The sequence below is a fragment of the Dipteris shenzhenensis genome, chromosome 14 (genome assembly GCF_047967505.1).
Source record: "Dipteris shenzhenensis isolate YYH24624 ecotype China chromosome 14, Dip_SZ_1.0, whole genome shotgun sequence".
Lineage (NCBI taxonomy): Eukaryota > Viridiplantae > Streptophyta > Polypodiopsida > Gleicheniales > Dipteridaceae > Dipteris > Dipteris shenzhenensis.
This window is the reverse complement of record NC_141609.1, coordinates 44,576,608-44,648,696: the sequence shown is the minus strand read 5'-3', so window position 1 is coordinate 44,648,696 and position 72,089 is coordinate 44,576,608. Positions and strand designations below refer to the sequence as shown.

The 72,089-nt window shown below is 42.9% G+C and overlaps 3 protein-coding genes across 3 annotated transcripts; 1 reads left to right on the top strand and 2 right to left on the bottom strand.

The window, feature by feature from the left end:
• Positions 1–670: 670 nt before the first annotated feature.
• Positions 671–2,244, bottom strand: LOC147894691 (small ribosomal subunit protein eS30z/eS30y/eS30x). Its single transcript, XM_087385097.1, has 4 exons — positions 2,105–2,244; positions 1,598–1,735; positions 1,429–1,509; positions 671–1,342 (listed from the first exon to the last, which is right to left on the bottom strand). Exons 1-3 carry the CDS (start codon positions 2,106–2,108, stop codon positions 1,463–1,465), a joined length of 189 nt encoding a protein of 62 aa, XP_087241223.1. The 5' UTR covers positions 2,109–2,244; the 3' UTR covers positions 671–1,342; positions 1,429–1,462.
• A 37,690-nt stretch (positions 2,245–39,934) lies between these two features.
• LOC147894690 (protein NRT1/ PTR FAMILY 8.1-like) lies at positions 39,935–43,103 on the bottom strand. The gene is made up of 4 exons (XM_087385125.1): positions 42,658–43,103; positions 42,075–42,292; positions 41,393–41,961; positions 39,935–41,139 (listed from the first exon to the last, which is right to left on the bottom strand). Exons 1-4 carry the CDS (start codon positions 42,770–42,772, stop codon positions 40,161–40,163), a joined length of 1,881 nt encoding a protein of 626 aa, XP_087241251.1. The 5' UTR covers positions 42,773–43,103; the 3' UTR covers positions 39,935–40,160.
• Positions 43,104–64,232: 21,129 nt separating this feature from the next.
• LOC147894689 (acylamino-acid-releasing enzyme 1-like) lies at positions 64,233–69,576 on the top strand. Its single transcript, XM_087385358.1, has 6 exons — positions 64,233–64,321; positions 68,380–68,397; positions 68,562–68,644; positions 68,793–68,923; positions 69,021–69,099; positions 69,353–69,576. The coding sequence occupies exons 1-6, from the start codon at positions 64,233–64,235 to the stop codon at positions 69,574–69,576; spliced, it is 624 nt and encodes a 207-aa protein (XP_087241484.1).
• The last annotated feature ends 2,513 nt before the right edge of the window (positions 69,577–72,089 follow it).

Sequence of the window (72,089 nt, the reverse complement as noted above, 5' to 3'; positions counted from 1 at the left end):
TGCCAAACTTGTTAGTCATTACTCATGATACATGTTGATTTCAAATTATTAAAGCATCATTCAAGAATTTAGAATCATACAGGCATGAATCAAGAATGATGCATTGATGCTTGAAGGCTGAAGCTTCAGCCTTCAAGTATAGATAATTGTAATTTGTATTATGTATGATTTGCACTCTATTGATAATTATATTATGTATAAAAAATAAATTTTTATACATAAATTGTATCATATTGCCGTTTCTTCCGTTTCTGTTTCGGCGGGGCCCGAAAACTCCGTTTCTTCCGTTTCCGTTTCGGCTGGTAACTATGCCACAAAGTCATGGAGGCAATAGTCATGTATGAGGACTTGCTAACTCCTAAAACCATTCACACCTTTGGCAAGGTAATGACTCAAAATCCTTATTGCAGGAAAGGCAATGAAGATCTACATTCAAGAACGTAGCTGGCATCTTTCTCACCACTAAGTACTCATAAAATTCTTCCACAAACACAATCAAGAAATTTCAAACGATGATTGCAAATAAGCTAACACGGAAGCCATCAGCAAATGCATTCCCCTTCCTTTTGACAAGACTCAAAAGTTCAGAGGTTAATAGAGCCTTACGGAGAGTCCAATGTGACGCCATAGCAAAGCTTTCCTTTCACAATACAGTTCTGGGAGACATTTGAGAACATCAAAGGGGCCCACACAATCCATGCAGTATAAACTTGCTACTGCTCCACTAGCTTGGCTTGCACGCATCAAACAGATACATAGATGTGATTGAAACCTTGCCCAGTTTAAAAAAACTGGCTGGCCCCTTAAGCAAGGTTTCGATCCTTGCACCAATCAATTTTAAGACTACTTAGAAACCGTCTCATAATTGAATGCCACCACACAGATATGACCCTGGGTGCATCCTACATTGTTATCGATACCCTAATTTCAATATTACTTGGGCATAGTCTCACCAAGGAAAAATAAGTCCCTGACAGCATCAAACGAAAGATCCATATACCACGATCATGATCAATTCCCATGCACAAGGATTCAGAGTATTTTGTGTCACAACCAGTAGCAGAGCATAAAATTACTCTGCAGGCAGAAATCTAACATAACAGCCTCAAAAACCAAACAACATGATCCTTCTTGCGAACGTGATACTGAACATAATGGCTCACACAATGCTCCTAAACTAGTTGAAGCTGCGCAGGAGCTTGTCTTCTTTCAAAATTGTTCTCAGATTGGTTATATCACAGCTTAATCCATCAGAGTTATACTATTTGCCAGCACCGACTGAACAAAATTAGCATTCGTCGTCGCATTCTTGACTACCTCTCGGCCCCATAGGCGTTCTCACCTGGAAAAAGAGAATCTAATATTACCTACGATGCACAGATCCTACAGCTCACCAAAAACCCAAGCGTCAAGAGACGTAATACGTACTAAATTCATTTCGAAGTTGTAAAACTCAACAGATTTACTTCTCCGAAGAGTTTGGTCCTCTCTTCTTTCCAAATCCCACCACTGTGACAGAAAGAAATCTGGCGTGTCAGATCAATAAAAAATGCATTATAAAGTAGCTCGACCTAAGCTCGGGGTGGAGGTGACGAACCCGCTGTAACGAAACGACGATTGTACTGTATACGCTTGTAGGCCCGACCTTTGGGCTTCTTCTTCTTCTCCTGCTTTGCCACTTTAGGCGTCTGTCCTCTCACTTTGCCGGCACGAGCCAAGGACCCATGTACTTTACCTGGGATTTGTGAGATATGAAAGGTTATTGGGGCTAAATATCCCAAAAGGCAAGCGCATATGAGACTCGCTCGCAGCAAACGCTACAACGGCTAAGAGCCGCTTATCCCTCTCTCTCTCTCTCTCTCTCTCTCTCTCTCTCACACACACACACACACACACACACACACTTTGTCTTCCTCAAAGCCTCGCTCGCAGGAAACGCTACAATGGCTGAGTGCCGCTTAACTCTCTCTCTCAGTCTGTCTCTCTCTCACTCTTACACATGAGCAAGCCAGCGAACAAAAAAAAGCATCGGACTGAAAAGTGGCAATCACAGAAGTGCAAGAGAAACCTCTTAAGGAACAGTTGATCGGAGAGATGCACTTACTCATGGCGTCAAGCTCGGAAAAGCTTCGTTAATGCAAGCGCTCAGAATCACCTCTCGCAGAAGAAAACTCCGGGGGACAAGACGGTGCATTTATACCTACTTAAACCTAAGAGCTTACCGCACACGTGGCAATGGCTTTTTCCACAAGCCATATACTAGCAGGGGACCCATGCTTTGCGGTATCATGCGTTGCGGTATCCGGTATCATGCGTTGCGGTATCATGCTTTGCGGTATCATGCGTTGCGGTATCCGGTGAAGGATGTACAAAACTCTTAGAGCCCGTTCCCGCTCACAGCTACTTGCCAAAGTGCTAGCTTCCCCTCTGGAGAGTGACATTTTCACACTCCCAACGGGCATTACGAGTCTTGCCACTGCCCTACCAATGAGCTGTTGCGCTCATGCTCTTTGCGTTCAATTGCTACTGAGGATTGCCTAACTTTTTGTTGGCATGGAAATGCGTGATGTGTTCCCTCCCGATGCCCATGCCCACTCAACCTGTAGCATTCCCGCTCACATAGCGATGAGTCGGAATGTTCTCTTAGGGGCTTCTGTCATACAGGGGAAAAAAAGAAGGGAAATAATGATGACTATTTTAGATGTTTTTACCTTGGAAGAGTGTTTTTTCCATGATGCATGACATAATGATCTAAGGGAAAATGAGAGAGGGCTATCACGATATTTCACCATCAATGGTTTTCAAGGGTAGGGGAAATAGCACCATGAGGTCTAAAGCATGGGGTGTTATTTCTTGTGGTCCCATTCTATTTCTCCCTTATTTCCCTTGTTGCATTTGCACTGCATAACAAAAATACTTATTTCCCCTCCATGACATAAGGCCCTTTGATTATAGTTGACGTGGTAGAGGAAGTATCATTGTTTAGCTTGTTAGCCTAGTAGCAAATTTTGGTGGGCACCTTTCAGCCACAAGGCACCCTCTTTGCTTCTTAGCCTAGTAGCAAATTTTGGTGGGCACCTTTCAGCCACAAGGCACCCTCTTTGCTTTGGTCCCTATGCACAACTGAATTGCCACATGGTAGCCACATGCTCTTTCGCCTCTCCTCCCACTCAGCAAAAGTAGCTTGTAATTTCTTTGTTTTTGTTTTAGCCTGATTTTTGGGATCTTTCTGAAGGTGACACGTGTAAAGAGAGCGAGATAGAGAGCACGTCGAGAGAAACTTCAATCATCTATAGTATAGATGATGTGCATAATTGTAAGGTGTGATGGGCTAGTTTAATTGTTGCTAGTCTCATATTCGACCTAGTCTTCCTTCGATGTAAGTCTCTATTTTCTGTCCTGCCGCCGCAGGTGATGCTTTAATTTCCTCTGCTCAACTCACTCATGTGTCTTTCTTCACAAAGTTCGGCCAATTTATTGAGATCCATAGGGGTTGGGAGCTTTGCATGCATCAAGCAAAGCATGTAAAAGGAGGTTCGTCCCAAAGACAAAAAATTGATTTTTTTCTCGTTTGCTCTTTTCCCAGTGTGTGCTCTATCTTTATGTTGCTTTAAATGCTGAGGGGAGCTACATACTAGACTCCTCCGTCCATGCTTCCATCATTTTACTTTGTGAGGCCACAATTACAAGCTTTATCCATTGGCATTCAAGGATTTGTGTCTTTTGAAATGCTCAATGCCCTTTCCATTGTTTGCACTTCATTCAAAAATTATTGGCATGGAGTTCATGCTTATGTGTGTTCTCCCAATACGTTACTAATCTAAACACTTATTATCACATCCAAGGGACTTTGGACCATGAATGCTTTTACCTTTGCATTTTTCAATGTGCATGGACTATGGGCAATTCACGATGCATCGTTATGTTTGGTTAACTATCCATCATACGGACTTTGGACCACTCATGTTCTTGCCTTTGCATTTTTCAATGTGCATGCATTATGAGCGGTAGGTGATCAATGTGCTTCGGTTACTCTGAGTCTGACACCTTTGACATGGATGTCCCATCCTTACATGTTGTAAGGGCCTATGTACTAGATACTCCGCCCATGGATTCCTAAAGTGGTTATATTCTCATCTACCAAAGTAGCATGCATACAACCCGATCCATTACTAGCCAAGACCTTCCATTATGTCACTCCTACAAAGCCTAGCTGATGCATGACAGCTATGGGGGCTTGTGTAGTTTGTGTCCAAAATTCCCTGCTAACGGCTAGAGAGCAAAGCAAGCACCCTTCCTTTAAAAACATAACACTAGGTTCTGTCAACCATGCTAAGGTGGTTATATTCTCATCTACCAAAGTAGCATGCATACAACCCGATCCATTACTGACAAGACCTTATGTCACTCCTACAGAGCCTAGCTGCTATATGACAGTTATAGTGGCTTGTGTAGTTTGTGTCCAAAATTCCTTGCTATCGGCTAGAGAGCAAAGCAAGCACCCTTCCTTTAAAAACATAACACTAGGTTCTGTCAACCATGCTAAGGCCTACCTAATGTGTCATTGTGTGCTAAATCCCACTGTGCCACCTAGCTCTACCTATCTAAATATGTGCATCTCAATCCTATTGCCTTGACTTCCCTTAGAATCTTATCATAAATTCTTGCAGTTGTTTTTTTTTCAATTTCCATGATACCAACAAAACAAAACCAAGGGATGTTTCACCTTGCATAGGCCATTTATTGGCTAATATTTGTCATCCATTGCCTAGAAAAAAGAAAAACTACCAATTCCTAATGTGTCTTTATACATCTACATAGCAACAGGGCTGTGGACAAGTGTTACTAAGTCTGCCTTTCGCAAGTCTCACCCATCATCTATGCCTCATTGCTTGGATCGACCTGACAAAGTTCGGGAAGCAACCCGATTTGGGTGATCTATGTGCTTATATTACTTTTGACATAGATGTCCCACCCTTGCATGTTGTAAGGGCCTATGTACTAGAGTCTCCCATTCGCTCATGGATTCCAAAAATGGTTATATTCTTATCCCCCAAAGTAGCATGCATGAAAGGTGGTTGCTGCAACCCCATCCATTACTTGTTGCCAAGCCCTTCCATTATGTCACTCCTATAGAGCTTGGTTGCCACATGACAACTATGGGGTTGTGTAGTCTGTATCCAAAATCCCATGTTGTTGCAACTAGAAAGCAAAGCAAGCACCCTTCCTTTGAAAACAAAACACTTGGTTTCGTCAACCATGCTAAAGCCTACCTAAATGTAATTGCATGCTAAATCCCAACACAGTGCTACCAAGCTCTACCCATCCAAATATGTGTGTCTCAATCCTATTGCCTTGATTTCCCTTAGAACCTTAACATAAATTCTTGCCATTGTTTATGTTTCAATTTCCCTAATATTCCCTAACATGCCAACAATGCCTTGCTTCCCTTCCTTTTTGTTAGTGCCTTGGATTTTTCTCTAAAAACAACAATCACATATGATACTTTTCCAACATAAAATGAGGGATCTGAATCTGATGTTTGAAAACCCATATGAAAAAGTTATTGTAAATTTTGGCATATCCATGCTCTTAGTGACTGTTTTGCTTGATATTATGAAGATGGAAGTATGGATCATCCTAATGTCTCTCTATCCATCCCAACATGGTGGATGCAGTGCTCACTCAAACCTTTAGACTAGTGGGCTCACCCTTTAGGTAGCAAGGTGAAGAACTCTTCACAATGTAGAGAACTTGAGCTTTGGTCACATCAAAGAAGTTGCCTCTATGTAATGGCACTTGTTATTGAATTCATCTTTCCTTAATGGCACATCTAGGTAGTTGTCTTCCACATTATCTTACTAGGTTTTTGGTTAGACCTTTCCAATGAAAACCTCTTAAGCTATGAAAAATGTATTCCTTTAATACAAGGTAAGTCCACTATTCGTGAAAGATGTTGTATATAAGCAATGTCTTAAATTCACCTTCCAACTAGAAGCCTTCGCAATCACTCTTGCACTAGAGCTTCAATGTGCAATATTTTATGTCTTCTTGTTTTTTGATTAATATGGGATGCATAGAAATCTAGGAAAAGATACATATCATTTTTATGTATGATGTATGGCAACAAGCACTTATGGTACGAGAGACCTTATAGTTTTTCTTCCTCTTCAAAGCTTAGTCCTTTTTCTCCAATGGATTGGAGTATCCTCTTCATGCTTATAGGCAAGATTGGTCATCTTAGTTGTCATTAACCCCTTGGAAACACCACGATAATAATGCCTCTCAATTATTGGCATTGAGCTTTGTCCGTTATAGTGTGCTTGTAGATGAATCATTACAACACAATCTTGTTCACAAGTCTCAAAGTTGTTCTACACTTTCCACAAGTCCAATTTTATGGAAGGCTCCATCCAAATAATTGACTTCATGAGTTTCTCCTTCTTTTGCATACTATGCTTGATTTAGACATTTTCTAAATAGGCTTGTTGGTATGCATGCTACATTTAGTGAATGCAAGGCTTGGGGCTTTTGATGCCTCAATAAATATAATTTCTACTTCTACTACAAGTAAGTAAGTTGCAAAATGGAAGACCCACAATCAAATTTGTGGAATCCCATTTAATGGTTTCTCAAAACTTTGGCAATGTTACTTAGTGGAGTTTGATTTGACTTATGGATTCCAAAACTCATGTACAATAATACTCCTTGTGTTTTAGTGCAATCAAAAGGAGGGAAAGAGGGACGCACTATGCGAGAGGTCATTTACCAATCCTAAGACTATTGTATGCAAGACCCAGATCTTACATTCACATGCAACAAGATATGCTTTATTACTCACTAGATGTCCTCAATATATAAAAAGAAGTTTGCATCGCTTGTTTGTAGAAAGAAGGGAATGATGATGTCGAGAGTGATTGTTTCAATTCAATCATAACAAAAGCATGTTACTTCGAGCACCCCACATGATATTTTTGAAATATGAATAGTAATTGCAATCTAGACATGAGTAGTACAATAGTTGGATGGGATTTTGACAAAATGAAGGTGATATTTATTCAATAATGCCTCATGGGATCCTCAAATTCATCCTCCATGTCACTTGCATCCTTGGATAAAACCTCATGTATTCTCTAAACTTAATCATGTGCCCCCTCGTGGGATCCTCAAATTCATCCACTTGCATCCTTGGATAAACCTCATGTATTCTCTAAACTTAATCATGTGCCCCCTCGACAAAACCAAAGAAGTCATTCAAGCCAAAAAAATTGTTCTAGAGGTCAAGTCAATGGTAAGGGGGAATCAATGGAAGTAAGGGAGAATTAATGGAAGTGCTTTGCATCCATCTCATCTAGTATCACATATGGCATCTCATCCTCATCCCCCACATCTTCAAAACATGCATTTTTCTAATTACAATTTGAATCATACACACTATCATTTTCCATTCAAGTGTTGTTTTGCAAGAAAAATGACTAAGAAGTTGATGAAAACATGTCAATAATATATAATATTAATCAACATACTTTCAAAAAAATAGCATAATTTAAACATACCTCAATCCACAACATTGAAGCATAACAATTGTATCTATATGGTACCTAATCCTATAACCTTTTACCATGATACATGTAAGAATGCTTGCCAATTATTAGAATGGGTTTTTCATGAAAAGTAGTAAAATACTCCCACTGAGAATGAAATGTTGGGATGAGTATTTGTGAGGTAGACCAAGCTCCCTACGAGTTGTTGATACTTGGTTGAGTCCACCAACTCAAACAAACCTTCCTTGCTAAGATTGTTCCCTCCTTCCATAGGCGACATCACATTTTTTCACACTTTCATATGAAACCACTTTAGGATCTCTTGGAAATACTTTCCTTGAGAAATGAAAATCTTCTCCTCCTCCCGCAATATCTCTATTTCCAAAAAATAGTGCAAAAAACCAAGGTTAGTCATTTCAAACTCTTCATGCAAGAGAGTCTTCACCTTTATTATCTTGCTGATGTGATCCTCTAATTGGATAACACCATCAAGTCAGATAATTGTAACCATTCTCTTGGACCCCTTTGAATGGAGGTACAGCCGAAAAACTTTGAGAAAGTCCAATCTATGAGAAGGAATCATCGATGCATTTGGACCATGCTCAAGGAGCTTGTGTTGGGGTAAAGGGTAGTGTGCCCACCCACTTGTACAGTGCCCATGTATACTCATATATATATGATAGAGGAATAAGCTGGAGTAGCTTTTGCTCCACCACTTTTGGTGTCTCCTTATCCCTTTGTGTATGCTCTCCTTCCCCACAACTAGTATCAGAGCTCATGGCGTTCGATCTACGGGGAGCTCGAGGAGAAGAGCCTAAGGAGAGAGTTCAATGGAGCCATCGAGGGAGCCCAGGCTGTTGAGGCACCCATGAGCGTGTGTTGCAGGACACTTTTGTAGAGCCGTGAGTAGGAGTGGTTGGAGAAGACATCATTTGGGAGCTTCATTGCCTCGTTGATGGAGGCATTGCTTCGTAGATACTTGCTGGAGGTCGTTGACGGCCGTAGGCTTGGGCTTGCTTGTGAAGTGTTTGGAGACTCGGAGATCCGATCATAGGAGCGTCATTTAGGCTTGCTACTACTGCTAAGGCTAGAGCTTTGAGCGATGCGTTATTGTTAGGACGTTGACTGGAGAAGTGTGATGCCGCACGACTGGCATTGTAGGAGTTGCTCAATGTAGAGGTTTCTACGTTGGGGTGTGCTGCAGGCTGGAGTTGAGGTTGAGCCTTCATTGGAGAGCATTGTTTGGAGAGGGCTGTAGGGAAGCTCTTTGTAGCTGCAGCTGCTGCAGATGGCTCGTGAGCCACTGCGAGCTCTTAGATGGAGTAGATAGGAGTCTCTTTCTCTCCATACCCTTCTCCTTCCCGTGAGCAAAGGAAGAGCAGCCCAGTGATAGCAACAACATCCACTTTGGAGAAAAAGAGTGAGTTCTTTGTTTTTAGTCTGGAAATCTGACAGTATTTCAGACAGTAAAAGTGAGCAGAATGCCATTTTCGACAGCAAGTATTTGCAAATCCATAAGGATTTAGGCTCGATGCCCAGCAGAGGAGTTGGAGGCTACATTTTCTCTGTTGACAGCTCGGTCATCCGAGTTTATAGTACAGAGTTATTTACTATCCAAAATAGGGACAGTTCGTGATCAGTGTGCAGACAGCCATTTTGCAGACTGTATATTGGCAAATGCATACATGTTGATACACTTTGGCAAGTTGATTCATTTTGGCAAAATGATGCAGTAAATGTCACTTGGTATATGCCATTGGTGATGCATTTTGGATGCATAAGTGAGTGGCAAATGCATACAATTTGATGTTCACTTGAATGCCAATATAATGAGGCCATATACATGCACTAAATGCATTTTGGGGACTCTTGAAAGGCATTTTTTATTCTCTGGTATGCAATTTCCAGAAAGCAGTTTATGCATTGGATGCCACAGTATATGCAAGTATTTTGCTCAGAAATTGGATGTTCAATATCTGGTTATGCTTTGAAGCCCGCGAGAAAATGATTGATATTCTTGACTGACAGGTCATTGAATAGTTGCTGCTGTTTTTTTTTAAATGATAGAACAGTCATTTTTAGGACTGAATATCTCTTTCCTGGTGCGGAATTGCACTTTGTGCCGAACTGGAAAGTTGTAGTTCACAAAAAATACTACAACTTTGCTTTTGGAAGCAAGTTGATCCGGTATAAGCTGCAGGAGTTACAGCCTCTGAAAGACCACAAAAAGTTGCAGTCTACTGTCTATTTGTGACCAATGTGCAGGAAGTTGTTTTTCAGGTGAGAATATCTGAGAATCCAGAAGGATTTGGCTCTTAAGGTCAACTGACAAGTTGTAGATCTTTCTACCAGCTACAACTTTGCTGTTTACAGCTTTGGCATCCGGTCTTTCAATGAAAAGATATTGCTGTTCAAAGAAAGGGACAGCGTGTTATTTTGCCCAAAGTGGTTGTGAGGTATTGTTGTAGGGATTTCTCTTGCACAACAGTGAATTGGGAACTCACAGTAAATTACAGAAAGTGATTGGGATCTCACTTCAGTCCAAGGGCATTATAGGCATTTAGGCAAGTCACTTTGGCACATTTGGCAAGTGGTGAATGCTTGATTTTGTTGCCAAAGGATTGCACACTCGAGGTGATGCATCGGTGATGCAGTAAATGCCATTTCGATGCATTGGTGGATGCCACACTAATGTTTATGGATAGTTGATCTGGGCTCCTATTGCCATTGGTTGAGCAGGCATTGCTCATTTGGTTCAGTGCATTTCTGACTTCAATTGCCAAGCATTGGCAGGTTACTAGGCTACATATATTCTTGTTTATGCCTCTTTATGGCTGAGTGCTTTTGAGCATTGGATCAGCCAGTTTATTTGGAGACCTGATTGGTCTGGACAACACTATATTTTTGGTCGTTTGGGTTGCCTATTGCACTATACTGCTCTTTGGTTGTGAGCTATTGTGCCACAGATATGGCATCTACAGCTGGTAGTGCCCTCTTTGATATTGAGAGGTTGGATGGATCAAACTTTCAGTATTGGAAAGAGCAGATTTATGATGTGTTAGTGCAGAAGAGGCAACATAAGCCCATTCAATGCAAAGGTGTCAAGCTTCATAGCATTAAACAGAGTGATTGGGATGACATGGATGAGCAAGCATGCTCTATCATTTAGGCATCACTCTCGAAGTCAGTCTACTTGCAGGTACAGGATGGTGTATAGGGTGTAGACTACCATGCATATGAGTTCTATACTCGTATATGCCGGATGTATGACCATGATAGTGTTATGTTACAGCATGATGGGCTGAAATGTCCTGATGGGCTGAATTACAGCCTTGATATGCACTCCAAAGGTCGGTCAATTGGTAGAAACAGGTCATGTTCAAGGGGGAATTCCAAGAGCAAGTCTAGCTCTCGGACTTGTGTTATATGTTTCTATTGTGGAAAGTATGGCCACATGAAAAAGTATTGCTGGAAATGGCTGAGAAAATACAAGAAGAAGAGCAAGGTTAAGAATGACAGGAAGAAGGAGAAGAAGCATGTTGAGCTTCAAGGCATCGATGCCAGGGTTTCCACTGACAGTAGCAGTGATGAAGGCATTCTTTTGTCTATGTCTGACACCTCCTTCTTGGCCACTGATGTACCCATTCTCGGTGATTGGATGTTAGATCCATGTGCTTCATGTCATATGACCCCTCATAGGTCATGGTTCAGTGCATATCAGGAATGCATTGTGGAGAGTGGTTTGATGGGCATTGATCATTCTATGGATGTCTATGGTTATGGGGATATCCACCTTGTTATGCCTAGTGGCTCTATTCTTGTTCTACAGAGGGTTAGACATATACCAGGACTTGCTACGAGCAAGATCAATACTGGACAGTTGGTTGAGGCAAGTTATCATGTCTCTTTGGGTGATCATGCATGGAAGATTGCTAAAGGCAATCTGGTTATGGCTAGGGGATCACGGGTTGGATTCTCTTATGCATTGCATGTATCAAGTGTCCAAGATAAGATGCTTATGATTAGTAAGCAGCCATCAGCTAGTTTATGGTATGCCAGACTTGGACATATGTCTACTGCAGGTATGGAAGCCCTTACAACATTGAGACACATTCCTCTCATGGATGTCTCTCAAATTTTATGTCATGATTGTGATGATGGTCAGCAGTCAGGATCTTCCTTTGTGAGGAAGACAATCAGTGAGAGGTAGCTTGAGCCATTGCAGTTGGTTCATAGTGCAGTTTGTGGGCCTATGCCTACTGTTTCACTGGGTGGCGCCTCTTACTTTGTGACATTTATTGATGCTGCTACAAAGTACATATGGGTATATCCGATTCGGCAGAAGCATGATGTATATGATACATTTCAGTGCTTCTTGGGTAATGCTGAAAATCAGTCAGGAAAGAAGCTATTGAGCTTGATGGCTGATGGTGATGTAGAGTTTACCTCTTCTAGATTTCAGCATCTATGTGATACACTTGGTATCAGGAGGGTGTTGACCACTCCTTCTCTTTCTGCCCATGATGCCTTAGCAGAAGGCATAAATCGGATTCTATTGGACAGGATTGGTAGCATGCTACGATATGCAGGTCTTACCGAATGCTATTGGGCTGAGGCATGTAAGACAGCTGCATACTTGCTTAACAGGTCACCCAGGAGATCTCTGAATGGTAGAGTGCCATTTGACTTCTTGACAGGCAGGGCACCATGTTATGAGCATTTACGTGTGTTTGGCTGTGAGGCTTATGCTCATGGTTCCCGATCGAGGAGGTGTATCTTCCTTGGATACAGTGAGTCCAGTAGGGACTACAGGTTATGGGATTCTTCAACTAGAGAGTTGATACACAGCCATAATGTCTATTTCAGAGAGGATGCTATGTTTAGATAGCCCAGGACTATGGATAGCAGGAGAGTGGTGTTCCAGGAGGGTGTAAGTGCACTGATACCTCTGAATTCTATGCAGGGACAGCCCATATCCCTTGGAGTGGGAGGTTTTTCCCACGGTGAGCAGGTTATAAAGTTGGGACAGCCACGATTACTTCCTGATTTTGGTCAGAGACGATCAGATGTCTTGAGTATTCCATAGGTTTATACTCCTATGGAGATTGTTGATGCATCTTCTATGGACAGTTACACTTTACTCCCAGGATGCGGAGTGCCTCTTGCAGATGAGGACGAGTCTATGCATGGTGAGGAGGAAACCTTGGCTAATGATGCCCGGTATGATCCATTGGCTGGTTATGCTAGGACAGATGTGGTTTCTGCAGTTATTGACTCAGGTCATATTGCGCATGGGCAGAAATCATTGATGTGTTTGCTTCGTAAGTGCCTCCATGGCCATAAGCAATCCCCTCGAGCTTGGCTTCATAGGTTTGATACCGTTATGAGAGCTCAGGATGTGATGGGCAGTGAGACAGGTTATGGTCTCAGTATTCAGGAGGTTGCTATCCTTCTGAGGTTACTTGCCATATGGTTCCTTATGGACAGGGATGCTTTGCAATGGGCGCTGCATGGTCTTGATGATGTTTGTCAGATACTTGGTTCTTTCAGTATGGAGAGGGGGAAGTTACTGAGTACTCCATTGCCTGTATTGGCTCCATACTTGAAACACAGCAAGTTTGACGATCACAGATCAGTTGAGCAGCAAGTTATGGTTGATATGGCAGCCATAGTACTTCATGCATCCATGACTGTGTTGAGACTTGGTTCTCACATGTTTGCCATTGGGGCTACACTTCCGATTCTTGCTTCCGTTGCAGTGGGAGTTGGTAGCATGATTATGGCAGATTTTGGCAGTAGGGAAGCGGTTGTGGACATCAGGTCCTTATGCTTCCAGGAGCAGCATGCAGGTGATGCAGGTTGGGTAGACCAGCAGAGGTCTATTGTAGGGCATGTGCTTATGGTCACAGATGGTACAGAGACATTTTCTTTGCACAGTGACAGTTCGGGTGCTATGGACTTAGCACAGGAGCACGTGGTGGTGAGAGTTCACTCTCCCAGTGAGATCTGGCATGAGATCTTGGTTGACAGGCATCTACAGCTTGTCATTTTCTATCCTGTAAACCTGATGTCTACTAGCAGCTTATCCTCTATGCACTTTGCACATTGTAAAGTGCCGATGGGCATAGGATGACGGTCTGGTCATCTTGTTTTTCAGCCTATGGCTGATTGTATTGTATGTGTACTATACTCCCTTAAAGGCACACTGCCTTTAAGTGGGAGGTTGTTGGGGTAAAGGGCAGTGTGCCCACCCACTTGTACAGTGCCCATGTATACTCATATATATATGATAGAGGAATAAGTTGGAGTAGCTTTTGCTCCACCACTTTTGGTGTCTCCTTATCCCTTTGTGTATGCTCTCCTTCCCCACAGCTTGTTTAGCTCGCAGCACCTTCTTCAATATGCACACCATGGTTCTCTTGATTTGAAATCCTTGTGGCCAAAGTTGTAAGGGGAAAAGCACAAAAACCAAATCCCACAAGAGAAAAGCAGATATGAAGCACCCAATTTTGGGGAGAAAGCATTTGGCAAGGGTCTAAGCAACCTAAAAGAGTCCCATATTGTTAAAACCAAGGAAATCAACTTTTTATAGAAGAAATATATTGCTTTTGAGGAATAGTCTACCTAATTTGGCTAAAACCAGGCCCTAGCTTTTTGAGAAATCCTAGGTTTTTCACCACATGCTAAGTTTATAAATTAAAGAGCAATCCTCCTCTTTGTAGGGACCAGAAATTTGTATCGGCTCAATGCTACCCCATGAGCCAGTTGTAAAAGAGTTTTCTATTGCAATAAAGACCTTTTTTCTTTTTGGGGGGGAGCGGGCCAGTGGGGTTGCGGGGTGCCCTTATTTCTAGCCCTAGTGTGGTACCCTATTTTCTCTCACTCTCTTCCTCTATTGCTATTCATGTTCTAGCTCCATCACAAAATTCCTCTTGATGTATTGAGTTTCCAGCCAATATTCAAACTTGTTTTTGTAGTGCTATGTGCTTAGCTTTGCTGCTGTGAATTGAATATTGAAGCGTTGTTTTAGTTTGAGAAAGGTTTCAATGGTATCAGGGCATGGAATCATCATCTTTTATTCTAATGATGATCCCAAGCTAAAAGATTTGTTGTGATCCTTAATGAAGCTTCAATCCTGGAATTCAATTGCAACTCATAAATTCTATGTTGATGGAATGGACTAGCTAAGGAAATGTGATTAACCCCAGCTTGTTGGTAGGATTTGCGTGGGCCAAGACACCCAATCAATTTTTTGTGACCCACCACCAAAAGCAAGGTGTTACCAATCCCAAATCTTGGTGTTTTGATGGGAGATCTATTTTTCTATTAGCACACCTATTTTATTGGCTCTCGCTCAAAGTTTTAGAGCTGACCAAAAGTGATTCAGTATTGGTTAACTTCTTGTCAACAATTCAATTTTGTATGCTATCACAAAAGAACAAGCTATATGATGATTTCCAATAAAAGAGCAATGGTCTCATTTCAAAAAAATTTGTTTTCCTGAATTGCGATTCAAAATTGGTTGCTTTTTCTCAATGATCTAGTGCTTTTTTGATGGTCGAAGTTTCTAAGCACCTACTTAAATCATGATTTGAGCTACATACCTACAATCTAAAACTTGTGAACTATTTCCAAGATTGAGGGTCCACTTGAAGGAGGACTATAAAAATTTCCAAGAAACCATTTCTTAGAGCATAATAGTTGAATCTCTCTCTCTCTCTCTCTCTCTCTCTCTCTCTCTATGGATAGAATCATTGAGGAAAGAGGATCTCTTTCGCTATGGGATTTGTTTAGTCATAGCTACACATGCTCTTATTTTGCAATTGATGTGGTGTAGTTTTTATTGGAGATGGGATACTGATGTAATAAATCAAAAGAATATTGAACTTGATCATTGCAAAACTGGAATAATAAATAGACTTCCAACACACCTCTATTGCAAGCTTGCAAGTGGGAGTTAAAAGAGGCTTAGCAAGTTTCATGTAGAGGCTAGTTAAATCAAATCAATTATATCAACTCAATGAGCAGGATTGATTAAGAAACACATGATTTACAACTTATCATGAGTGAAGTCTATTGATTTCATTAGCATAGTAGTCAATGTTTCTCTAGTACGTAGCTTTTCAAATTTCTATAGGATTCCTCGATTTATACCACAAGTATGAAGGAGCCAATATGGCTATTGTTAGAAGCTTAGTAAACTAAAAGGTGAACACAAAAATAAAAATGCTAGCAAAGTGCCTTCTTGAGATTGACACCTATAGAATTAAGAGAGAACTCATGTCTCTTCCTCTCTTAATGATGGTTCGTAAAAAATGGAAGATTCATGGGAATTAGGAGTTGTGGAAAGAATGACGTTAACTATCACTTGGAACATGAAAGCCTCAAGCTACATTGAAAAATAGAGACTCTCAAATGCATGTAATAGTCAATACCTATATGTACATGAGGATGTAACAATAGGGATTGCAATCAAATCAATTCACTTTCATTTGGTTTTTTAAGGCATATGATTGCATAGCAATGACTTAGATTAAGGAGAATGGATTTACAGTCTGTAGATTTACACTCTCATATTGAAAGATCTTGCCTTGACGTTGACTTATCTAAAAGCAATGTGTATTTCCATGATGCATATTAAGCTATGAGATGCATGTGCAGTACAAATATCACTCACACTAAAATTACCAATGGAAATTATAGGAGTCTTCTATTTTTTATTTGAATAATGCGGTATGTTAATGTATTGTGAAAAATAACGAAAGTAGCTAAATGAGTGAGTTACTATATATTGTTTATGAAAGTTATGTAAGGAGATGAGAAACACCAAGTTTTGAAATTATACATTTACAACTCAAGGGGGTCAATATGTTTCATTTATAAAATGCACCCTTTTTCTATTCATTCTATACATATTTTTCCAAATTCCTTTTTATAACACCCTTTTGTAGGAGAAAATGTGAGAAAAAATTTAAATATGCCCTTATGTTGAACTCATGTGATAGTCACATATATTATTGAGTGACCACTTTGAGATTTACATATAATCTAGAAAAGTCACATGAGTGTATGTGTAAAAAGGAGATCAAGGGGTTACAAATGGGTTTTTAAATATGAGTTTGAATGCACGTTGTATGTATAATTTCATGGTGTACAACCCGGGATACTACTTTAACCACCAGTACTGAATAACTAGGGACTCGACTCGTGAGTACTACAAGAAACTAGTTTAGTACTAAACCAACTATGTACTAGCTTATCACCACTACTGTAGTTCTAAATCAATACCAGCATACTATTAAAATAATCATAAAAGAAAACATATGTAACTAGTACTAACTAGCTGGATACTTCACTTGCATGATAACCCAATATTACAAGGAAATAATTTTGGTACTAAACATTGTGCTACCTTATACTAGTTAATCACCACTACAATAGATCTAAATCAATACCATCACAATACTAACTTAGTATTTGTAACACAGAAGCACAAGTAATTAGTACTAACCTTGTACGAACTAACTCGACACTCCACATCCATTAGCACTGAGTAACTAGTTTAGTACTAAACCAAGTTTGCTACTTATAAACTAGTCAATATTTACCTCGACCATAGTCTCAAATGAATACTACCATAATGCTAGAGTACTTATAACGGAGTTACAAATGTAGTTAGTACTAACTAGAACTAACTAGTAGTAGCTAAAGTCCACCTGCATTAATGACATTGACTATTACAGGTAGGGAGCAAGTTTAGTACTAAATTGAACATATAATACTGAGTAGTTGTAACATAGAAACAAATAGTACTAGAATAGAAAGAGAGTTTACTATGTTAGTACTATCTTAGTAATATTTAGTGCTCTACTATAACAGTACTACATGTTAGTGCTCTACTATATTAGTACTAGAATAGTAGTCTACTATGTAAGTACTTATGTCTGTAGTTATTATCACTATGCTAGTAGTCTATTATTAGTACTATATTAGTACCAAAGTCAAATCTAATGCATCTTCATTAGTATTCATAGTACTTAAACTAGTATTCATATTAGTGCCAAAGTCAAATCTAATACATCTCCATTAGTATTCATAGTACTTAAACTAGTACATTAGCTTATAATAATTACTTATTTTAACACATGTCATGTAAAGTAGACTCACCAATCTTTTTGAATGCCATGGCAACCACCCACTCTTTTGGAACATACTTCATGCAAGACAAAGGAATGCACTTAGTATGCTAAAAAAAATAAACTATTGCACACATCATGTGATGTGTGTGTAAGCAAGGTGTGAATACCACATCGAGAGAGTCTATTTAAAATCCAAGGCCACACAAAACACACCTACATATGTATGGAAAGAGTAATACATACTACTTGTAGATTAAGTTAATGGAACGTTCAACTTATTGTGAAATTTTGTATCGGAATACTTGCAGAGCATGTTGAATGATGTATTGGCACAAGGATCATGACTTGCACTCCATTTATTGCATGTGACTGTTGAACCAAATTCTTGCCTCTAGCTGCTCTGCAATCTGCTCATGATATATACGAGCCAATTTCAACCTTTTTGTGGTGGATTTTAGCTCCACTTCTAAGTTGTCCAGATCCATTGCCAACTCAAGCCTCAAGTGTTATTTTATCCCATTTGAGGTGCTAGTGGAATTGTTCAATTTGCTACGCATCTTCTCTAAGGTATGTTCAAAAGAGTCAATATGTTTCTAGAGGATTCATAATCACCTACAACAACCTCCTCTAATTCAACGTCAGTTTCATCTTTCTCTTCCAATTGTATATCAATGTTTGTTGGTCCATAGTCAATGTCTCGCATAATGTACTACTCAAGTCTGTCTTCACAGGGTGTTTGTTTTTAAGAGCTTTTGATAGGGTTCCTCAGCATGTTCATATTTGATGCAGATGATGTCTTGACTATAACTCCTCAGATTTATTTCTTGGTGGTGGGAAAACATGTCCCAATCCATCTTATTGCCATGAGTGGCTATAGCAAATTCTCGAGCCAATACAATGCCCACCTCATTAATGATGACTATTTCATACTAATATATCATATTGTATATGGAAATAAGGTTATCATAGAATTATTTATTGAGGCTACCAATGTGACAATGGCTTGCCTTGTCTTAGGTGCCCCATGTGTCTTGCATCCACTCCATGTCATGGTATAATCATGGCTTGACTTTAAGGTAAAACTGCCACTCAGACTTCACCCAGGTTGGAATTGAAAGGGTTTGAAGGGACTTTCCCTTCCCCTTTTTCTTTGTCGTAGATTGCTCTATTGGAGAGAGAATCTGAGAACTTTTTTTGCATTTGCTCATCTTATGCTTTCATGGTGAGAGAGTTGATCTTTGTTTTTTTCATTTTTTCATTTTTTTTTTACAAAGAGAGTTACAATTTATTCATATGAGATACCTTAGATAGATGGAATGGGGTAAAAGTGAAAAAGGAGAAGAGAGAGAGAGAGAATCACACTCAATACCATCACAATACTAACTTAGTAGTTGTAACAGAGAAGCACAAGTAATTAGTACTAACTAGCTAGACACTCCACCTCCATTAGCATTGAGTAACTAGTTTAGTATTAAACCAAGTTTGCTACCTTATATACTAGTCAATATTTACCACTACCATAGTCTTAGATGAATACTACCATAATGCTGGAGTAGTTATAATAGAGTTACAAATGTAGTTAGTACTAACTAGTAGTAACTAAAGACCACCTGCATTAAAATTTAGTATTACAAGTAGGGAGAAAATTTAGTACTGAATTGAGTGTATAATAATTGAGTAGTTGTAACATAGAAACAAATAGTACCAGAATAGAAATAGAGAGTAATATCTTAATAATATATTAGTGCTCTATTATAATAGTACTACATATTAGTGCTCTACTATATTAGAACTAGAATAGTAGTTTACTATGTTAGTACTTATGTCAATAGTTATTAGCATGGTGATAGTAGTCTGTTATTAGTACTATATTAGTGCCAAATTCAAATCTAACACATCTCCATTAGTATTCATAGTACTTAAACTAGTACATTAGCTTATAATATTTCTTATTTTAACACATGTTGCAAAGTAGACTCAGAATCTTTTTGAATGCCATGGCAACCACCCACTCTTTTGAAACATATTACTTCATGCAAGATAGAGGAATGCACTGTATATGCTAAAAAAAATGAACTATTGCACACATGATGTGATATGTGTGCAAGCAGGGTGCGAATGCAACATCGAGAGAGTCTATATAAAATCCAAGGCCACAAAAAACACACTTGCATATGTATGGAAGGAGTTAATACATACTAACTGTAGATTATGTTAATGGAATTTTTAACTCATTGTGACATTCGTACTTGCAGAGCATGTTGAATGGTGTATTGGTGCAAGGATCATGACCCACAATCCATGCTTTATTAGCTTCTCTATCAAGCAGCACTGCATGTAATTGTTGAACCAAGTTCTTGCCTCTAGTTGCTTTGTAATCTCATCATGAAACATACGAGGGTCATCGTTTACTTGGGTGTAGCCATTTTTGGTGAGGTTCAGGGACTTTTCTGTATATAGGTATCTTGCATGACCCATAACTTAGAGATAACTTATGCATTGCTCAATGGAATTCAAAAAACTTTGTCTTCAAGTTGTAGTACACATTCTAAACTTAAACATGAGAGCAAAAAGTTATGGAATAATTATTTGAAACAAGACCGTTAAACCATTACAAGTGCTATGTTGCATGTGAAGCATGCATCTTGAAGACTATAGGATATAGCAATTTATTTAAAAACATCAAAATTTTGTTCTATACATACATGCAACCAAGTAATCATTCTAAAGTACACTACATGAGCTTCTCCTTAACCCAAGGACACACCTAAATCAGATCATTATGCATGGGTTAACGGGCCTCCAATGTTGTGTTAAAGTGATGCATACCCATTTGAGGGCACGCTCCATAACCTTTTTTTGATTTGTTGAAAACCAAAACGGATTGAAAATTTTGAATCCAAACTGGACCAGTGCGTGGTGGTCTTAAAACATTGATAGTTGTTGGTATTGGTATCTAGATTCACCCTAAAATGGAAGAAGTTAGAAAAGTGTAATTTGTACATGTGCAAAGATATTTTAATAAATCCAACACTATTTACAATTTTGAATTATTTCTTTTTCCATGCACTTGCTTGTTATATGGCTCGTATGCATGCCAAAGGTCATTGCATTTAATAATACATAGCATCAAACTTGATAACGTATCCTTTGGCCTATTTGTGTTTTGAAGCATTTTAGGCCACATTGCACTTGTTTGGGATATCCAAGTCTGCTGACATGTATCGTCAAAGGGGACAGTGAAATTTTGCTACTCCTGCAAATTTCAAAATTTCACATCTCCCACCCATCAAATCTTGGAAAATTAAGTACCTACAACCCACCTGCGTCCTGCAGATGCCTTGCATGCATCTCTACATGACCTTGCGTAGACTTTGGTTTGCCATTGTTTTCTTTCGGGTAAGTTGTCTTCTATTCTTTGCTTGCCTCAACAGCTAGCTTCCTGGGTCTATCCTAGACTGATCGTGGCCATGGCATCAATGGCAACATGCAGCTTGCCATGGCTTGTGAGAGAAGTAGATAGAGGCTGTGAGATAGGAAAGCCAAAAAGCCAGATCAAGGCACAAGGAAAGCGCTAGCATGGTATCGAATCAGCAGTGGAAAACACTTTTGCAACATTTGCAAAGGGAGAAACAATGAGAAGAAAGAAGACTCCTTGCAGAGAAGTAGCAAGAAGTGGTTGCAGATGCATGCATTCGATCATTGACATTAGAGCAAAGAACACGAGCTGTGGTGTCACGATTGGTGGGAGCATTCAAGGCAGCAACATCAAGCCATTTAGGTGATTACTAGTCTCAAGTTTTCACAAGCTTTAGCTTGCACCCTAAAGTTCGTAGAGTAACAACCCTACCAACACCTTGGGAGATGCATGCCCAAGAGGCGATGCTCTCTAACTTGAGAAATGGCCTACAAAAAGTGAAAGGGGTGCACAGCTTAGATCAACTAGTTGCAAAGAGGGCGACATTAGCTATGTTGGTGTCCCCTGAAACAAAGAAGAAATGGCTTAGGTGCACAATGTCAAAGATGTTGTCAATCAGAAGGACCAACGTGGCTCCAACGGTTGAACGTAGAGTAGAAGCAATGCACAATCATCCTGATCCGAGAAGTCTATGGGCTTCAACAAAATGCAAGAAAAGGAGAGAGACATCCTAAGTGCAGAAGTCATTACTACAGTGATGACGGTTTGGCATGAAAATACGAGAGTTTCTCCAAATAGAAATGACATCTATAAGAAGCGAATGGGATGCAAGGTGTTTGAGGAGCACATCATACACATGCTAGGTACAATGCAGGTCAGTGATGCCTAAACCAGCCTAGTGGTTGTTTGTGATTGAGCTTTGGGATAGATTACTTGTTTCATTTCTTAAACCAAGCTTGGACTAAATGTGATTGTCCTAAACCAGCCCAGTGGTTGGAATGCCATGTAACCATAGGCTCGTTCAACTCAATCGCTAGTTATGTGATTGTCCTGAACCAGCATGGTTGAACAGACATTAGTTGTTGTCTAGCCTGGTGGTATGGTTGAGCAAAAATTAACAGCAATATATTTCACAATATATTGTTATTTTACTAAACCAGCCTGATGGTTGGAACATCATGCAACCATGGATGCTTCAGGTCAATTACCAATTATGTGAAATAATGTGATTATTAGGCATCATGATTTACTTTTGTGGGAATTACTGCCTGATGGTGGTGGCTGTCATCAGCCACGTCTGTTGTGGCTATGATTCCACTATGCCACCCCTCACCTACCACTGCACTTAAGCATGCATGATCACTACGAGTGCAGTAAAAATTACTAAGTCACTGGGCTCGCATGCTCAGTAGATAACTAGAGTGTATGGTAATGAGTGATTAGAGCTTCATGATTTACCTTTGTGGGAATTATTGCTCGGTGGTTGTGGCTCTCATCAGCCACATCTATCATGGCTAAGATTCCACTAGGCTGGCAGTTAATTACCAGCCACCAGAGTGGCACCACATGACATCTTGTTCATGATTGCCAGCCCCTGTCTAGGGTGGCACCTAAGATTTCACCACGGTGGCCTACAATTAATATGGTAATGAGTGATTAGATATGGTAATGAGTTATTAGAGCTTCATGATCTCTTCATGATTTAACTTTATGGGAATTATTACCTGGTGGTGGTGGCTCTCATTAGCCACATCTGTCGTGGCTAAGATTCCACCGAGCTGGTAGTTAATTACCAGCCACCGAAGTGGCACCACATGGCGTCTTATTCATGATTACTAGCCCATCTAGGGGACTCCACCATGGTGTCCTACAATTAATATGGATGGAACCCCTGGCTCCAACCACCATAGTGGCTTGAACTTTATAATATATATAAGATTTGTGGCATTTGGCATTTTACTACATTGCTCTGATCTGCCCATGCTCGGCTACTTTGCTCCACACCCCTCCTCTAACTCTTTTTTGCCCCTACTCTACTTTGGTCCATGCTCCCTCCTCCAACTCTCGTCACTGCATCCACTTCCTTGCTCATCTACTGCTCACCCACTCATCTTTAGCATGCCTACTACCACCCCCTCTCGATGCTCTATGATCCCAATAATATTTGCCTTCTCATATAAGGTCATTGCGATTCCCTACACATCTGAATGTCATCACCTTAGATTATATGCTCACAGAGGGCCTCTTTATGGTTATGCTATATGGATTCCTTGAAAAAATATGAAGAGGGGAGAGGAGAAGAGTGGAGATCAGGAGAGAGGGCATAGCTAGAGAGCACACCACAAATGACTAACTATACACTAGATTTAGTTGAAAATGTAGAATATATACAAACCCATTTAGGGTTAGGGTTAGGGCATCTAACCCTTTCCTTTATAGCACTCTATTGGGTTAGTGCTATGCACATATGATAACATGATGGTGCTATGCACACATGATCACATAATGTTGAGCATGAACTCTCAATACCTTCCCTCAAGATCAACATCATGAAGTAGGCCTTCCATCAAGATAATGATTCTGGGGAATCGAAGTGTGGGGGTTAAAGGTCACTATGCCTTTACCCCAGTTATGTACAAAACTCAAACACATATATAAATGAATGAAAAAGAAGATTAGGGTATTCTGCACCCACCAAAAACTTGTGTGGCTCTCTGTTTCTCTCTCTCCCTCTTCCATTCTGCTTCTGTTGAGAGCACTCTCAACTAGTATGAGCCTGGGTGATCTAGCTGAGCGTGTGTGAATGCCTGGAAGCTCAGTAGCTTTGTGGGAGGAAGAAAAAGCTCCGTGGGAAGCTTTGTGGGTGATTTTACTTGCATTCAGTGCATAGAGACCTTGAAGGAACGTTTGGAAAAGTCACTTTGGTTTTGCAAAGTGGTTTTGAGAGCCTGTTAAGTGTTTTTAAAGAAAAAGTCATTTTTTTAACTTTTCCCTGTTCCGTTTGATGACAGAGACTTCGTATTGATTTTTAGAGGCAACCATTGCCTGCTTTTGGTGTCCATTTCACTTAAGGAGCTTGGAAACACCTTCATTCTTGAATTTGGGATCATTTCATTGGATTTTTGACTCACTATGTCAGTTTTAACGTTTTTCTGCTTAGGTGTTGGAACTCAAGTTTGGAGCAACCATTTGCAGATCTGTCAGTTTCGATGGACTCAGGAGGTCCTAAAACTTCTATGTTGCTCATCATTCGCACTCCAGTGGAGTTTGCAAACAGTTCAGTTTCCAAAAACGTTTTTCAGTCCATGTGTTGGACCCAGTGATTGGGACCACGGTTTCCAAAACTGTCTCTCCCATTGTGTTCCAAATGCCTAAAAACCCCTATGTGTCAGTTCTTACACGATTTGGTCGAGTATTTTCAAAGTTATAGATCTCTGTGTATTTGATTTCATCTCTCTGCTATGCATTTTTCATTCTAAGGTTTTGAAACTTTAGATTTATGCCACATGGCAGTGAATAAGTGTTGACTCCCATTTCTCACTCATCGGTTGGGATTTTGGAGTTCCAGTAGAAGAGAGATATTTGTAGATTGTCTTGCTGAGCTCAATTATGCAATGGCATCCATGTTTTGAGGCATCTCAGGTTCCATTTTCAATAGCGGTCATTACCGTGGGACCATGATTTCTTGAGCATACCTTATGCAGATCACTCTGGTTGCAGTTTGAGCCATGTGCACTCATTCGTGGTGTGTGTTGGGTTGCAATGGATGATTTATGGGCCATTTGGATGCATTGTGATCCTTATTGGATGCGCTGATAGGCCCAGATTGCCTTGTGGGATGCTATTTTTTATGGACGCTTTGCACATGGATGCTAGTTTATGCTGAGGGACAGCCATTTGACACATTGCAGGTGATGCACTGATAGTGTTATGCTCTCTTGGATGAGATATTGTTGATGCATATGCCCATGGATGATGTTTATGCTTGAGCCATTAGGCACTTATTGGCATTTTGGATTGCCATTGCAGTTGGCATTTTCTTTTGGGCCAGATTTGCTCATATGGATGCATAGTACATGCACATGAGTCAACTGTATCTTTTGATGCTTTGAGCTTTGAGTTTTGGTGATATTTCACTCTGTTGTGGCATACACATTTGGGTGCACCTGGTATTTGGTGTGATTCTCTCCTATAGACACTAGCATTTGGGATTTTTCTTTATTTGCATCATGGCATCCTCTTCCATGTCTAAAAAGGTGTTTTTCAACATTAAAAAGTTTGATGGGATAAACTTTTCTTTGTGGAAAGAACAGATAAGGGATGTGCTTATTCAAAAGAAGCAGATAAAGCCCTTACAAAGGATTGCAGCTATGTCCACAGATGAATGGAATGAGTTGGATGCATTGGCAAACTCTACCATTAGACTTCATTTTGGGGAGATAGTTTATTTCACAATAGCTACTAAAAAGGCTACAGAAGCTTTATGGAAAAAGTTGTGTGCTACATATGAGAAAGAGACTGCCTCAAACAAAGTCTATCTCATGAAGAGATTGTTTGAGCTGCACATGAAGGAGGGAGTATCCATAGCTTTGCACTTGAATGAATTTAATATCATTTTCAGTCATTTCAAGCTCAAAAGCTGAATTTTGATGCGAAAATGAGGGCAATATTTCTCTTATGCTCATTACCACCCTCATGGGATACTTTCTGTATCGCTATCAGTAACTCTGCACCTAGTGGAGTATTGAACTTTGATGATGTGGTTGGTAGCTTATTGGCCGAGGAGATTAGACGGAAGTCAATGGAAGGCAACAAGGAAGATGCAACCTTAAATGTGCAAAGGGGCAGATCACAGTCTAGGGGGAAGTTTCAAGAAAGAGGGAAGTCCCGTAGCAAGTCTAGGGCACGCAACATTGAGTGTCACTATTGTGGCAAGAAGTTCCACATGAAAAAGGATTGCTACAAGCTTAAAAGAGAGCTACAGAATAAGAAAAAGAATGCAAATTGGGGTGCAAATCAGAAGGAAGAGAGTCTAAGGGAGGACAAAGGAAAAGTGAAGATCGAGGAGATCAATGTAGTCACACATGATAGTGACAATGACATTCTCTTCATGTCTAGTTTATCTGTAGAGTTGCTTACTACTTCAGATGATGCATATTCCCACAATTGGATTTTGGATTTTGGTGCTTCATTCCATGTTACTCCCCATAGGGAATGGTTCGCGCTTATGACAGTGGAAAGGTTGTTTGGGAAGGAAGCATCCTCCTCCAATTAATGTGACTGTTCTGAGAAGACCACATCACAACTTACAATTACCTTCTTAGTAATAGGGTTATAGAGACGGTAACCCTTCGCCTCTTCACTGTAGCCCAAGAAAATACACTTCCGGCTCTTCGGTTCCCATTTAGTCCTAGTAGCATCAGGGACATGCACAAAACAATCACATCCAAAAACTCTGAAATGTGCAGTTGAAGGTTTCTTACCAGAAAAGGCTTGTAGTGGAGTCATCCCACTCACAGCCTTCATGTAGCTACGATTGAGGATGTAAACTGTAGTGTTACATGCTTCAGCCCAGAAAGCCTTTGGCAAATCTTTCCCTTTCATCATACTCCGACCCATTTCGCAGATGATGCGCATCTTGCATTCTGCTACTCCATTTTGTTGTGATGCATGTGGTGGAGGTTTCTGCCTCTTGATTCCGTGACTTTTGTAGTAACTTTCGAATTCAGTCGATGTGAACTCTCCAGCTCTGTCTGATCTCAGCTTCTTCACCTTCCTCCCCGATTCTTTCTCGACCATTACATGCCATTCCTTGAACCTACTGAAAGCCTCGTCTTTTGTCTTCAGGAAGTATACCCATATCCTTCTACTGTAGTCGTCGATCAGTGTCATGAAGTAGAAGGAACTACCCAAAGCTTCCATCTCCATCTTTCCGCAGAGGTTTGTGTAAGCGAGCTCTAGAGGAGCCTTTGCTCTGCTGGACTCTTTAGGAAAGGGCTGCCAATACTGCCTTCCCATCATGCAAGCTTCACATACATCGGGTAGATCTGAAATTTCTGGTAGGTCTGCAATCATTCCACTTTTATGCATTTCCTTCAAAGAACTAAGGTTTAGATGACCAAACCTCTCATGCCACAGCTTAGTGTTCTTCACATCCACTCGAGCACTGAAAGCTGAGAGTTCGTAAATGTTGTTGCATTGTGTACCTTTACCAACGACCTTTCCTTGAAGATCTAGGATCTGTGCACCATTCTTATCGAATTGAACTTTGAGGTCCTGATCTGTGATCGTAGAAATGGACAACAAGTTCCTCTTGATATCTGGCACATAAAGAATATCGGACAACTGTTTTATAATTCCATTTGACTTGAGAGAAATCATACCTTTTCCTTTGGTGGACATTTTGCATCATTGCCGACTGCTACCATGATGTCATTCTCTACCGGCTATAGAGAGATATACCAATCCTTCCAACTAGTCATGTGGTGCGATGCACCACTATCAATGATCCAAGGTTCATCCGTAGGTACATGAACTGCCTCTATGCAAATGTCCTCAATTGCGACGAACAGCTATATTGGTACTGATTGAGCGCTGTTGTTGGACTCTTTCTTTACTCCGTTCTTCTCATCTGCAATCTTCTTCTGGCACTCATTCTGCTTGTGCCCTGCCTTGTTGCAATAGAAGCACTTGATCTTCTTCTTTCTCTTTTTATCATCAGAAGAAGATGGGTTCCCAGAGTCCTTACCCTTACCTTTCTTTGATCCAGTCCAGAAAGTCGAATCTTCTTCAGTCCTCATCTTTTGACGCATCTCCTCCTCCAGAATCATCGTGTTGAAATCCTCAAAGTTGAGGGGTGCATTTCTGTTTTGCGTATTCAGCATCGTAACAAACTGTCGTACTTTGGTGGGAGAATCCGTATGCACCTTCATGCTAGATTCTCGCTGGTGATGGTGATGCCAATCGCAGTCATCTGATCGCGCAAATTCTTCACCCTAGTGATGAACTTCTCTGTCGCTTCAGACTCAGACAACTTCTCGTTCGCGAGTTGAGTCTCTAGATTCTGAATCCGCATTTGATTCGTGGTCTCGTACTGATTTTTCAAGACCACCATCCATGCCTCCTCCGCTATGGTGACATGTTGAATTAATGCCATGATGGAATCACTAACACTATAGACAATAGAACACAGTGCATCTACATTTCTTCTTGTCCACGCGAGAATCTCATTCGCAGTTGGTACTATCTGTTGTCCTGCATTACCTGGATCCGGTCTTGGAACTGACCTCACGTCCACCCTAGTAGCAATGTCCCAAAGCTCATATGCGCTTAGGATGGTCTTCATCTTGAACTTCCAGAGTGGATAGCTAGAGCCATCTAACTTTTCACTTTCGCCAAACGGTGGGATTCGCAGTCTTGCAGGCTGGGCCATCTCTCACAATTTGCTTGCAAACAGAAACACACTACCAAATCTTCTTGCTAGAGTCTAGGCTCTGATACCATGTAAGAAAATAATACAACGTCTGTGCTCAACAGATAACAGGATCTCGTACGCAAGAGAGAAAACAAGATAGTATGGAGAATCCAAAATTTGATTGCCATAGAACTGATACAATAGATGGTGCTGCCTCCCAACCATGCGCTCCTATGAAAGAAGCTTCGATGGCATGCCAGAAATAGTAGAAGACGGAGGCTGGATGCTAACGAATCAGGGTTGCTATAGCCAATGATGAAATGGGCTTCACGGGCATGCTCTTATATAGCCACTAGTCGTAGTCGGTTAGGCTCAATTGGGTGACCGACCTAGTCCATCCAAAACGGTCGACTGGGGGTCGATCCTGAAATAGGCCACTGACCATACGATAGAATCGATGCCCAAAACAGAGCAACTGACCTATGGTCATCGTTCGGCCCATAGCCATTCGGGATCATCTGAGGCTCCAAACGGGCCCCGCAACTCGAGAGTGGGCTACCCCAGGAAATGCTCCATCCACCCTCAGTGCGGTCAATCAAGGGATGCCTTCCACACTTGCATGTAGCCTAGTTGGCAGTGTGCCAACTCTATCTGAAGCCATCCAGCCATCAGACCACACATGACCCCCATCTGGTGTCCAAACCAGGACCTATTAGATAACCGAGCTACTCAAATTCCTTCTCCTCACATGGGGGGCTTACAAGTAGAGTTAGTTGGTTCCCGCGTAGTTATACGAGAGTGGAGCATTGATATCTAATAGTCTTAGATTGGCAACTTGGGAAGATTCAAAGCATCCCCTCTATGGCGATCTAGTCTACTCTAATCTAGATCTATACCAACCATCGATCGATGAAAGAAGAGCAAATAATTTCTTTTCTTTTGTTCTTTTTAAGTGCTGGGTCAAATGTGTCAATGTAGAGATTGATGTGCATGTAGGAAGTGAATTTGTCGGTGAGGCTCCAAAGTGAGTGACACTTGCATATAAATGTGCTTATAATGTGATGAGCACATAGAGGACGAAAAATCGAGCGACTTTTCCTTTTGGAGCGCCCTCAAATTCTTCTGGATCAAGAGATACGACTTGATCTAGGTGGAGGGGCAAAAGGAGTGCAAATGTGCTCAATCATGATGTGACACTGTGCCTAGCAAGAGGTGTGCCTATGAAGCAGTGTGCTAAGGTGGCAACTATGTGCACATGTAAGGTGCACAATGTGCCTACAGAGTGATAATTGTGCCTGCAGGGGCTCAGTGTGCCACGTAGCACTGATGATGTGGCAATTTGGTTTATGGTTAACTGATGCATGGTGAACTTGACTAATCCTTCAACCCAGGGTCTAATGATGACATAACAAATGATGCCAGCAACGATGACATTCCAACTGACATGGCCTATTGACGTGGACCTGATGATGTGGTAAGAGAATAAGGTCTACTGATGTGGTAGTCAGCTACCACGTGGTAGAGAACGATGGTGTGGAAGCCTCACAAGGCTGCTGCTGATGTGGCATTGTCAGTGGTGACATGGCAATAGGGCCAAGGTGATGAGGTGGTAGATAGGGTGCCATGTGGCATTTCTTTCACCACCCCCTCTTATGTGGTGACCTTGAGATAAGGTCTATGCCACATGTCGGTTGGAGGTCAATCCTTGGGTCACTGGAATCTATGAAGATTCCATTAAGATGCGACGGAATCAACTATGATTCTGTCGATGGAATTCTCTGTGTCATCTTCCGTGAGCATCCCGTTTCAATGGGCTTTGTGGTGGCCAATCAATGCTTTGTGGAGGTCATTGCTATCGGCAGGTTGGAGCAGTGTATGGCAGAGATCAAGCTAGTGGCGCAGCTTTGTGAAGCACTTGGAGCTTTGGACACTGGGAGAGGCTTTGGGCGCTAGGCGTTGGAGAGCAACCCTTGCTGCCTGATGAGTCTGGGAGCCCATGAGCTCCATGTGTTGTCGTGTTCATGGAGGGCATGACTGTTGTGCGACGAGGAGCCCGTTGGAGTTCGTGCTATAGGTCAGAGGAGCCATGGGAGGCTGGAGATTGCTGATGTTGTCGACTGCATTGGAGATGGAGTAGTCATTGCTGGAGAGTCGCTTGTGCTTACCAAGATGCTCTTTTGGAGTCTGGATGCTTGTGCTGAGAGCCTCAAAACATGTTGCTAGCCGTAGTTAGCTGTAGGAGCCAAGGAAGGCTATAGTTAGGGAAGGCGAGGCTACAAGAGCTGTGGAAGGCTGTAGGTCATTGAGCGTTGCATTTGGAGAGCAAGTCGTATGGCGACTAAGCGGGTGGGCCGCTGTTGCAAGGCACTGTCTATAGAACTTAGCTATGGTAGAGTCTACATGTCACTGCTGTGGGCCGTAGATGCTTGAGAGTTGTCATTCATTAGACGGTCATAGCAATTTGCAGTAGCTAGGAGCAGCAGCATTGGTGGTAGCACAACAAGACAAAGCACCCATAGACGCGCGCACAGACGCGTTTCATGAACTAAATAAAAAACTTACGGGCACGTCTATTTGCGCGTATGAAGATCCGCATCTAATTGCGCGTCTATATATCAGACTTATGCATGTATAGACGCGCGTAAAGATGCATAAATAGACGCGCTTATAAATGCTTTTATAGATGCACATATAGACGCAAGTCGAACAGACAGACGCGAATATAAACACGTTTTTAAACGCACTGATAGACGCCCTTTTAAAAAAAAAAAAAATTTACAGAATACTGTGTATGTTGTGTATGCTATATAGTTACAAGAATCCCATATCCACATTCTGTAATTCAATTCTTACAGCCAACCGCATTTTAATTACAATTCCAAATAAAATATTACAACTCCAAAACGCAATAAAATTGAAAGCTCAAAAAGTGCTTGTATATACATATAGCACGAAGCTAAGCCACGTCATGTGGCTTCAAGTACAAAAAATAAGGAAGCTAAGCCATGTCATGTAGCTTCAAGTACAAAAAATAAGAGGAGTCTATATACAAGAGGCACGAAGCCAAGCCAGTGGCTTTAAGTACAAAAAAGAATAGTAGCACTACTTCTACGACTAATCCTCGCTGCCTTCCACACTCCCTTCTGTGCTCCCTTCTGTGCCTCCTTCCTCGTCTTCCTTGTCGTCTTGTGCATGGGCCTGTAAACAAGGGACAACATATATCAATGTATGAAAAATCAAATCTTTACTTATAATTTTGGCATTATTTAATTACTTTCAAATACCTGGGGGGCTTATCCAGTAGCTTGGGTATACTGCTCCTCAGTAATCAACTCGTCATCATAGAAGTGCCTCCATGTATCTCCTCTGCGATGGTGGCGGTGGTAGGCTGTCTCCACTGGAGTAGGGTATCTGCCCACGATCTCAAGTTGCATGACTGCGATACACTTTGTGGAGGGATTAGTACAAAGAAACAACCAACCTCCTAATAAACTACATAAGCAATATAATTTGAGATCGATACTTACAAATTGGGCCTCCCATGATTCAACACCAACTGCTCCAAAATGCGCGCTTCCATATTCCTCCATCTGGATCCTCCGTGCCTCCATGTGCTGCAGACTGGGCTCCTCCCTCGCTGACTTCATTGCCTTCTTCCACTCACGCTTGTGAGCGGTGTGGGGCGGGCCCCTTGGAGGTTGACCTGCCTCAAGCCTGGCAAGCTCCGCTAGTGCCTGCCTCTTAAGCGAAGATCTTTTATTGCTAAGTATCGTAACAAACTTTGACTTCCCCCATTTATCTGTGAACTGGCGATTGGGAGGGTTAGGATACCTAGAGCGAACAGTAGTGAGGGTCTCATCAGCCAACCTCTTTGGGTGGTCTTTATAGTGGATAAAGCAATCTCTGTAATTGTTAGCAATTATAGAGCGCATGAAGGCCATGATGTCCTTCCCCCGCGCATCCATCAAGATGCCTCCTGTCTGAGTGATGTCATAATAAATCGTACCATCACCCAGAGGCACATCTAAATCATCTGAATCATCCTCCTCCTCACTGCCACATGGCCCAAAGCACTGTGCCATGCATCCGCGACTGCTCTCCCTGCTACTACGCCTGTTACCTTGTCGTGTCGAGCTCGTACGCTGGGCCACTCGTAGCTGGGGACTGCACGGGACTACGCTGACCACTTATAGCTGGAGAACCGAGTCTCGATGGCTGGGGACTACGTTGATGGCTCGCTGAGACAGAAGGACCTCCTGACGGCATGGGGGAAGGGGCATAAGACGGGATGGCAGAAGGGACATAAGACGGCATGGGGGAAGGGGCATAAGACGGTACGGGGGAAGGGGCATAAGAAGGGGCATAAGACAGCTGTGCTGACTCCGCTGGGGTGATCTCAGGCGGTGTGGGGTGGCTCGAAGTCTGTAGTGCCGACTCCTGGGGAGTGTTAAGGGTACCCGTCATATACCCGTATAACTCCGCAGGACTAGGAGGGTGCCCTAAAAGATTATATAAGTCCTTCCAAATCGATTCCCGCAGATCAGGTGAGCTAGAAGCACTTCCTGGCCACATGTTGAACTGGAAAATAGGAAATAAATCTATTACTTTGGGAGCTGAGAAGAAAGGGGAAGAAAAAAGAGGCTCTGTCAGAGCGCGTCTATAGACCCATCGTCTGATTTGCGCGTCTATAGATGCGTCTAACAGAGCGTTTAACAATGCGTTTAACAGTCCGTCTAATAGTGCGTTTAATAGTGCGTCTAACAGTGCGTTTAAAAGTGCATCTAACAGTGCGCTTAAAAGTGCGTTTAACAGGGCGTCTGTGTGAGCGTCTATAGACGCGTCTGTGTGTGTCTGTAACAAGCCAGACGTGCGGATAGACACGCCTGTAGATGCGCCCTGAGATGCGCCTATAGACGCGCTCCGACAGGCGAGAATACTAAAAAGTCGAAAAGGATGTTGCGCCCGACAAAAGAACGTGACGCTCATACCTAGATCCTGCATTTCCTGGATGCGAGAAAGTACAAAACTGGAAAGAGCAAGTAAGAACAACTTCAAAAGGACTTACTTGGATAAAGGTATGGAAGGATCTTTCTTTTTCAAACTTGTTTCTTCTCCTTGTTCGTACTCCTCCTCTCCTTTAGGCTTGGAAGCAAGTGTAGGTACGGTCCCTTTCTCTTGAGTGAAAGCTTGGAACTCTGTATGGGAGGCTCTCTCTTAAGCTTCGAATCTATGGAACTGCTAATAAAGAAGGAAGGAAGCCGCTCGTGAAGTTTAAGTAATGAAAAGAAAAGCAAAGCAAGCGGCGCGCCGAAAAGCAGGTTTAAAAGCCGCGTCTATAGTCGCGTCTATTAGCGCGTCTATAGGCGCATCTGAATACACAGAGTAGACGCGTCTATAGTCGCGTCTATTAGCGCATCTATAGGCACGTTTAAATACACAGAGTAGATGCTCGTTTAGACGCGCCATTAGACGGGATGTTAGACGCGACTATAGACGCGGCGATAGACGCAACACAGAGTTTAAATTAAGCATTTGAAGAAGAGCAAATTTGGTGGGTTGTTTGTTTGTAGGATGTCTCCATCTTCAACAAGTAGCTCCAGTGAGGATGAATCCCTCCGTATCCACCATCGCAAAATGTGGTTGGAGCAAAAAATCAAATGTCTGTGTGATCGATGTCGAGGAAACATGTATCATGCATGCAGGATTACGCTCAATCATATCTCAAAGTATGGAGAATGGAATGTGACTATAAACAGGGTAAGGGTTTGTAAGTTAAGGTTGATTGAGATACCTATGGGTGTTCATATGTTTGAGTTATGATCCTGTTTTAATTTGATACAGGATGCAGTGCCACACCTGCACATGTTACCCTATGCCCGTCGTGAGGAGGCAAAGCGTCGGCGACATGAGGTGGGATTTTCAGGAGGGACCGTTACGGATGCATGGAGTGATGGTGATAGTAGCCCTCCGCCATTACCTCATGAAGCCGTGGAGGAGGAGGTGTTTGATGATATGGTGCGGGATTTATATGTCCATCAAGGGAGGGATAATAGCATGGAGCAAGATGATCTTTTTACTACAGCATCGACTCCACTATTTGAGGGGTGCACATTCTCTTTTCTACGTGCCTCCCTTGAGTTACTAAACTTGCAAACCATCTATGGATGGAGCAATGCAAGTTTGAATGCATTACTCAAGTAAGCTTTAAAGTCGATTTTGCAAACATGGTGAATTATGCACGTGGGTCAATTACTCAAATGCTTTTCCTCATTTATGGTCTTCACGTGCAGGCTATTGTGTAAAATGCTTCCAAGGGAGAATAAATTACCGACCTCAAGAGATATGGCAAGGCAACATGTGACCTCTCTTGGAGGATTAGATTACAAGCGCATCCATGCATGTGTCAACGATTGCGTTTTGTTTCGTGGACTACATAAGGATGCAAGAGAGTGTCCTACTTGTGGAGAGGCAAGATATAGAGCAGATCTCAAAACCTTGGACGTGCCTCGTAAGGTATTGCGACATTTTCCCATAATCCCTTGCATCCAACATATGTTCAAGTGCAAATCTATTGCAGAGCTCATGTCATGGCATTCCTCCCATCGATCAACCAATGGCAAGTGGAGAACTCCCGTGGACTCTCCTGCGTGGAAGCATATTAAAAACACATGGCCAAGCTTCAAGGAAGAACCTAGGAGCTTGAGACTTGGATTGGGTATGGACGGTGTGAACCCATTTGGTCTCAAAAGCACGTCTTACAGTGTATGGCCAGTGGTATTGGTGAATTGCAATCTTCCACCCTCTATGGCTATTAAGAAAGGACATGTCATGCTGTCCCTTCTAATTCCAGGGAAACATAAAGTCAAAAACCCTGATGTTTATTTGGAGCCTTTGATTGATGAGCTAGAGATACTTTGGAGAGGTATCGAGGTGCATGATGTGAGCAGGCCTCCCTCGTCACGAGACTTCAGCTGCAAAGCAGTCTTGATGTGGACGATGCATGACTTCCCAGGCTATGGCGAGTGTTCAGGTAAGCATTGCATTTTTTAATTATGAATAGGCAAAGGACGTGGCACCCTAAACCCACCTTCCACTCTTAATTGCATCTATTGTTCAAGTCTCACTACATCGGGTTACCATGCATGTCCTGTTTGTGGTCCTTCGCTAGTTGCCTCACGGGCAGACGCATTGAATAAGGTCATCTATGAGAATCACCATCGATTTCTCCCACCTGATCATCCTAGATATGTTGCCCCTTGGAATGAAGTCCTCCCACAATCACTCACCACGGGAGATTGGATGAGAATTTGGGACGGTTCCACGACTCCTCCACCACTTGGCATGAGCCGGTAAGGGTTTGTAACTATTGGCTGGAAGTAAAGATTGACTATATTGGTTGAAAGTAAAGATTGCATGCTAACAATTTATTTTGTTTAGATACTCCATCTTTTATCGTTTACCATATTGGTCCCACCTCAAGATCAATCACCTGCTCGATCCCATGCATATCTTCAAGAATGTGGCATCTACCATTTGGGAGCATTTGAATGGGACACGAGATTCGGCAGGCATAAGGGAGGATCTACGTACCACAGGGAGGATGCGTGAAGCTTGGCCTCAAGAGAGACCAAATGGGCATGTTTTTTTACCTTGTGCACCGTGGATGTTATCAAAGCTAGAGATGGCGACGGTGAAGCGCGCTATTACTACAATTCGTACTCCCACTGGATGCATGAGGTGTTTGAAGGGAGCCTTTACAAAGAGCAAGAAAAGAGGTGTAGAGCAATTATATGGCTTGAAATCTCATGATTGGCACAAGATGCTCCAAGTAAGTATTTTATATGCATAATATATTTTTCCTTTCAAATTTGTGAGTGAATAGCTATAAGTAACTAATCAACCACCTCCTCGCGGGTTCAGTTCATACTACCTACTAGCATTTCACGTAGTGCATCAAAGGATGTGAAAGATTGTATTTACAAGATGGGCGAGCTTGTGAGGTATGTGAGCTCAAAGGAAATAGATCCCACCACGCTTGAGAATGCTTGAGTTATGTCAGTGGAGGCGGTTTGTTTAGTGGAGGAGACATTTCCACATTCTATTCTCACAAGCCAACTACATCTCATAGTACATTTGGTGGATGAGATTGCTATATGCGGTACTATACATGCACGATGGTTGTTCTTCCTCGAGCGCTTCATGAAGACCTTAAAGGGCTTCGTGAGACAAAATGCAAGACCCGAAGGTAGCATGGCCAAGGGTTGGTTGGTACAAGAGTCACTTGTATATATTTCTGAGTTTCTTGTTGATGTGGATAGCTCTCTCCCACGACTATGGAGAGATGATGAAGACCTAAGGATGACCTCTATTGTGCCTCAAGGGAAAGGATGCAACAAAGTAATAGACACGGAGTTGCATAATAGTATCAACCTCTTTTGCGTGCTTAATAGTGATGTGATGAAAAGATGGGTGACAAGATACGAGGATGCAAAGGCAAGAAGACAAGAAGAAAGGGCCCTCTTTTGTACACACCATGGATCTCGTGTGCCATACCCTCAGCATCTAAGAGCACTTCCAAAGGATATTCATGTGGATTGGCTACTTGATGAAATGGAGAAAGCAGAGAAAGACGAGGGGATGCATATCACAATGGAAGAATGGGAGTATGCTAGGGGATGCATGAGCAAGGTCAGTATATAGAATGTTATGCATAAGTTAGGAGCTTTTTATAATTTAGATTGCTTATTTAATTGATTTTTTCTTGGTGTAGTGCACTATGTTCAATGCTATATGGTGTGAGGGCAAGCATTTTCGAACACAACAGATTGATGATAAGAGAAACACACAAGATTGTGGCGTCATTGCTAGCTTTGAGGGAGCCAATGGAGCCATGGATGATTATTGTGGCATAATCCAAGACATCATTATGCTTGACTTTCGACGCTTCTTTGTGTATGTTTTGGATGTAAAGTGGTTTAAGGACGTGGTGGAAAGAGGCCCTAATGTAACAATCAAATGCCATGCAAGTGGCTTTGTAACTATTGACTCCACAAAGTTTTGGCAAAGTAGGAAGGACACACTAGTACTACCACAACAATGTGAACACGTACTGTGCACACACATAAAAATACTCGCTTTTAAATATTTGATGCAAGAAAAGTAACATGATTGTATTTGTGTTTGAATTAGGTTGTCTATCAACCAATGGTGGATAATAATAGATGGTGGCATGTCATACCTATTATGCCACGTTCCAAAGTGATGTATAGTACATTTACTAATATGGAGCGTATGGAGGATGATCATGGCCATGGACGTGATGATGACCGTGATACAAGAGAGGAGGATGATCATGAGATAGGAGATATAGATATTGAGGCCGGCATTACCCGTGAGGACGAGCCTACCATTGGAGATGCTGATTTCGATGAGCACATGAGTGGCACAAGTAGTAGTGGGTTGAATGTATTTGTAGATCTAAACACTTGTTTGGATTTTGAAGTAGATAGTTTGGCAAGGGTTGATCTCATTGAGGATGAGATTGAACCGTAGCCCCACAATTGATATTGGCAAAACTATTTTACATATTGTCTCATTCTCCTCATTTCACTTAATTCTTGTATATGTGGGCTTGCAAAAAATTATGTGCTTTGGTAATCATGGGCAATGTTTGGAAAGCAATGATGTACACCAAAATCTCACTTTTTGTATTCTCTGGAGCGCGTTTGAGTCTCAGTGTAAATGCGTAAATAAACGCGCAAATACACACGCAAATAGACGCGCTAATAAACGGGATGTTAGACGGGCTCGTATTTTCTCAGGTCAAACGTGCAAATAGATGCGGCGATTTACGCGCAAATAGACGAGCGTTTAGCCGTGCATTTAGACGCACCCGTAATTTCTCTACTAAAGCAATGCCTATTGACGCGCCCGCTATTTTGCGCATCTAGCAAGCACGTCTATAGTTGCTTTGTGTTGTTGTGTAGCTACGTTGTCTGCTACGTGACTGGACATTGGGTAGTAGAGTTTTGTTTGCCATGAGAGATGGCTTGTTGTAGGAAACTATGACCCGGCTGATTCACACCGAGCTGCAAGAAACAACAAGGAACAACAACTGAGGTCGTTGGGGATGTTGCAGCCTTGGAGGCACTTAACCTTGATGCAAAACTGAGTAGCAAAATTGTAGCCGAAGAGGCTCCTTCTCTCTCTATAGGACCTCTAAAGATCTCTCTATAATAAATGCTACTTGTATAACGCATGAGTTAATCAAAGCCAACAAATTTAGCAAATTTACACAACAAACACAAGATACTTTTCAAAAGGGTATATTTTTATTGTGAAGCTTTGTTTAATCCTTTACGATTCTTAATATCCTTTTCGTTTTATCCTTTTTATTGATGTGAGAGTCATGAAAGCGTTGATCTTGGAGCACAAGACTCTTAAGAAAAGCATAAAGTACTAAGGCATGGGAGTGTGTGTGTGTGTGTGCGCGCACGCGTGCACGTGTGCCTGTGCGTGTGCAGGTGCATGTGCATACGTGTGCGCATGCACGTGCATGTAGTGCGTGCATGTGTGTGTGTGTGTTTGCTTGTGTACTACACGCACGTGCATGCGTGCATGCATGTGTGTGTGTAATACCATGCGGTGGCATGGTATTACTGTGTGATGATTATATGTAACCGATGGTGGGAAAATTTTACTAGTGGGGCAGTTTAAATTATCAAAATTTTGTCCCAAAAATATTAAAAATGTTTCAATATGTCATTTTAATGATCTAAATCTCTCACAAATCCCTTGGGTTCAAAGCTCAATTATATTATTTTAACTGTGAGATTAAGGTTTGGAATGTGTGCATTTGTTTAGACATCAAGTTTCTTACATCATGCTAAAGGAAGCACAAGTTACCTATATGCAACATACTCACAAAGGTGCCTCTACAAAATCATCTAAACTTGTGAGCTACACTTGGTTATTCTTTTACCCAATGTTAAATACAAAGAAGAGACCAAGCCCTAAACAAACATTTAGATCCTTTCATTAAAAGATAAACTAACTTTCCACCCATATTGTACATGTATCGTACATGTATTGGGTTAATTAGTTATGACAAGATGAATAAGAACTGAGCATAGTCTTATACAATTGTAGTTTTCTGCCACCATGCTGCATGGTTTACAAATTCTCAAAGGAAACTGTAATGTTTCTTCGGAATTTAGACATGTTTACGAGCACAACGGCTTAGCTAGCAATGACATGAAGTTTCAAATGATATCGTACTAGAGGAGTACGAGTGACGATGTCCATCATTGAATCTCGACGCTTCTTGGACTCGGTGGCTTCATATGCAAGGCTGAGCGAGGTTTAGGTCACGGATTAATGAGTGAAGTTTGGAGGAACGAGGGGGACCTAAGAGGGAGAGAAGAAGGTTTTAACTTAGTAGGGGACAGAGGAAGGGAGATGGAGATGACAGAGAGAGAAAATGGATAGGATGGGGATCTTTTACTTCGTAGCAGCAATGGCAAGCAGCCTACAACGCTAGTCCGAAGTCCTGCATCCGAGAGAGAGATCGTAGTTGACGATAAGGCAGAGAGAGAGAGAGAGAGAGAGAGAGAGAGAGAAGGTGGTGGTGGGGGGGGAGGCGGAGGCTAGACAACATGGGGAATATCAGCAGAGGGTGTGGAGGGCGCGGGGCGGAGGAGGCCGTCGACGGAGTGGTCCGTCATGCTGAACTCAACGGACGGACGAGTAACAGCGTCTCCGGCAGCGGCACCCGCAGACAGATCGCGTCGGCTACGAGGTCGATACTTATAAAAGCTGGCACAAATCACAAACAGCCCAAGGTTGATAACATTAATCACGGCCAACATCCAGTAGAAATAGTCCAGCTGAGATCTGTCGAGGTTATCCGGCAACCATCCACCGTTCCGTCCCGTCCCCTTCTTCACGGCATTAACAATGGAGCCACTCAGATAATAGCCCAAAGCTAACGTACTTTGACTGATTCCGGTTCCCAAACTTCTCATTCCGTCGGGAGCCTCTTGATAGAAAAATTCTAATACTCCGACGTACGTGAACATGTCTGCAATCCCGAATGCTAAATATTGTGGTACTAACCAAAATATGCTCATTGGAATTGATTCTAGCCCTTGTAATACTTCTACGTTGTCTAATAGTCCGTTCTCTTTCGCCACCTTCACCCTCCTCCTTTCCACTCCCCCCGCTATGCTCATCGACACCACCGCCATCATCAATCCCACCCCTATCCTTTGTAAATGCGTTATCCCCGTCGCCCTCCCCGTGATCCTCCTCGCCACTGGCACAAATACTAGATCGTACATCGGTGATAGCACCAGTAGCATCAGCACCGGAAATGTCACCAGTGATGCTGCTGGTATCTGGAAGCTGTGGCCTTTCCCCAGATACCTGTCCACTGTCACGCCTTGCTCTATTGAGAATGTCTGCAGCTGCGCCAAACATACGTTCAGCAGTATCGTCGTTGCCCAGATGGGCATCATCCTCGACAGTGCCTTCACCTCCTCCACTTGCGTCACGGTGCACAGTTTCCAGGGGCTCGGCTCGCTGCCGTCTCCCTCTGAATCCACGATTGCGGCCTTGTCTAGCCACCTGCAAGCAATATAACGCACACAATCGAAGAAGGATGTTAAGAGTTGGACCCGAAGGCAACGTCTCAATCAATGGACAAGCGCTACTCATTCCGCAAGAAAGACGAACGTTACAAATTAATTTAGTCGATCGGAAACTAAAAACATCAATCAGCCAACTTTTAGTTCTCCAATTCTAAGCCGGAGAAAGCCCCAGAAAACAAAAATCATCATGTTCCATCTAATGACTGTAATCTGTGCTTGCATATATTCACCTAAATTGGTTTGTATGATCGATGTGAGCCACCCGTGGCAGCATTGCATCATCGCCTTTCTCATACACCTCAAACAATTTGTTGGCGTTGGATGGAAGTCTTTTTCCGCGCTTCCGAAGGGCTGCCACAAGCACCTGCGCGATGCGCGTAAGAGGACTACCCACGGGCACCTCGTATCTGTAGAAGGGCGAACCCCCAACGGCACAAGAAAGCCCGATGAAGACGAGCGCCATCGCAAGTCCAAATCCTAGACCGAAGCTCACGTACTCTTGAATGTAAACCAAGAAGGTGCTGGCGATGCCGAAGCCTAGCGCGAGACAGAAGAAGAACCAATTGAAGAAACTGGACATTTGCAACCTCTCCTTGGCATCGCTCTCATCGAATTGGTCAGCTCCATGTGATGACAAATTCACTCTCACTCCCCCGGATCCCACAGCAATCAGATACATTCCAGCCATGAGAATGGAGTATTGTCGCCCTCTCACGGGAGGGCAATCAGTCAGGGAAAGACATGGGGGTGTTCGATGGTAGGAAGCAATAGATGCTGAGAGAGTCATAATGATGAACCCCTGGACAACATTCAAACAAAACTTCAGGCTTTACATTGTTACAGCAGGCAACTGCTTCCTCTAAGTTTCAGTAGAAATTTGCAGCACTTATTTCAGGACTCAGGTTGCCATACCGTAACCTCCACTATTCCGAAAATCAAGATGGCACGGAAGCGTCCCAAGTAAGCATCTGCGAAGAACCCAGCTATGATGGGCACTATATAGGCTGTGCCCAGAAAGTTGGTGGTGATCACGGCTGCGTTTGAGTAAGAGAAGTGTGCCTCCTGAAGGAGGTATGTCACAATATTAATACCAAGTCCAGCAAAACCTGCCACCTCGCAGATCTCCAATACTGCACATGTAAAACAACAAAGGTGGCTTCAAAGTTCAAATTTCAATCGTAGCTAGAAGGCAAGCAAGGATTAGAAGTAAAGAATTTCAATCATCCGAGAACCTCGAAAGTTTGCAATCCATGCTACATAGTACAGTCATTGCTTAGAGGATCCAGTGTGTAAGGTGCGATCAAATGAACCAGAAAAGAGTGTTGAATTGATTTGAAACGTTAACGACGGTACAGGAATTACTCATTTCAGAACTCTAGACTCTCTGAATTGATTCGAACGTTAACGACGGTACAGGAATTACTCATTTCAGAGCTCTAGAATCTGTGCTAATTTTGCGAGTTTTTTGCTACCTAAGCATTGGATGGTTTCATACCTAAAAGAAAGGGGACTGCTCTCCAGCCGCCTGTCTTGGATTTCAGAGCCTGGCGACCTTTAAAATCCACCGCACCCAGCCGTACATACGATTCTTTTCCATTTCCGTTCTCCATGGTGTAAACAGGTAATGGGCAAAAGCAACACGGCGCTCACGAGTCTAGACTCTAGAGCTTACTGCTGATGTGATTATAACATCGAGCCGAGGCCCGAGGCACAGGTTTTATGTTGCCGAATGCTGATACGCAGCACTGGATTGAAAGCCCTTGGGCTACGTTTATATGCACTTCAATTTGAGCAACTATCGCCCAAACTTCCAAGCAGGCGGGTTTGCGCAATGCATATGATTCAGAAGAACCAGTCGGCTGTAGCTAAGGATCCCTGGATTCCATGGACAAGCTACCGGCCGATATCAGATATTCCGGAGCGGCAGATACTGCAATTGGCTGCAATCCGTCCAGCGGTTATTGTTATTGTTATTGCTATTGTATTTTGCGTCGTTTAGATGCTTCGATAGTCCGACAGGGGATGGCGTATCGTTGTGGACTGATCTGCCGGAGTTTTCGTCCTTTCTGGCCCTACAACGCTCACAACCATTCAACCGAACCACATGATTAGGGACAAAAATTGACCAAAATCATTGTCATTGGGTGTTTTCTTTTTCATTTACAAACGCTCTCGATAAAAATTTGTCAAATGAAAAAGGGAAATGGGGAAAATTTTTGTCATTTTTATATACACACATAGGAATTTTGGGCCAATGACAAACCGAGGATCAATACTAATTTTCTTTAGAAAAGGGGAGGCGGTGTTGAATTTTTGTCCCTGATGGTGACGAGAGGCAGTAGAGAAAACCATATTGCTGTTCTTTAATGTCCATAAGCAATAATCGTTATGGACTCATCTGCCGGAGTTTTCGTCCTTTCTGGCCTTGTAACACTCACAACCATTCAATTGAACCGCATGATTGCCAAAATTGAACCACAAGAGTGCCAATTTTTGAAATATAGTATAATGGTGACGAGAGAGTGTAATCGTTGTGGACTCATCTGCCAGAGTTTTCGTCCTTTCTAGCCCTACAACACTCACAACCATTCAACCGAACCACATGATTGCCAAAATTGAACCACAAGAGTGCCAATCTTTGAAATATAGTATAATGGTGACGAGAGAGTGTACAGAAAACCACATCTGCTGGAGTTTTCATCCTTTCTAGCTCTACAACGCTCACAACCATTCAACCGAACCACATGATTGCCAAAATTGAACCACAAGAGTGCCAATCTTTGAAATATAGTATAATGGTGACGAGAGAGTGTACAGAAAACCATTTTGTTGTGCTTTAATGTCCATTAGATGCTCCCTACCAATTAATTAGTTTGTTTTATGCTCCCTACCAATTAATTAGTTTGTTTTGATCCATTAGAGGCTTAATTAAGCTATGTTTATCTAAGGCTTAATTAATTAGTTTGTTTTGATCCATTAGAGGCTTAATTAAGCTATGTTTATCTAAGGCTTAATTTATTTTTGCTTTGATTAGCTTATGTTTCTCTATGCCTTAATTTAGGGAATATAGTATGTTCAAGGGGGCTTTCCCAAACTTCTATACTATATGTTAAGGAGGTGGGAGGCCAATAGATTGCCACGTGTCATGTGAAGGGGAGGCAAGAGGTTGCCACGTGTAGTGTGAAGGGGGAGAGCTAGGTTGCATCTGCGGCAACTCTTCCTCTTGAAACCCGAATGCTGCTGCTCAGTGCTGCTCCCCCTTGGCATAAATGCTTCCTACTGTGGCAACAATTATGCTCTTGCATTTGAAATTTGAATCCTCCTCTCTCCTGAAGGAGCTCACCCGTCACATCCTACAGTTCCCTAAAGTTTGCCAGTTACCTCATCCACCCATCAGCTCATTTGATTTGAATCCCCCACCCCCCTTCAGCTCAAGCTCCTCAAACATCCTCCTCCCATGATAGCCATCCCAAACATCACAGTGAGTCATTCTCTCTCTCTCTGGGCTTCGAGTCTACCATGCCCACTCGCCCTCTGTAGTTGATAAATCGCCTACAGCCTCTTCGATAAAATTCAGCCCCTTTAGATTTTGACTCATTGTAGCAACAATAAAGAACAAGCAAAGTCCTCCAAGCCATGAAGACTCTCGGGCGGATGACCATCTTCATGCCACTCGCCCAGAATGGATACGGAGGATGAATGATCAAGGGTGGTTGAAAGCGGTGAACCTGAGGCTATTTTAGTTCTTGGAGATAGCCGAAGGGTTCATCTTGCTAGAGGTGACATCCTCCTTATGTGAAAACCAGAATCAAGAGTAGTGCAGGTTCCTCCGCCTTGCTTTGGGCCTATCGTAGGCATGGAACTGAAGCTCTCTTAGTTTTGTGTTATTGTGGAGGTTTTTCCCTCTACGGTGGTCATCACAAAGATCTACATCCCGCCAAGATGCAGATTTAAATTGCAGGGAAGGTAGCTTCTTCTTGCAGTCCTTTCATGCATGTATTTCCCAACGAGAGCAAACAGAGATTCCATCCTTCTCGATATTAGCAGGAGTCTTTTGCACATACTCGACCATTCCCAGGGGAGCTACATGATTACCCATCTGTAGGAAGTTATGTGCTTATTTCGTTTAGTTGCCCCGAAAATGTTATACGTTGAAAATATTAGTTTGCGGTGGAGCTTGGCTTGGAACATTCAAAACCCACGCGGTAGCTTGGATGCTAGCAAACCCATGGCCGTTAGTGCAGCTCTTTTCAGCCCATTAGTAGAGACTTTACGAAGGCGTCAGGATGACTGGCTGGAGTTTACGATGAGGTATGTTTTGTTCTTCTGCAAAAGTTTTTTGCCGTTAGTGGGCTCTTGGTTGCAGGGCTCTGATGGCTCAAAATTGAACTTGCTGATACTATGCATAGGCTTGAGCTGGCATTAGGGAAGCTTGATTTGAGTGCTATTAACAAAATGGAGCTGACTTTTATTTTGAGCCTACTCTTGACGATCCTACTCCTCTCACCCCGTCCTCCCCTGATCCTTTCCCTTCCACCTTTCCCATCTTCCTCTCACCTACCCACCCTTCTACGCTCAACTAATTTTCATCATCCCAAACTTGGCGACACATTAGCTTTTCACTTTGCAAATGAGGAAAGTCAAAGTGTTGAGATTTGGGAAAGGAGGGAGAAGCATTGAATCAGGAAATTCAAGGAAGAGCACAAAGGGAAAATGCGAAGTCTTGGATCGATGATAGATAGTGGCTTTGTTGGCTAGATCGTCCACTTGGGGCAATCATTGGCTCGGATTGATGTTGTAAACTTGGGCAACAGCTTAAACAGAATTGTGTATATCGGAAGGCGATTGATCAAGCAACACAAACTATATAAGTAACGAAATTCATACCTTTCCATGTTCTTGAACGTTAAATTCACAGCGGTTCAAATTAGTGTAATAAAAAGCTTGGACAGACAACCATTTGCCATGGGAATTTACTTTTTGATACAAAAGCTGTTACTTTTGTCGATCCTTAGGTGTTCTGCTCCTTCAATGATGCAAAATTGCCTCTAACCTCTACTTGATCTATGAAAGATGCATTTGTATTTGTTATGATGATCTTGCAAATTTCAAGTACTTATAGGTCTCTAAGGAAGAAACTAGACAGGATGCTTGCAAGGAGACTCTTTTGCTTCCCATCAACGATTGTGTCAACAATAGCTTGCTAAAGATGACGAGAGTAAGCGGCATTGAGGCAAATAAGATGGACATTGAAAGGCTTGAGAGTGACGAGGTAAGATTTAGTCATAGAGTTATGCTTCAGCACTGCACAAAGTTGAGAGTTGAGGTGGTGAGCTTCGGAGATGAAAAACTTCAGTGGCACATAGAGGTGAGCGGACAGTAAGCATTTGTGAGGTGGCTACAAACCACAAAGTGCTTGACATGATTTTTTTATGGGATGGTATGTTGTGGAATAAGATGAGGGATGATGTGTGATGACAATGGCTAAGACTGCAATGGTGGATACATACAGTAAATGTGGTGCATTGTAGAAGCACAAGCTATCATCAAGCTTTCTATTTGGGATGTAGTCTCTTGGAGGGTGGTAAGTGTGCTCAATGAGGACCACTTAAATGTTTCATATCTAAGGCCTCTCTCAAGAGTCAATCACCTTCCAGAGTATATGCATTCAATCCCACTTAGATGCTCTTTTCAATTATGTAGGGAAGCCAACAATGGCTGAATTGTTGTCACGTGGGGTTCTAGGAGAACTAGAAGATGGGAGATTTAGAGAGAGTAGTGGGAGGGAGTTTGTAAATGCAAAACATGGTTGGAGGAGAGGTGGCAATAAAGTACAAGCTACAAAGGGGAGATAAGGAGGTGACAGGGAATAGTAGAAGTCATATTTCAAACAAATAGGAGTAATAGTACCCAATCATAGATATGCTACTGTAAATTCTATTGGAATTCTTTGACCCAAACCAAAAGGAATAAGGCAACTCTTAGACTTTTTGGATGGGGTGGCTGTGATGGGGGGGCAAATACCTTGGAATTGAAGCGATAAGGAGCAGAGCAGGGAGGCAAGATAAGAGTAAAGCAGATGGGAAGGGAAGGAGAGAGGGTGTGTAGGTTGTCGATTGTGGTGAGGAAGAGCAAACTTGCTAAGGCAAAGATGACGAATTTGATGCCAAGACGATAAATCTCACATTACTCATTGTTCGCTTTTTCTTTGGGCCAAGCTTTGCCCTCTACAATCCCTAAGCTTTGATCGTGGGCTTGATTCTGCAAAGGTCTAAGGACACCTTGCTTCCCTTTGACCAGACATGGGATTTCCTATTGGGTTTTCCCATCAAATCTTTGGGAAGACCAATTGGAAAGTGGCTTTGACAATCCTTGAAGAGGATGGTTTAGCAACTCTGAGCTTCAATTTTGGGTTGAGCACTCATTGAAACGATGGGTTGCTCTTTTTTCTTTCAAATTTCTTTACCTAAAGTGGTTTGTAATGGATGAAGTTGGGTAGCACCTAGGTTGCCATGTAGGCAGCAAGCTTTTAGACAGAGCCAGAATGATTGCAAGACACATGGACCATTTGCAGTAGGTAAAGGGCCAGCTTTGAGATTGAGAGTAGTCCAGATAGAGGGCAAGATAGGTGGGTATTTTACGAGCAATCTACTCAACGTGTATAGAGCTATTGGAGGTTGGAAAGGCCCGAGAAACATTCAAAAAAGGGGTGGATTTGCCAAATTATAGGCGTCGCCATCGAGTAAAATTTGGATCAAATTTAGGGCTAGAATATGTCGTGGAAGTATATGGCATGCCACATTTGTGCAAGGAAAGGTCTTATGTACACACGCATCTGGCTAAGGTAGGACTAGTAGAGTGGCAACAACACATGTGGCCAGGCAAGGCCATGACGGCTTGCTTATAGGCAAGGCAGAGGCAACCAACTAGACCAACTTGCATGTCAGTCGGTAGGGACTGTGTAGGTCATCTGGTAGGGGACCTCTTGGTCGGTTTTTGGGGCTCATTTTTGTTCAAGAGGGTTTCAATATGGAATCGATTGGAGCTTCTTCATTGAGAGTTAGGATTGGGATGAGATGTGTCTATGGGAAGGGGTGTTGGAGAAGTCACCTACCCAACTATAAGCCCCCATATGAGGAGTGCGTGGGGGAGGAGGACACATGGGCAGCACTTTGGTTGCCATGTGGGAAGAAAAGTCAAAAGGAAAAGCATGAAGAGGGGCTGTCACATGGGTAGCACCTAGGATGCCATGTTGGCAGCAAGATTTTAGAGAGAACCATAGAGAAGGGGCTGCAAATGGGCTGCAAACAAGCTGCCATGTAGGTAGCACAATAAAGGACATACTTGGCATGTCAAAGGCTCTTTGGAGGGATAGATCAACATAGATCGGAGGTAAAATGATTACAAGACACATGCAACCCTTTGCAGCAAGTAAAGGACCAGATTTGCGACTGAGAGTGGACCAGATAGAGTGCAAGATAGGTAGCTAATTTATGTGCTATCTACACAAGGTGTACGAAGCGGTTGGATGCTGAAAGGCCCAAGAAACAATAAGAACAAGGGCAGATCGGCCAAGCTGAAAAGCAACACAAGGTGGATTAAATTTAGGGTTAGAGTATGCCCTAGAAAAATGTAAACGAGTTTTAGGATATGGCGCACCAAATTTGGGCCAGGAAGAGCCTCATATACTCGCCTATCTAGTTGAGGTTAGCCTGGGAGAGTTCTGTATTCTTCTGAGGTAGGCCATGAAGGCCTGCTTATAGGCCAAGTAGAGCCAGTTGACTAGGACAACTTGCATGTCCACTGGTAGGGATTGTGCTGATCACGGCCATGCCCCAGCGACTTTCAAGACAACATAGGCTAGCTCACTAGGGCTGTTGGGTTGGCCACCTTTGGAGGGGGATCTCTGCTATATAAAGGGGCCTTTTGGGGCCTCACTACTCACTTACGAGGAGTCCATCTAAGGAGCAGATTGGAGCTGCATGGAGCCTCCCTCAAGGACCAATACATGGACAAAGAAGGTGGCCATGAGACCCGCAGACAAAGTGCTCATGAGGATCAACACCCTTCAGTTTCCTCGAGGGCAGCAAGGAGGGCATCAGGAGATCCATTTCAGCCATCCAATGTGGAAGCTTCGATTGAATACTATATATAGTTTGCTAAAAGGGCTTCCACAAGACCAAGGGATGTGGCAAGGACATGAAGGCAACACTTTGCCATATGGGCAACAAACCCAGGAGGAAGAGCATGAAGAGGGAGTTAGTAGTACCTAGGTTGCCATGTGTGCAGCAAGCTCTCATAAAAACCCATAGAGAAGGGGCTACCACATGGGCAGCCAATAGGCTACCATGCAACCATCACAATGAAGGACATAATTGGCATGGAAAAGGATATCTAGATGATTGGACCAGCGTGGATCAAAGTCAAATTGATTGGAGGACACATGCGGCTGTTTGTAGTAGGCTAAGGACTAGATTTGGGATTGAGAGTAGTCAAAAAGAGGGTTGGACATGTGGGTATTATATGGGCTATCTTCACAGGGTGTACAGAGCTGTTGGAGGTTGAAAAGGCTAGGGAAATAGTTAGAACAGGAGTGGATTGGCCAAGGTAGATGTGTGTCTCCATGGAGCAAAAGGTTGACTAGATTCAGGGATAGAATATGCTCTAGAAGAAGGTGACTAGGCTGCAAGGTAAGGTGTGCTAGATTTAGGGTAGGAAAGGCCTCATATATAGGCATGGCCAAGCATGGCCATGAATGCTTGCTTATAGGCTAGGCAGAGGCAGCCAACCAGGCCAACTTGCATGTTAGATGGTAGGGGCTTTGCTGGTTGGTTTTTAGGGGACCCGGGTCCAGTTTTGGATAGCATATGTCAACCCACTAGGGCTGTTGGGTTGGCTACTTTTGGATAGGGATTTGCCCTATATAAAGGGGCCTTTGGGGCCTCACTACTCACTCACCTAAGGAGTAGATTAGAGCTACAGGTAGCCTGCCTAAAGGACCAAGACATGCACGTGGCCATTAGCAACAGACAAAGAGCTCATGAGGATCAAGACCCTTTGCTATCCTCAAGGGCAGCAAGGAGACTGGGAGTTAGGAGACCCATTCACGACTGTGAAGTACACATAAGTAAATAAGTTTTTGATTCCATAGTTAAACACTTTCATGTGTAATTCTTGGGACACACTATTAGCCTTCGCTGTGGGATACCCTCTGTAAGCCCCCATACGAGGAGTGTGTGGGGAGGTGGAGTTCAGCTTAGGATTGTCACATGGGCAACACTATGGTTGTCATGTGGGCAGCCAATCCAGAAGGAAAAGCATGAAGAGGGGGCTGCCACATGGGCAACACCTAGGCTACCATGTGGGCAACAAGCTCTGAGAGAAAGTCATAGAGAAGGGCTTCCACATGGGCAGCAACAGGCTGCCATGTGGGCAACACAATGAAGGACATATCTGGCATGTTAGAGGCTCTTTGGAGAGCTGGATTATCATAGATTAGAGGCAAAATGCTTGCAAGACAAATGTGACTGCTTGCAGCAGCAGATAACCGACTAGATCTGAGACTGAGAGTAGTCCAAACAGTGAGCAAGACAGGCAGGTATTTATCAAGCTATCTACACAAGGTGTACGGAGCTATTGTATGCTAGAAAGTACCGAGAAATAGTTAGAACAAGGGCAGATTGGCACATCCATCGAGCAAAAGGCGAATCAATTTAGAGTTGGAATATGACCTAGAAGAAGGCGAATATGTTGCAAGATATGACACACCAGATTTGGCCATGAAAGGGTCTCATATACATGTATATCTGGCTAAGGCAGGTGTAGGACAATGGAAGCTAGCCATGTGGCCAGGCAATGCCATGAAGGCTTGCTTATGGGCTAGGTAGAGGCAGCCAACCAACCCAAGTTGCACATCGGCGGGTAGGAACTGTGCCTCTGCTTTCAATGACTGTCTCTTCCCCTCCCTGCTTCCCAGGAGCTGCACTTCTTCAATAGAGGATTTGCTTAAGAATATTAGGGGATGTTGCTGCCATAGAATGATCATTAGGGTATTGTATGGCTATAGCTCTATGTCTGTAATGATTTAACATCCTCTCTCTTCTATTTGCATGCAGCATGTTTGGTGTTGTTTTGTTGAAGCATGGGAGGAACGAAAGCTAGCTACAACATGGTGTACTCAATCTCAAATGAGTGAAGAAGTGTTAGTGCTTGGGAAGGCACACATTCCACTTCTATGTGGATGGAGCTTATATCCTAACATTTTTTGACAAGCACAGACAACAATTGGTAGTCATCATCTTGAACCACCACTGCTCAAGGCAAGGACCAGAAATACAACTACCACGGCCATAGGTCCGGGCAAGAACCATAGCCAAACACAAGATGAAGGCAAGTCTGTATGCTCTTCTAACTCTTCTATATAATCAAATCCGGAATGTGATCGATAAAGGGAGGAGGTTTTGAAATTTGGTTTCAAAGCTAGACTTCGATTGATAAAAGTCAGAGATTTTGAAATTTTCTAGCAAAGCTGTCAATAAAAGTAGAAGATGTATGGTCTCCTATTGCTGAAGGAGCAGTATGGCTCTTGCTAAGATTTTGCAAATGGAAGGAAGATCAGGGACCTCTGAAGCAAGAGCCAGTGATGTTATTACAAAGAAAACTGAGCAATATGTATTGATGAGTTAAATATGACTAGGAGGTACTGAGGCATTGCTGATCATGGATTGCATTAAGTTGATTATCTCATGGATTCCATTATGTTTGCTATCTCATACTTTTAGAGTCCATGACATGGAATGAATAGGTTGAGAACTTTAGATGGGATAGATTATTAATAGAGTGAATTTTGAGGAGACATTCAAACCACTATATCAAACTTTGGGCGGGCTGTTAAATTATGGATGGGATGTTTATGAAAAAAGTGGAGTAAGGGGCCGCACAATTATAGACCAGCGTCGAGGGAGATCCAACGCTGCTGACGATGTCCGTGATGATTGGCGCTCACGTGGAGATTCCAGACTGTTGGTGAGGCGACGCGTTGATCGCAGCGTGCTGACGACGAACGATTGGCACTTGTATATGCAAGTGTGTCGTAGAGCGTTGGAACGGAAGGGTCCTGTAAGGCCTTGACGATTGCAGTCCGTGATCGATCGTAGATCAACGGAAAGTTCAAGGGGAGGTGCTGGAACGAGCAGCAGCAGCTCGTGAGCGGCGAACAGGAGCGCCAGTTGACGAGCAGTGGGCCCGTAGTCCAGATTTGGCGCAGCGAGCATGTAGGTGGTGATCGGGAGCGGTTGACAGATTGGTGTGGTTGGTTGGAGCACGAAGGCATAGGGCCCACAAGCTTCGGGATATCTGGCTACCTCGACCCGTGACAGTTTTCGATTGATTCCCTCAGACAGATTTCGATCAGAGTTCATAGACCAGGGGGCTCTCTGTCGCTTCTGTCAATTCTGTGTTTTCTTCTCTTGATTTAGTTTGTTGATGCTCCGCTTGCATAAGAGTTTACAGTCTACGATGCTATAGGGACAGATTATGCCTGTGCAGATGCCTGTATACTTCAGTCTGAGTTAATTTGCAGGAATTTCCCTAGTATAGGGAAAAGCGGGATTTGGATATATGCCTGTATCAAATGCGTAGTTAGTGTGCATGTCAAATTGCAGGTATTCCCTAGTATAGGGAATTGTGTCAGAGTGTCAGTACCCTGAATCGTGTAAGCGTGTAATACAGTGTTCTAGCAGTGTTTAAAAAAAAAAAAAAAAAAAAAACCCCAAAACAAAACACCTATTGAACTGAATGGAAGCAGAAGAAGGGGCTTCCAGAAGGGACCCTGGTGAGTCAGGAGTCCGGCCGACCCAGCAGGGATCGCGCCCAGTAGCTCACACTTTATCTGGCAGGATTGCATTGCTGTGGAGGATGCCTTGCAACAGTTGTTAGCGCAGCAATTACAAGCCAACGCAGGGCAATCTGAACTTAGGAGAGCGTTACAGAGTATGTCTGCCAGACCTTCTCGAGAAGAGAAGGGAAAGGCTCCAATGGAACTGGAGTCTAGTGTCCATACGGTCGAGCCTAGGAAGGCTAAAGTACCAAATATTGCAAATTACAGACCGGAAAAGTATTCTGGCCGGATGAATGACCGTAGCTCCGATGTCATTGAGACCTGGTTACACGAATGGGACGAAGCGTTCGCCATTTGTGAAATTAGAAATGACATCAAAAAGATCCGCGAGGCCACCCATATGTTTAGTGAGGCAGCGGATCGGTGGTGGATTAAACAACAAAAAGATGGCATAGCATCCACTACCTGGGAGGGGTTTAAAAGAGAGTTCAGGAAACACTTCTTACCTCCTGACGAGGCATCCCGAGCTTGGGATCAATATAGGAACCTTCGTCAGAGAAATTTATCAGTGGCAGAATACACTGATAAGTTTCGAGAGAGTGTAATGAAGGTTGATGAACCCCTGCCTCAATCAATCCAAGTGAAAGATTTCATATTTGGATTGAATGATCGAATAAAAATGGAAGTTCGGGCTAAGTACGCGAACACGTTAGATGATGCAATAGCTATAGCCCTGAACTACGAGGATGCCAAGGGCAGCAAACCAAGTGGGTTTGCACAGGTCGGGACCCAGTATGGGTATCCGAAGAAATCTGGGTTTAAGAAGAAGTGGGCTAGTAGAGGGAGTGGTTCGCAGCCGAGTGGTCAAGCCAAGCAGGCGAGACCGACTGAAACTCCTAAACCAAGTACCACCATTGGAGTGAAGAGGAAAGTAACCCCAATGGCAGCCCGGGCTTGGTCTAAGTCTCCCTTGAACCCAGAACAAAGGGAAAAAGCGAGGAGAGAAGGCCTATGTTTTGGTTGCCTTCAACCTCATCAGTGGAAGGAATGTCCACGTAACAAAGATCGTCGGATGGCTGAGATGGTGATCTCAGAGTGCGACGTGGAGATGCAGGGAAGTCCCAGAGCGGAAGAGATGCAGATTCAGTTAGCGGGATCTTCTCAGAGGTTAGTACCTTGTTTGTTATGTGTGTCTGTTGCTAAGTTAGTGACGAGTGCACCTAATAACATCCTATCTAAGCCCGCAACAACGGGGTATACAGCCTTCACAATGATACGGAGTTAATTAAAATGAAAGGGCAAGTGGCCAGTCATGATGTCATTGTGTTGTTTGACTCAGCGTCAACTCACAATGTGATTAACTCCAAGCTCGTGAAGAGGCTGAAACTAAAGACAAGTCCATCTAACTATGCGTACACCGTCAGGATGGCAGATGGAAGTTCAACTGAAGTATGGGACCAAAGGGTTACCCAGTTGGAGCTTCGGATTCAGGACTATGCTGAGAAGCTTGATTTTGAAATGACCAAGCTTGCTCATGCGGATATAGCCCTGGGAATGGCGTGGCATTCTAGGAAGAATCCAGCCATTGATTGGAAAAAGCACGTATATCAATTCAAGATGAATGATGTGCTTTATGTCTTGCGAGGTGAAAAAGATATACCTCAGGGACCGTTGGTTTCCGTGATGGAAATTAGAAAGGCTCAAGTAGAGTTTTTGTACCTTTGCACAGCATCGGTAGAGTCAGTGGATGATTCTTCGACTAGCACTGATGTTACGCAAAGTGGTGAGATGGCCAAGCTGGCTAATCTTATAACAGAGGAGTTCTCTGAATGTTTTAGGAATGAACTACCTTATGGGTTACCTCCAGAGCGGAAAGTTCAACATAAAATTGAACTGATCCCGGGGGCAGAACCTGTAAATAGACCTCCCTATAGAATGAGTTTTACTGAAGAAGCGGAGGTGCGTAGGCAACTGGAAGAATACCTCAAGTTGGGGCAGATTCAACCAAGTTTCTCACCTTTTGCTTCACCAGTGATATTAAAAAGGAAAAAGGATGATACGTTTCGCCTCTGTATAGATTACAGAGCATTGAATAATATCACTGTTAAGCACAGGTATCCGATGGCTCGGATTGATGATTTGCTAGATGCATTACATGGAGCCGTGATTTTCAGCAAGATAGATCTTAAGTGCGGCTATCATCAGATCCGGATTAGAGCCGAGGATGTGCATAAAACCGCTTTCAGGAGCAGGTTTGGTCATTATGAGTTTTTGGTAATGCCCTTCGGACTTACCAATGCGCTCCAGCGATCTTCGTCATGCTTATGAACGATTTACTACGTCCGTATATCGGAAAGTTCGTAGTACATTTCATAGACGATATCCTGATATTCAGTAAGAGTGTTACTGAACATCGTGAACACTTAGGGATAGTGTTCAGTACTTTGAGGAAAGCCAGTCTCTATGTGAATAATAAGAAGAAAACTATACTGTGTATGGTTAGGCTTGAGTATTTAGGGTTCATAATTACTCCACAGGGGGTAGAAATGGATCCGAAGAAAGTGGCTGCAATACTAACTTGGCCAATCCCTCAGAGTCTGACCGCGTTGCGATCATTCTTGGGATTTGTCCAGTTTTATAGAAGGCATATCAAAGGATATTCCGGAATAGTATCGCCATTGACTGATCTGACCTCAAATAAAGTACCTTTTATTTGGGGACAGAATCAACAGGAAAGTTTTAACACCATAAAACAAGCTGTGGTCTCAGGACCGGTGTTAAAAATAGTTGATCCCCAGAAACCGTTGTTCCTAGAAACCGATACAAGTGGCATTGCGGTAGGAGCAGTCCTCCTTCAAGAGGGAAGGCCAGTAGCCTTTGAAAGCAAGAAGCTTTCTCCCTCTCAAAGGAATTGGCCAACTCATGAATTGGAGTTGTATGCAGTTATCCATGCTTTAAAAACATGGAGGCATTATTTGTATGGTTCAGAGTTTTATGTGGATGTGGATCATGATACTCTGAAACATTTTTGTAAACAGCCTGACTTGAGGGGCCGCCAAGCTAGGTGGGCAGAGCTCATGCAGGAGTTTAATCTAACGATTCGGTACCGAAGAGGAAAAGACAATAAGGTTGCTGATGCGTTGTCTCGCATTATGCACAACCTGAGTTTCACGGTATTAGAGAGTGATCTAATGACCGAGATCAGAGAAACTCAAAAGGTGGACGAGTTTGTCCAGAGCTTATGGCCTAAGGCTCATGTGTTAAAACCTGGGGAAAGAGAAAAGGATGACCTGGCATCCAGAAAAGACCAAACTTATGCAAGATATACCATAAGGGATGGTATGCTAGTTAGAAATGGCAAGGTTGTAGTACCTGGTCAGAATGATCTCAGGCAGAGAGTCATTCGACAATGCCATGATAGCCCGTGTGCGGGACATCCAGGAGTCGAGAAGACATATGATCTCGTGAAGCGAGATTTCTTTTGGCCAAAGATGAAAAAGCATATTCATGAATATGTGACACGGTGTTTCTCGTGTCAGGTAAGTAAGGCCGAGCGGGTGAAGCCACCCGGACTTTTACAGCCCTTGGAAATACCACTAAGTAAGTGGGAGAGCATTTCCATGGATTTTATTGTAGGGCTACCTGTAACCCAAGGAGGGTATAATTCTATCCTTGTAGTGGTTGATCGTCTAACCAAGATGGCTCACTTCATTCCGACTAGAGAGTCTGTTAGTGCCCCGCAAGTGGCGGATTTGTTTATTAGACATATATTTCGTCTGCATGGATTGCCTAGATCCATAGTGTCAGACAGAGATGTCAGATTTACCGGTCATTTTTGGACAGCGGTATCTGAGACACTGAGGACTGAGTTAGGAATGAGTAGTGGGGATCATCCTGAGACGGATGGTCAGACGGAGAGAGTCAACCAGACTTTAGAGGATATGCTGAGAGCATATGTGTCATTGAGGCAACATACGTGGGACAAGTGATTACCATTGTTGGAGTTTGCCTACAATGATAGGAAACATTCATCTACCGGGTTCAGTCCGTTTGAGCTGAACTATGGTTATAGACCAGCCAATCCGACTATAGTTGGAGTACCTCAGAAAGTGCCTAGTGCCGCGAACTTTGTAGTTCAGATGCAGGAAATGCTAGCACTTGTGAGAGCTAATATCCGCCAGGCTATGGATAGAGCCAAGGTGTATGCGGATGAAAATCGGTCTATAAGAGTATTTGAAGAAGGAGAAAAAGTTTTTCTCAGAATTCCTTCGCACTCGAAGTCGTTGACTTCAGGAGAGTGTGCTAAGTTATCACCTCGATACTGTGGGCCGTGGTTAATTCTAAAGAGAATAGGCAGTGTAGCCTATAAATTAGAATTGCCACAGGGGTGTAAGGTGCATCCGGTTTTTCATGTTTCACGCTTAAAGAAATTTTTACATACAGGTGACTCACTAATCGAAGGTGTGGTTTTGTTTCAGGAGATAGAGGATATTGCAAGGCGCAAACCAACAAGAATCCTGGACCGAGGAACAATGCAAATACGAAATCGAAAGATACCCACGGTGTTGGTTGCATGGCATGGTCAGCCTCTATCCGAAGCTACCTGGGAATCCGTGTATCAGTTGCGGAGAGTGTTCCCACACTTTATCATCGAGGACGCTGATGTCTGAAGAGGGAAGGAATGTTACGCTCTAGCGGAGGTAGCATGACCTCGGAAGAATCAGTCGACATTTCCCTTAAAGGATCTATCTTTGTAATATATGTGTTTGCGCTTCATGTAAATAATCGGGAGGGATTTAATGTCAAGGTCCTAGGTGAGGGCTGATAGCACCAGACTAGATAGATCTAAGACCAAGGGCCTAGTGCTAAGATTGTGCCTAGGGGCAAGGAATTAAATGCATCCCAAGAGAGGGGTGAAATGTTGCATTAGGAAGGCCCTATATAGATGACATGTGGCATCTAGATCTATCTAGGGAATTGGGGTTTGCTGAGGCTAGAGAGAGAAGGGATGAGAATGATTCACGTGGATTTTTATAATGTAGATCTCTGTCTGGCTCGTGAGCTTTAGCAAAAGATGGCTAGGAGGAAATAAATGGTGCTACTTCCGTGATCTTAGAAGAGAAAAGAACAGAGAGTGTTTGACAAGAGCTCTTCACTATTGAGGTCCCTGTAGTTGCATCTGTTTGGCAAAAGCCTCTCCACCTTCAGCCAAGCTAATGTGTGCTTACACACACCGACTAGCCAACCGCATATTGCAACACCCCAATACGTAGCAATCGACCTCTCTAGCTCATATAGTAGTGACATCCATATCATGAAACGACCCCGTCACCTTCATGGCTCAAACTCGCACTGTTTATTTCTTACTCACAGATCACACTGAGCTCCCATCGTCTGACTATGGCTTTCACAGTATGTTAGCCTCCTATTCACAGCATAAGACGACCACACTCCTGTCATCTGTGATCCTCCCAGCCCACACAGTATCGTCTTCACAGCCGAGTCCTACTGTAGAGATCCCACAGCTTCCATAGTCAAAATGCCCCCCCTCCATGCAATCACAATCCCCCATCGAGAAAAGTCCTCTTCGGCGGCTTCCATTGAATCTCGCTTGCAAGCGTTGTCGAAGCAGACCAAAAAACTCATACTCTGGCCACATTTCCACACATTGAATCTCGCTTGCAAGCGTTGTCGAAGCAGACCAAAAAACTCACGAGAGCACGGACAATGCCAAAACAAGTGAGGCAGAGTCGCCGAAGAAGCAGAACATTTGTGGCAAAGTGCAAGATCAATTTGTCGATGAGTCAATAGCTGTCCAAATGGAAACACTCCCAAAAGAACGCGCTGGATGGACAAAAGTAGTAGAGCCCAGACCACCTTCACAGCCACCCTCAACCACATTTAAATCAAGTGATCTACACCATTAGAAGGTAAAAGGCTTTCATTGAAACTCCTTGTCTCTACACACCTTCGGATACAACTCATACTCTGGCCACATTTCCACTGAAAGCTAAAAAACTCAAAAAGAACCCAAAGGACTGCACTGCTCAAGACAAGCTCTCCTACTGACTGAGATCAAGCTCAGAAAATACATAGAAGACCCATGAAACATAAAACTCCAGAAAATGACAACTTCAGAACTGCATAACTGCCATGAACACTTCTTGACAACTCAAGGTATAAACAACCATGCTCATATCTCCCCTGACAAAATCCATGAAGAACAATCCTGGATCTCTTTGACTTCAAGTAGCATATGCTCAAACACCACCCTGTGAGAGAACCTACACCGTAAGCTATACAAGCATGTTATGTAATAGCACCTTGGACTCCATGAAGCTCACTTTTCATCATTTACATGCTGCCCATAGCCTCGTCATCACAAGCAAGGCTTCTTCTATATCAACAATGGACACTAGATTTGCTATAACCAACCACCCTCAAGCTCCTATTAAGATCCTTGAAAAACATGAAGTGAGGAGAACTCCCGTAACATAGCTCATCATCATTAGAGCTCTTCACTATTGAGGTTCCTGTAGTTGCATCTGTTTGGCCAAATCCTCTCCACCTTCAGCCAAGCTAATGTGTGCTTACACACCGACTAGCCAACCGCATATTGCAACACCCCAATACGTAGCAATCGACCTCTCCAACTCATATAGTAGTGACACCCATATCATGAAATGACCCCGTCGCCTTCATGGCTCAAGCTCGCACTGTTTATTTCTTACTCACAGATCACACTGAGCTCCCATCGTCTGACTATGGCTTTCACAGTATGTTAGCCTCCTATTCACAGCATAAGCATGACCAAACTCCTGTCATCTGTGATCCTCCCAGCCCACACAGTATCGTCTTCACAGCCAAGTCCTCCTGTAGAGATCCCACAGCTTCCATAGTCAAAATGCCCCCCCTCCATGCAGTCACAATCCCCCGTCGAGAAAAGTCGTCCTTGGCAGCTTCCATAGTAGAGACCCCCGATCAGACTCCAACCACTCAGATCCCAAGCTCCAATGAATGCATAGTCGACTCTTCCAGACTCCTTCAGCCGGATGCTAGCAACACAGAACTCTTGCAGCCAGATGCTAGCAAGGTGCTCCCACGGCCTCTCTGTTGCTCACAGATCTCATGGAACTCCTGGATTCGCGTCGCCTATCTCATGGACTCACATCTCCTAGCAAGAGCTATCTACAACTCTTCTAGCAGAATCCATGAGTTGTTGCAGCTGCTCTTCTGCGCAGACAACACACATAGCTCTTCCAGGCCTGCATATTAGCTATGCCCTGACCAACCAAGAAGCTCCCAGCAAAGAAACAGTTGACTTCTTCCAACAGGACCCGGTACTGCCCGTCATCAACAAGCTCGCGTACTTCCATAGCTTCCATCTGCGTGTTGCTTGGACTCCTCATCGACTAACTTCCTATGGCTCTCTCGTCTACTCACACACAACCTCTGCCTCGTCCATGGTCCTCTAAAACTGCATAAAAGAGACCCTTCCACCAGAGCAGGTGCCTCTCCCACCAAGCTCTCCCAGAGATCCCCCCCTCATAGTTACGTGAGACCTCCTACTTCATCCTCTAGACCCTCTCCTTCCGCACCGCCCAAAACCTAGATCCCCCCAGTCAAGCCACGGCCATCTGTTCCAGAGTCTCTGCACAGAAACTCTGACTGAAACGACTATCCAGTGCAAGTAAAAGTGACCCCAGAGCTCCTTCCAAAAGGCAAAACTCACAAGGGTGCTGAAGGGGTGAACTCAAAAAAACCCTTCGTTGCATAATGAGCTTTTTTGACATAAGAACCACTGAGGGATCGAGTCAACCAATTCCCAACATCTGCTGCAGCAGGCATCCGGCCTGGGAAGAAAATTATAATGGCATGCTTTGCATACTCCTTAACTGGATGAAAGATATCATCCACTTCCACCATAAGGCCAGTGGTGGGAAGTGGATCTTTCCAACCCTTGCGGGTGTCTTCAAACCCTTCTCGCTGTAGCCAAAGGGTCCATAAGGCCCAGTATCTGGTCCAATGGAAGAAAAGAGACTACTGTGACAAAGAAACTGATAATCTGCCAAACATCCAGAAAAACCTCGAGAACCTGTGTGTAGGAAATCTGAGAGAGAAAAAATAGGAGATCTTGTCTTGAAGGTCTTTGGAATATGAACAGAACCACAATAAGTGCTAAATACTCTCAGGAGTATGATGACATCTTGGACAAAGAGGAGAGGCAATCCTTCTTTGAGCCAATTTCACTCCCACTGGAAAAATACCAACAATACATTTCCAGTGAAAGAGTCGCTGCTTCAATGGCATTTTCAACTTCCATATTAGTTTCAATTTTCCTTTCCACCAAGTTAAAGACTTATTCAGATGCCAAAGAGAATTTGCATGATGAGCAATCCATGGAGGAGGCAATATCAATCGATAAGCTTGTATGGAAGTCAATAGATGCAAAGGCTAAGAGGATAATCCTGGACTTGAAGACTTACACACACACACACACACACCCCGCCACTCAGACACACTTTTTTTTTTTAGTGAAATCTTTTATTTCTGTGTGGGAAAACCCAAAAAGAGGTAAAAACCCACCAATAGGTACAAAGAAAAAATTTACAAGTAAAGTCTCAGAGAAAAACTGATGAGGCAGCCCAGTAAAAAGTTACATATCCACTGGAGGAGAATCAAACAAAACATCCTCTAGTTTCAGATTGTTGCTTTGTAAAAAGTGATGTAATGGAGTAATTGCAACTTACACAAACACACACACACACACACACTTTTTTTAATATAAAAAGTGAAAATTTCGTTGCTTTATGTTATAGCAGAGCTTCCCAAAAAGGGAAAGCTGGACAATACATCAACAGAATATCTCAGTTTAAGAAAGATATACATCCGAATCTATGTGGTGAGTTTGCAGATAATTAAAGAGAGATTGCTACAAAGATCTGCGGAAAAAAAAGAAAATGGATAACTGAGGATCACCAAAGACCGTATGATTGCGATCTATCCATAGAGTCCATAGCCCCTAGTATCTAACCCAAGTAGAAAACAAATCAAACTCTGGTCGCCGTGGATGAATTCCGAAGAGCCAAAAGAATTTTCCAAAAGCAACATTTGGAAAATGAGCTCTCAGATACTGTCCAATGATACCCAACGAATTGCGAGTATGCGGACAAAGTCGGAAGAGATGAAGCACAGATTCCCGCGGAGCATGACATCACTAACATACAACAGGAGCAATATGTCTACGTGCCATAAGCTGCCTAGATGGGAAAACTCCCATCAAGGTATCTCATGTAGTGCTGAGGATCAACCCTATACCATCGATCCAGTCGTTCTCATCTAAGTGTGGCCTAAAGTATTGTCACCTGGTTGAGGAGCATTATTAAAATCTCCACAAATGAAGGCATGTTGCTTCCAGGGATAATTTTGCATATCAGCCCAAATTAAACCTCTGCTGGTGCATAGACCGATGCAAATTCAAAGACTTCCCCTTGTATAAGACATTGGATGATCAACCATCTTCCTTGACTATCATTTAGAGCAAGCACTGGCTGTAACTCATGTTTCACCCGGAAAACCACACTTGTAAAAGAATGTTCTCTTGCATAGAAAATATCATGACCAGAAAAATGCCCATGATGACCAGCATACATATGTTGATTATGCTCTTGCAATGCAACTATATCAGTCAATCTCAAGATCTGGCCCCCGACCCTGAGATGAAACTAATGTCTGTGGAGAAGATAAAAGAGCAGCCACTTCCTCTTCAGGAAAGAGAGTATGGCTTGCTGTCACTATAGCCCAAGTAATTCCAATCCCTGAATTGTCTTGTGGAGTGTTCCCACTCGAAGACGAGCCATTCCAAGTACGTGAAGGAGGTCTCCTTGCTGTCATAATTTTTCTTGGACTCTGCCAAACTTCATGCAAAGTTTTTTCCTTTGCTTTCAATTGAGAAGTTGAAGACATTGAAGTAGAAACATTAACATTTGACGCAGCAGGAGCTTTCCCCTTGTCCTGAGTTGCTTATCCTAAGTTGCATTTGTTGGTTTATTAGATTTATTCTTAGCTTGAGAGGAGGCAGGGGTATCCTTGGGATGCATATCAGCAGGCATAGCATGTGGAGGCATTTTGTGCAAGACCAGAGGGCACGGTGAAGCCATGTGCCCAAACTTCTTGCACTCAAAGCAGGCTCCTGTAAATGATCCCCATTTCAACTTGTAAAATGCACTGCCCATTGCAACATTATTAACTGTAATAGAATATATATATGGAGTGGGATTATCTGTATCTCACAGATGCAAAATCTATTTGAGTTGCCATTTGGCCGTGGTGGACACACCACCTTCCCAAAAGAAGCTGCATTTTTGGCAACAAGGAGGCAAGACATTGAGGGAAGTCCACAACTTCCACCCATACAAGACAATGATGCCTAATCAAAACCTGATAATTCCTGGTAGGTGACCAATGGAGAACATGTACCATCTGCTGTCCATAAAAGAGAGAGGAGTGCTCAAGAATCATCTCATCTGTGCTGTTCATCCGCCATAATCACCTCAAAGAAGCCCCTGGTAGCATAATGCACTTTGCGAACAAAACAGCTCCCAAAGTGCGTGTCAGCCAATTTCCAACATGTGCTGCAACTGGCATCCTTCCTGGAAAGAAGATAATAACTGCATGTTTGGCATATTCACGCATTGGGTCCACAATGTCCTCTACTTCCACCATTATTCCTACAATGGGAGCAAGATCTTTCCAATCCTTGCGTGTATCATCAAAGCCCTCATGCTTCACATCATAAACTAACTGAGCCTCCAAAGAAACACGGCCAAGGTCATCTTGACCCAAATCCTGCTTGTGTCTTTTATTCATGTATGTCTTTGTAGTAGTCATCGAGTACTTGAAAAATGTATTTGAAGATAGAAGAAAGAAACAGAGCTTGAATAGGAAGAAAGCGAAGGCAGGCTGAAAGTGGGTATAGAATAGGAGTGAAAAGAAAAGAAAAAAGGGGGGATGATGTGAAAAGAAAATAAAAAAGGGGGGCTGATATATACGAGCAGAAAACAGGAGAAGGTGTTAACAAAGGGCTGATATGTACGACCAACGGCAGAAGAAAGAAAGAAAAGTGACTAGCAAGAAAGCTCAGGAGAGAGAGTGAAAAAGAAACGACAGCAGCAATTCCTGCACCAGCAGTTGCTGTACAGGCCATACAGCATGTACGGAACTGTACGGGCATGTTCCATACAGGCACGGATGAAAAAGAAACTGCAAAAGATTTGCGAAGGGAGAAAAATGATTGCCGTAGAGACTCCCGAAAGAACTGGTATTTAGCAAGAGAGTTCCTTCATAATGACCACACACTTTTTTGGGTGAAATTCATGTATGTTTATATTACAAGGAGTCCCCAAAGAATGGAACATGCAATTACTACATCAAAAGATGTCAATATAACAAGTAGACAGAGGAATCACACAAACAATTAGAAAAAGATTGTCTGAGTGACATTTGACAATAGTGAAACTTGGAAAAAGTGGAATCTCGAAAGAAATGACTCAATGATTTTTGTCTTTCCACAGAGTCTAGAGTCCTCGATATTGAACCCAAGTGAAGAAAAGACCAAAGTCATGTCTGTGTGGATAAATCCAAAATAGCCAAAAGAGCTTGCCAAAGCAAGCAATATGAAATCTGGCTCTAAGACATTGTGGTAGAAGAGATAGAAACTCACGAGTCATAGGGCAATGCCAGAAGAGATGAAGCAAGGATTCCCTTGAAGCTAGACATCTGTGATAAACATAGAAGGAATAGTGCGTATAGTTTTTCTTTTTCTTTTTTGGGTGAAAACCAGTTGTATTTATCTTACATTGTGTAGCCCCATGAGAGAGGGAATGCTATTACAAAATCAAAAAAGGTCATTGTACAACAAATATGTAGTGTTGTCAATATGGTGTGCTCGTAGGCATTCAAAAAAGGATTGCCGTAATGATGCTCTGAAGAAAGAGAAGTTAAGAAAAGGAAGGTCACCAAGGGCCCTATGATTGTGGTCCTAAGAGCCAATAGCTGAAGCCATATGCCCACACACACTTTTTTTTGGGGGGGTGACCATATTTGTTTATATTACAAGAAGCAGTTCCCAAAGAGGAGTCTATCTAACAAGTACTGAGGTAATCATAAAAAGATTACTCCAGAAATAGGAAAACTTGGAGAAAGTGGAATCTCCAAAGACACTATTATTCCTATCCTTCCATAGAGTCCAGAGGTCCCAATATCGAACCCATGTGAAGGAAAGATGAAAGTCCGGCCTCAGTGGATAAATGCCAAATATCCAGAAGAGCTTGCTAAAAGAAGTAGTAGGGAATCTAACTTGGAGACACTGTTGTGGAAGAAGCAAAAAGTCATGAGTGACAGGGCAGTGCCAGAAGAGATGAATCAATGATTCCCTAGGAACTAGCAGACGTGTGTCACAAACCCCAGAGGAAAATATCTGTCGCAATCTTTTACACCACAATTGGCACGACGATTCATGGTAGTGTCTAGACACACTTTTTTTTTTTTTTTTTTTTTGGGTGAAAACTTTGAATGCTTTATATTACAAGGTGGCTATCCCAAAAAAGTGGTAAGCTGAGAGATTAAATTTAGAGAAAATCTCCGTGTAGGACAAATGTACATCATGATCTATGCAGTGAGTTTGCAGACAATCGAAGAGCGTTTGCTGCAAAGAAACACACACACATGCATGCTCACACACATACATACATGCATACATACATACATATGTACATACACACATATCTTTTGGGTGGGGGGGGGTGAAATCCATATGCTATTATTACAAGAAGCATTCCCCAAGGATGGGATGTGCTGCTACAACATTAGAAAATGTCATTGTGCGACAAGCAAGCAGGATAGTATAGATCGTGAGCATGCAAAAATCGAATAATGATTGCTGCCGAAAGATACTTGGCAAAGGATGGATCACCAAAGGCCCTATAGGTTCGATCCTTCATAGACTCCATAGTGGCCAATAACGTACCCATGTGAAGAAAAGATCATACCCCTAGCGGATAGGGTGGATCCCAAATAAGTAGGAAAGCTTGCCAAAGCAAGCACTAGAGAAGCGTGCCTGGAGTCATTGTTGCAAAAAACCAAGAAGTCATGAGTCTTAGGGCAATCCCAAAAAAGATGAGGCATTGACTCCCGCAAAGACAGACATCGGTGACAAATACTTGGAGCAATATGGCTGCGTTCCAAAGTTTGTCGGAAATATAGAATCCCAAACAGAACTCGCCTGAAGAAAAGTTGTTGACAAAGAGGAAGTTTGCAATTGCAAATTTGTCACAACCTTTTTCTCCACCACCGAGAAGTATGAGTCATAGACCAAGTGCGATTTGCATGAGTAGAAACCCAAGGCAGAGGCAGCAAAACCTTGTACAAGGTTGCAACTATGACATCTGTTGACAACAACGAACGACAAACAGGATCATCTGATTGAAGGACCGAGTCTTTGAGGCGGTCTATAATCTGAAGACGTGGTACTTGCTGAAAATTATGAAGCATTTGTGACAATATGTACCAGAGAGTTCTCTTATGCTGTACCAACCCAAACTTCTTTACTACAGCAGGGAAGGATAACACCATGCAATCAACATCTAACACATCATCCACAAGGCGTATGCCTTGTAATGAAGGGGAAAAGGGGTTAATTTAGGGATGCTTTAGTGAGGCTTAGAGGGGATAATGGAGGGGACTATATTATTCTAAGCCCTCCACTCCTGTACTACTTTTGATGTACCCTCCCTCCTCCCTCCTCCGTGCTTGCACTCTCTCTCTCTCTCTCTCTCTCTCTCTCTCTCTCTCTCTCTCTCTCCATAGAGAGACAGTATTGAGATTGATCAGGAAGCATCAAGAGGTGACTGTGCCGCAGGAGGCCGAGGTAGACTGAGCACATGGTTTTGAGTTTCCCTTTGATCCATGACACACACAAGGTTCAGCCCCGCAAGGGTATTCCATTCCGTATGCCTAGAGTGGAGCATCGTGCTGTTGTACCATTCCAAGCACGGAAGATGCTAATGGGAATGCCCCTGTGGATGAGGACGAGCAATATTGGGATGCTCAGCGAGTAGTTTATTCCATATCCTTTTCATATGCTTGTGGACAAGGGAGCGCACACAGCCAAGACCTTCTAGAACATGGGGCTTGTTGCCACAAAGAGAAACCATGAGCTCAGATGGGAGGTGACGGATCCAAGGACCAGAGTTAGAGACACTCCAGACTTGCCGGAGGGCGAAGGCACAAATTAGGCATGGGGACCTTCCCTCCATGCTCACGAGATTGGAGGCATGACCAACGCAGGTAATAGTGCCACTTATTTGATGTACTCCACAGCTAGGAGACCACGATTGACCACACATATCAACAGTCGCCAACGCTCTAAATCAGGTTTTATGCCATTGCAACCTCATACATCGTGGGGCTCCCTCTTAGGCTTTACCACTGTGCCAACTTCCGGAGGATCATAACAATAATGCACACCACATCTTTCATCCTCTCCATGGGCTCAAGGAATTGGAAATTTGTGTTTTATGGTAGCATGGTTGAGATCCCTGTAATCAATGCACATAGGTATGACCCATCTTTTTTTAATGCAAGGAGCACTAGGGAGGCAAAGGGAGAATTGCTATGAGAAATGAAATTATTCTCAAGCAACTCCGATACCTGTATATATGTGTCAAACAAGTCCACTTCACATTATATTCACATCAATACTCTTCGGTATCAATGTTTGTCCACCATGGCCGTGTTCAGTTTAGCCCCCACTTTTGCATTTCTTTGAATTAGATCTCGATAACCTTATGAGGAATTTAGATTCGAGGACCACCCCCCTATGCAAGAAACAAACCAGAAAAGTGGTGTAGGTGAGTAACGCATGGTGCTCGTCCTCAATTGACCCGAAGTCACATCATGTGCAGGTGCGGCCATGGCCTGAAGGAGTGTGTCTTGCGGTCTGCCAATGCCCTATCTCATTGCGTAATTTAAGGAATCCTGATTTAGGTCTGGTCCCATGAGCCAGGGCTGGAGCCAGGGCTGTGTGCGATTACCCTAGCTGCCATGAAGGTACCCTGGACGTGCGGGCAGAGCTGAAGAGAGTAGTGGAGAAGTGCAGCTCTGTACCTACTCCCATGTGCAAAGGAGATGCCTTGGGAGAAAAGCCTCGGTGACCTGCGCATCTGTTGGTGTGTCTATCACAAGGATTTCGGCCCCTCAGCATTGGAAGCATCTCTTCGTTTCCATCATCCAGCTGGATTGGAGGAACTCGCTCTAATGTGTCTTATGGGGGCAAATTCTCACTTCCCATGCACTTAAAGGGAGGCAATTGTGTCGTAGCTGGGGGACTTTGGCTAGGTACTGTGTCGTTCTCTCCACACGAAAGTCACCCAGCTACCACATGAGATGATGATTTAAGTGGTTATTTAATTTAGTTGAATTTTAAGTTGGAAGGAATCCTACTAACTAATTAAGTTGGAAGGAATTCTACTAACTAATTTATTTTAACTTCCCAATGGCAGTGGCAAGGTGTCGAGGGTCAGTCCTCCAGATGATAGCTCTTCTTGGGATCTTCTCTCTATTCATGATGATTACATCTTGGCAGGTATCGTGTGTTCTCTGGATTTTTAATTGATGGCTTTGGTTTTAGGAAAGTATAGAAACATAATATCGTTTGCTTTTTTTAAATCTCTTGAGATTTGTACAGCTTACATGTTTTTCAGCAGCTTCACTGCTATTATTTTAATGTATAGCTAGCAGCAGCTTTGGCAAACCTCAGAGCCTGTGGTTGGGAGTTTGCAATTCATCCACTGGAGAAACTGGATCGACCAAATCTTGGAATTGGCTAGATATTTGCAATCCCTTCTTGCAGTTCCCAGACAAGGTCTTCTTCTGCAGCCATTTTGCCGAGTTTCTTTTTCAGTAATTGCAAGTAAACTGCTAGGAGAGATCTTGCCAACCAGCATGATTGATTTGTTCAGGTACACAAACTGTTGTCTTCTATCACGTATGACATCATGGATGTCCCTATCCCTGATCAGGAGGAACAGTCAAGAAATGGTATCAAAGCTGAATCAATCCAGATCCTCCTTTTCTTTATCATTACAAAATCGTAAAACAGATAGGTAGCTAGACACTGGTGGTATTTGATGTTTCAGTGTACCATACACTTTTGTTAGAGCTGTGTTTCTCTCAACAAATTCTTATTGTTGGAGGAATTCAAAAGTGGTTTGACTTCAGTCATTGTATGTAAATAAATTAAAGTATATCTTCCATCCTGTAAACATATCATTCTGTACTATTTTATCTGTAGGTGCAAAACCTTGCTTTGAAGCAATCTTTGTGTCATCAAAGTCATCTGAAATAATTGGTGAAACCCATGCAAAACGTCCTTTAGTGGTGGTAATACATGGAGGGCCACACTCTGTGTTTACGACAAGCTTTTCCAGAGCACATGCTTTCCTTGTTTCGTTGGGTCTAAATTTGCTGCTGGTGAACTATAGGTATCGTTTTCACTCAAAAGGCTCCCAATACTAATGTTTATCTTGTTGGAAAACTCCGTATCATTGCCCCATGGATGATGTGTGCAGAGGCTCCACAGGCTTTGGGGAGGAAATGTTGCAATCCCTCCCTGGCAAATTTGGCCAGCAGGTGAATTTTCAATTGAGTTCTAAATGGAAGCCCTGTGACAGGCATCATGCCTTGGTTCATAACAGATTTTCCAGCTACCTGTAAATGCTTTGAAAGCATCTGATTGATTCCAGATGACGGATGCAGGATGTGGCTGATGTACTGAGAGCTCTAGATCATGTTATTGCCAGAGGTCTGGCTGATCCTCACAAGGTTGCAGTTCTTGGTGGATCTCATGGTGGCTTTCTTTCAACACATTTAATTGGGCAAGCAAGTCTTACATGCTCTAACTGTTTTTGTTCTTTCCAATGCCTGGAACAATGGAACGTCTCATATCTTCCATACTTATTGTAGCCCCTGTGCAGATCAAATGAGTTCACATGACTCTGATTTTTTGTCAATTTAGTAATTATCTCCTATTGTGCATAATAAGTTCTATATTTGTTGATCAGCAAAATCTGTCAACCCTTTGCTTTTGCAAAGGACATAGCAAAGGACATCTTTTGACTAAGGATTAATGCTTGCTGTTTGACCTTAAGCCGGAGTTTAAGAACGAGCCTTTGTTTAAATGTAATCTTATGCTTCTGAATCTACAAATGTATGTGCATATGCGACAGTGTATGTTTATAAAACAGTCTAAACATGCTGTTGGGAACTAATGGAGTCTGGTGAATGTTGTGAAAAAGGTATTCTTCTTGGAGAATTTGTATGCCTTCCTTTATGTGGCCAATGTAAAGGAATGCCTTCATTCTTAGGCAAGCCAAGACTCTAGAGACCAAGTCATTCACAATTGAAGTTTGTGCCTAGGTAATCATGTAAAAGCATGGTGCAAGGGTTAGCCATAAGAATCAGTGGTTGGTGTGAAGGTTCTATCAACTTGAGCCATATATGTTGATCATATGTCCTCCTAAAATGATCCATCTTACAATTGACATGTCAAATTGCATACAACGACATGAGTGCAAATAATAGCATCAAAAGGTACACCTGCATCATGCATGGACAGCCTCAACCCTGGCTTGATGGGAGTTGAAATAGGCTTGCAGTCCTGAAAATTGAAGTTTGAACCTCGATAACAGTCTCTGAATATATTTTGGCTGTTTAAGCACGATGCCTTCATTTGATTGTGCAGCCCTAGATCAGACATTTCAAATGAAGCTTCAAGATAAATCTTCAATTTTCTCTTCACTCGTGCCTTTGAGCAGCACATCATCCATATACAGGATGACAATGAAGAAATCCTTCTTGTCCTTCTTGACATAAAGGGTACTCTCAGTTATATGTATGAATCTTCTCATACCAACCCCGTGGCTTGTTTTGGCCCGTAAAGTGCCTTATGCAGCATGCATACTTTGTCTTCCTGACTAAGCATCTGAAAACGAACGCGCTGACTGATGCTGGTCATCTTGGAAGTGGGGGCAAAGGTTTCATAATAATCTATTCCCTTTTGTTGAGAATAGCCCCTGGCAACCTTGCCTTGTACCTGTAAACGGTACCATCAGATTCTCTCTTAATCTTGTACACCCACTTTGTTCCGATAGCTTTCTTATTGCATGCTCTAAAATGCCTTCAATTGCCAGTGGAAGCAACCTTTTAAACACATCTTGAGAACCTATATGCAGCTGCAGTCATGGACTGATATGAGTATTCTGCAAAATCACTTCTCTACTGACAAAACTCAACTCTATGTGCTGTACACTACAGGAATAGAGGACAACTCAGAAGTAGATGTACAGCCAAAACATAATATATATCACGGTAGATATCACGTGCAAAAACTGCCAACAAACTTTACCAACACCTTCAGCAAACAGTTGTCGAGTTAAGGGAACCAAATGTGGCTCTGTTTGCTGCACCCTCTGAGGTAAACTCTCCCTGTTTTGCCACGTGCCTCTGTGTAGGCTCCAGTGGCTGGTCAAGGCTAAGCAGTCCTGCAAAAGTAACGGTCTGATGTGTACTACAGACAAAGTTCCCCTTCATGCAATCCTTGTGATCTCCTAATGATATAAGTTTGCACCTAGGGCTGTCGCAAGTGTCAGGGGCTTAGGCTTTTGCAAAGTACTCTTTGTAAAATGATGATCTCTAGGGGGTCCCACTGCCTTCGCTGCTTCAGAATGGCTGCACGCTGAGGACCCAAAAGATGGATGGAACACCCACAAGGGGATCCTTTTATAGAGGGCTGAATTTCCCCTGGAATCAGCCGACTGATAGGACAGACTGGCCGACCAAGCTGCCACCTACCTCAACCCCACCTCCAGCCAACCATTGACTGGTCTTTGCTGATCAGTCTATTGCTCTTTTCCACAACTACAAGGCCTGCCCTTTTGCAGCCTTTGCTGCTGCTACAGTTTCTGACCCTGCTGCCTACCTGGCAGCCTTTGTACCATTCCCTACTGTACTGCTGCAGATCTGTGCCTTGC

Bases quoted from the DNA above. Each gene is read 5' to 3' on its own strand.
- LOC147894691 (XM_087385097.1), bottom strand. The intron at 1,510-1,597 runs GTTCGTCACCTC...TTTCTGTCACAG, and splicing joins TCGTCGTTTCGTTACAGCGG to TGGTGGGATTTGGAAAGAAG.
- LOC147894690 (XM_087385125.1), bottom strand. From the start codon at position 42,772: ATGGAGAACGGAAATGGAAAAGAATCGTATGTACGGCTGGGTGCGGTG. The intron at 42,293-42,657 runs GTATGAAACCAT...TTACATGTGCAG, and splicing joins AGCAGTCCCCTTTCTTTTAG to TATTGGAGATCTGCGAGGTG. The intron at 41,962-42,074 runs GTATGGCAACCT...AATGTTGTCCAG, and splicing joins TCGGAATAGTGGAGGTTACG to GGGTTCATCATTATGACTCT.
- LOC147894689 (XM_087385358.1), top strand. From the start codon at position 64,233: ATGTTCCATACAGGCACGGATGAAAAAGAAACTGCAAAAGATTTGCGA. The intron at 68,924-69,020 runs GTCTTCTTCTGC...TGATTTGTTCAG, and splicing joins TCTTGCAGTTCCCAGACAAG to GTACACAAACTGTTGTCTTC. The intron at 69,100-69,352 runs GTATCAAAGCTG...TTTTATCTGTAG, and splicing joins GGAGGAACAGTCAAGAAATG to GTGCAAAACCTTGCTTTGAA.